Genomic DNA, 72,089 nt, shown 5'->3' on the forward strand with positions numbered 1-72,089 from the left:
AAATACGCATAATGTATCGACTAAACAGCGCAATGAGTGTGGAGAGCCGATGAAGGGCTCTGCGGTATGAGAGTGCTCGTATAAAGAGCCCCTCAGTCTTCAGTTGAATAATAGCATTCGCTTAATAAGCTTAAATTAAATTATTATATTATGTCCTAGATAATGATGATAAAACTGTTAATTAAAGGCTTAAACGTTAAGGTAACCTTAACCTGCATTACAGTCTTTATTTTTTCAATAATTAATACTTGGTGGTAGGGCTTTGTGCAAGCCCGTCTGGGTAGGTACCACCCACTCATCAGTTATTCTGCCGCCAAATAACAGTATTCAGTATTGTTGTGTTTCGGTTTGAAGGGTGAGTGAGCCAGTGTAACTATAGGTACAAGGGACATAACATCTTAGTTCCCAAGGTTTGTGGCACATTGACGATATAAGGAATAGTTAATATTTCTTACAGCGTCATTGTCTATGGGTGATGGTGACCACTTACCATCAGGTGGCTCATATGCTCGTCCGCCAACGTATACCATAAAAAAATAATAAAAAATAAAGATGATGATGATCTTCTATTTATAATACTAACCAAAACTTAAATCTAGAATTATTTGGTGGTAGGATTGGTACTCCATCTTAGTTGCGCATTGGTGATATAATGAATGGTTAATATTTTATACAGGACCTTTTTATTTTGGCAGTGATGACAATTATCAACAGGTTGCACATATGGCCCTCTATATAATTTTTTTAATGAACCGGTATTGTCCCAAGAAGCATTTATTGACTCTACGGAGTCAGAAGCTGGACATTATAAGCATATCCTTAATTCTTGTGCACATACAATGATTATTATCACAGATTTTATGAAAGTGACCTACAATTATATTATTGAATAAACTTCTTCTGACCATCATTGATGTTACCAATAGCGAATACTAGAATAAAGACTGAATAAGACTTTTTTATTCTTAATATTTATGAATATATAGATTATGCAGCCTTATTTGGTCATCTTTGTTGGTTCGTTATTTTCTTTATCTAAGGTTCCCTGATATAAAAGAACTCAATTTAATTACATCATTCTGTATAAGATCGAAGATAACCGTAATATTTATTTTCAATAAAAAAAAACTGACAGCTTATAAAAAGCCGGATGACATCAGGTAAACGAGTAAATACCAGATAAGTATCTTGTTAGAGACAAAGGAAGTTGCCAACAAAAGCGGGCCGTATCGTTGTTTTTCATACTGAAAAGAGCGCAATGGCTCAATGGATGGTCGATGTCAAAGAAGGTTTTATGTTATGAAATAATAATATTACTATTAACTCGGCCTGTAATATCATGTTAAAAAATAAGGCAGGTTATTATTATTTTATAAGATTTTTCTAAAGAGAATTACTAATATTCCTATTCACTCCTCTTTTTAAGCTTATCACATGAGTTAGGAGTGGGAACGACGATCAAGTGGTCAGGATCGATCCCGCGACTTTTTAAATCGCTCGGCCAGTAAACTATAGCGCTATTGACATTTAACTCAACGGTTTACTGGAAAAATTCTACTTTCAGAACCGGTGGTGATTTTACACTTCATTTCACAATAAAGTGACACAAAAGTGCTTTCATGAACCTACTCGAATGAAGAACATTTTGATTTTATTTTGATTACTATCTCGTGAAGATTAATTAATTGTACGACTAATATTCCTTGCCAAATATTACATGGGCTGAAAAGTCCCGGACCAAACACATATATGTATGTCGCTATTTTTTTGCTTGACATCTTTTTCAGGTAGTAATAACCTTAACAAGACAGCTGTTAAAATTTCATGACATTCTATTCAATTTATATCATATTACTTTGTGAGTTATTATCCTAAGAGAACGCTACTTTTGTTAATTTCAAAGCAATGGATTGAAAACAATTTCGTGTTTTAAGTTGATGCTGCTTCTTGATGGGAAAAAATATCGTTCAGGCAAATGAATGGCTAGTAAAGTGTTATGGAGACTCTGCTCCATCAGAAACAGTAATAAAGCGTTGGTTTGCTGACTCCAAACGTGTCAGCGACGACGACGTGTCCACTCCATACGTGTCAACGACGTCCAAATAAGGCGCTAACACAAAAATCGTCAGAAAAATCCATATGATCTAAAAAAATAAGTTAGCTTACATCGTAAAGATATCAAACGAACTCGTTGGCTTTACATTCCATAAGTATTTGTCTATGACAAAGGCTCTGTTAAAAATGAGTGCCGCGTTTGCTCACTGTTGATCAAAACCAAAAATGCGTTGATGATTCTGAGCAGTGCTAGGCCATGTTTAAACGTAAAAAACTGAAATGTATGCATCGATATATGACAATTGATAAAACATGGATCCACCACTTCACTCTGAAATCAAAACAATCGTCATATGACTGGATAGCAACGGGTGAACCTCGTCCAAAGCGCCCGAAAGCACAACAATCGACTGGGAAGGTTCCTCGGTATTTTGAGATATGTGCAGTATAATATTTATCGACTACCTTGAGTATCTCTGGAGCATCTGAGGGCCGAAATTGTAAAGAATCGTCCGTATATGGCGAAGAAAAAAATGTTGTTACATCAAGACAACACACCGTCTCACAAGTCAATGAAAAACAAGGGCAAAACTACATTAATTAAACTTTGAATTGCTTTCGAATCCACCACATTCACCCGATTTGGCTCCCACGGACTACTGGCTATTCGTAGACCTAAAAATGCTGACTGGTAAGAAAATTCGCTCCAAAGAAGAGGTTATCGTTAAAACTGAGGTCTATTTTGAGGCAAAAGATAAATCATTATGCAAAAGTGGTATCGAAATGTTAGAGCGGCTGGAATTAATGCGTTCTTTTTAATGGAAATTACGTTAGTAAATATAATTTATTTTAAACAAAAAAAAAAACATTTTTTTTTTTTATTTGTTAGGCCCAGGATTTTCAGTCCATGTGATATGTAATGCACCAGTTGTATTAAGTGTAGCAGTAAACGTTTTCCAAGATACTAATTTCAATATTACAACAACGTTCATAATGAAACATAAGCTACACCAAAACGCACTATAACATTTTAAATGTCGAATAACGAAATGTCGATTAAATACATGTTCAAAAGAGGTTTCACATTTAAAAAGGAGGTTTAATATCAAGCGGCCGCATAATTTTAGTATTGGTGTTTTATACAACTAAGCGTGAATATTAATCGATAAAAAGCAATTGTCTTATAAATCCACATAAATGTCATCCGGTAGTCTCTTGTGTTTTGTACCACCGTGGACCAAAGTCTTCACGGTGTGTACGAATCTCAAGTCCACAATAGGTGGCGCTGTCACCAGCAGTCGCTCTTTACAACTTTAAACAATAATACCTTCCAACTGCAGACTTAATTGAACCTCGGTATCTCGCTAAGTGAATTGATACTGTGACGTTCTTTGTTAAGATATTTCGTTAACTGTTTCAATATTTTTTTAAAGAAAAACTAAGAGCACATTTGGTTTTATTGTTATTTTTAAATAATATATATTATTGTTATAAGAAGAAATTTATCCACGCTTGTCTTGTCAATAGTCTAAATTTAAAGCGGACTAGAATGCGAGTCATAGTTTATTAAGGGACATAACATCTTAGTTCCCAAGATCGGTGGCACATTGACGATGCAAGGAATAGTTAATATTTCTTACAGCGTCATTGTCTATGGGCGATGATGACCATTTACCATCAGGTGGCCCATATGCTCGACCGCCAATCTATAACAAAAAAAATATATATTATAAAGCTAAAATAAAACGTAGTCCAAAGATAACAAATATTTTGTACTATAAATGTATTGAGGTGGATATCTGATGAGTAGACCTACCCAATTGAACTTGAACAGAGTATCTCACCAATCTTATTTGATCGATTTAATCATATTTTTGGATGTATATGTTTTATTTTGTATAACAATAAATATATTTCAGTGATAATAAATAATGTACTAGTAACTGGGACAGTATATCGTCCTATATCTTTATTAAAACTAAATAACTTTCAGCGCGTTCCAAAGTCCATTATAGTGACGCCTCTCTGAACTTACACAACAGATTTATAGATGAAAAAAACTGGTCGCCGAGTTAAAATAACTGGCAAAGATATATTTTTATACAGAAATAGAAGTTAAAAACGTAACAAGTTCCATGTTGGGCCATTCCAACTTGCCAGAGTTGTCAATCAGGCGGGGACACAAAAACAAGCGACGTGCAAACAATTGGAAAGCGAAAATAGGCATCGGATTTGTTTCGTCATCCCCCTGATTTGTTAAACAACTCCGCGGGGATCGAAGTTTCGCGAACATTCTCTGCCACAGACTACCAACATTCAGACGCTTAACATTTAAATATTCCAGCATATTCAATAGAATATTTGCATCCTTACATTCTGTGGCGGGTAATGAGTCGGCACAAATGTGTGCTGGCGAGACAGTCGTCGTCAAATGGGAAAGTTGGTGTAATTTCTATTTTGTGATTGGAACACTCGTGGCGCACCTGAGCCTGTTTTGTCAACCACTGACAAATATTTCTCTCCCCTCTTTTTGCGAACATTAAATATGTAACAAATTTGTTGTGGCTTTAAAAGCTTTACGGTTACGACAGTTTGTATTTTACAAGAGTTATATTTTACGTTTAGGTTTTAAATAATGGAACAAACTATAATACTTCGGATGGCAGAATGATGACTGAATTTAATAAGAAAAATTGCTCCAAGCGAGAAAGTGAAATTGTTTAAATTATTATTTGTAACGGCATTAATGTTATCTCTACATAACATCACAAAAAATATTTTTAATATTTGTGTTTTGCGGCTATGCCCTTTTTTCTCGCCGTGTTTGCTCGTCCCATTTTACCAAGTGAAGTGGGTTGTGGGATTCGTCGATGCAAGACCCTAGTATACCAGAATACCCACTAAAAAATCAGCAGTTCCTCTCCATCTTTCATCAAGGGGCGCCACAGGATTGCTTTAGAGCGGTTCTGCCCTCATTGAATATGTATTAATCATAGAATATTACTAAGAACTGATAATATTAACGAAAGCCAAACAATGCATTTATCTTCGCTGATAAATTCTAAAAAACTATTTTAGTAATTATAAGAGTGACTATATGATAAATAATATTTGCCAAAATTGCAAGGGAACTAACATGTAGTTACAGATAATTCTCAAAAGAATTAACTATAACACATAAATTATTACAATTCCATGCGTTTATTTATATACTAATTGGACTTTAAGTTACGGGTAATTACGGCTTGCTCTAATTAAGTGGGCTATGTAAACATCAAAGACAAAACTTTACGATCTATATCAGGCTTTAAAGATTATCAGCCAAAATGACACATTACAAAAAATGTTATAATTTTAGTAACTTGCAAATAGACATATTAATTTAAGTAGTTATAATAAAGTTCTAAACATACACTTGAGTTTTTGACGATGGCGACAAAGGCGTTATAAGAAATATTATACATTCCTTACATCTCCAATGCGCCACCAACCTTGGGAACTAAGATGGTATATCCCTTGTGCCTGTAGTTACACTGGCTCACTCACCCATTAAACCGGAACACAACAATACCAAGTACTGTTGTTTGGCGGTAGAATATGGTGATGAATGGGTGACTACCCAGACGGGCTTGCACAATTCCCCACCACATTGGATAAAATGACATATTAAAAAGACATTATAGTTTTAGTAAGTTGCAAATAGTGTGGCTATTATATATATAGCTTAAAAAAGGCTTACAGTAAAGTTCCAGAACGAGACTTGATTTCTATTTTTCTGTACAAATGTTTTCTAATTCAAATAATAAATACTAAGAAATTCAACTTGAAGCAACTCATTCGAGATTGTTATTTAAAAAAACATCTTTACACGTGAAGTAAAATTAAATAACTAATATATTTCTCTTTCAACATTTCATGCCTTCCACATTTTCAATGTAAGAACTTATCCATAAAGGTATATTTTCGCAAATTTTATTATGAATTGCTGCACTACCTTTTGCCTTTCATTCCACAGGTTGCACTTCACATTCACAATATGCACGCAACTTTACCTACAAGACAAGCAAAGGGTTATAGTCTTTATTCGGTTCGTCTTAAGACACAAATTCCGTTATATCTTGATAAGTTCGCCGTATCCTTTCATATTTATTCAACCGCACCCGTTATGGAGGAGTAGTTACTAATTAGACTGTGCCAGTCACATTTTGTTCTAATTCATTCGTGAGTTCATTAAAATACGGCTTTATGAATAGGTCCTCATGTTATTTAGACGTATAAAGGAAACATAATGATATATTTTTTTCATTATTACGCTTATAAAATGATAATTTAATTATATTAAATATGGATCGCTATTGTGTGGCATGTATGTTATGTACATACGTTGTTGCAATTAATGTTTTTTTTTCATATAATTGTTTTTTTATATTATAAATAGAATTTCAATTCTATATCCTTATTTCATTGGATTGGATTGTAATATTCTTAATCTTGCCCTCTTTTTTATTCAATTTTTTTTTTATAATTACTATTAGCCACGTCTGGCTTCATTTGTATCCATATACAAAGAATAAACCTTGTGCTTTTTTTTGGGTATTTTTTCGACCTTTAAAGGATAGATCAATAAAGGACACACATATATACATTTATTCATATTTATATACATTAATTGTCTACACAGGCATATAAACCAAATGATGATAATGTTTATGAGGCAAGCTAAAAAAATTATATCGACGAATTTGTGCAATAAACGACAGTTTGAAGTATGCTGTCAGTTTCACTGAATGAACAATCGTGTTACTATGATATCATTTTGATTGCTCAAAATGAGCTCTATACGAGATTTGTGAGTGAATCATATGCAAAATATAGACGGGAAAAAAGTTATTTACCTTCATTTGTTTCAATAAACAAAATTTTTTTTTATACGTTCTCCAGGAATCAAAAACGACGAGTACTATATACAGATAACGATATTATGACGAATCATTGTCGAGTACAAGATTGAAGGGATATGATTGTCGTAAAAGATACATTTAATTTTCTTCCTAGCGCGTCTGGATACTACCATACAACAACAACAACCTGTAAATTTCCCACTGCTGTGCTAAGGCCTCCTCTCCCTTTTAGGAGAAGGTTTGGAACATTTTACACTACGCTGTTCCAATGCGCGTTAGTCAAAGAATGCCATCATATTCCATCGTAATTATTACCGAATCCAAGTTCAATGAGCTGAAGTATTGACTGCGTATTAAATGTGAGGGATAGCAAATATTTCTTTGTTCGGTGGTTACTACTTTTCACGAAATAGTATTTGCTACTACTAGCATACCTACCCATTAAATAAATAAAAGACGTCAGGTTTTTATAAAACAGAACTAAAGATTGTATGGCCTTTTACGTAATAAGAAATGCGTCCATGATGAGTAGGTCATGTGGAAACACAAACGCTGCTCAGAACATTGAATATTACTGACATTATATGTTTGCCAGAATTAAAAGTCGAAAAGAAAAATACAGTTTATGCAAATGGGTTCTTAGTAACCTTTCGTATCGTCATCATCATTATCAACAGCCCATGTTCGTCCACTGCTGGACAAAGGCCTCTCCAATTGCACGCCACTGTGATCTTTCTTCGGCTACTCACATCCAGCTTCTGCTTGCTTTCAAATCGTCAGTATACGGGATTAAACTTAAAATCAAAATCAAAATAAACTTTATTCAAGTAGACTTTTACAAGCACTTTTCAATCGTCATTTAACAATTAAGTGAAGCTACCACTGGTTCGGAAAGTAGATTCTAACGAGAAGAACCGGCAAGAAACTCAGTAGTTACTCTTTTTCAACATTTAAAAAATACTAAGTCATGTGAGTTAATAGAACTCCTTTTTGAAAGGCCGGCAACGCACCTGCAAGTCCCCTGGTGTTGCAGGTGTCCATGGGCGGTGGTAGTCACTTTCCATCAGATGAGCCTCCTGCTCGTTTGCCACCTATGCCATAAATAAAAAAAAAAAAAAAAAAAATAGAACACGATCGAAACGTGAAATCTCAACAATATCCTCTCAAATTAATTAAATTTCAAACAATAATTTGCCCAAAAAGCTGATTAGCCCGAAAAAAATTCCAATGATCTCTGAAAGAGCACAACTCGCAACCGTTAAACCATTTCACCGAGTCTGTTATTTCAACAAGAGCGCATAATAAAAACGTTCTAAACTTCCGTCGCCGCCTCGAAAGCCAATAGCAGTTTGCTTCTAGAGATTTATCTTTATTTACATAGATATAGTACGTAGTTTATTCGCTCTAAAATGCACTTAACATTTATATCTGTACGATTACGTGTGTAAAAGTGTATGATTTTTTTTATGGTATAGGATGGCGGACGAGCATATGGGCTACCTGATGGTAAGTGGTTACCATCACCCATAGACAATGACGCTGTAAGAAATATTAAGTATTCCTTACATCGTCAATGTGCCCCCAACCTTGGGAACTAAGATGTTGTGTCCCTTGTGCCTGTAGTTACACTGGCTCACTCACCCTTCAAACCGGAACACAACAATACCAAGTACTGTTATTTGGCGGTAGAATATCTGTTGAATGGGTGGTACCTACCCAGACAGGCTTGCATAAAGCCCTACCACCAAGTAATAATGAAATAAAGAAATAATGTTTTAGATAATAACAGCTGATTGGTAATACGCAAAAAATCTAACAGATAAATATAATTAAGTAACTCAAACAACTTTATTCAATGTAAAAACATTACACTTACTTATTGATGGTCAAAATAAACACTACCACCGGTTCGGAAAAAGAAACACCCTAACCAGAGAAAAACCGGCGAAAGAAACGCAGCGGGTCGTTTTTTTTGCCAAATATTTGAATACGTATTGAATATGAATAGAGTTATAGAAACAGCCAGTAGACAATCGTTTCATTCACAAGGCATGCTATCAATCATAAACTCACTAATTGTGTAGTATCCTTTCACACACAAGGGTCCCTTAACTTTCTTTTTAATTTGGCAAATTAAGCATTTTGAACGCTTTAAGGGGTCCTGCTGTAGAACCGTGTACAGTCAATTAACAGGAGTATCAATATTGTCTTTGTTCCTTGTACCAATGTTATGAGAATCACATGTTCTCATAAAATCATTAATATTTTCCCATACATACAAAACATTACAGAATATACATTCAGAAGCAACCGTTAATATTTATTTTTATTTTGTTAATATAACTTCATTACTATGAGAGATTACTCTGGTAAACAATTTGACAGCGGTGGTCTTCCAAGAAACTAATAAATTCGCATACAACCTAATATAGAAATAAAATATAACATCAAACTAATTTATGTAATTCCAGATTTCCCTGAATTAGACTTTAGGACGAAATTAAATTTTCTCTATACAAATAAATAAAATATGTTAGTAATTAGCAACTTGGTTCGGAAGTTAGTCATTGTTCTTGTAATTTATCATATATTTTAAAAGCATTATTAAATTAAACAATAAAAGTTTCTAAATTTCACTTAAACGGTTTTCTTGATTGTTCTAAACAGCGCATGCGTCTTGTAACTCGAATGCCTTTATTATAATCACAAACCAAACCTCTACTAAACACAATGCGTTTTTTCTCTACGTGCTTATACTCATCCAAAATAAATATTATATTTCTACAAACACAGCGATCTGTGATGCATAATTTTAAATATGTTGATATTATTTTTTACTGTTATAAAAATAACATATTGGGTTTTTTCTGAATTCTCAGAAAGATTTTTAATTATTTTTAGTTATTTAACTAACAATAATTTCCAGGAACACAAGAAAGGAACCGCCGTAACTAAGTCTAAGAGGAAAAACCTCGTTGATGGTAAAAGAACCAGTATAACGAATCCAACTTCAAGTGAAGACCTTACCATCAGATGATCTATTTCATATTTGTTTACCAAAAAAAGCAACGATTGTATAGCTTGCATAATGTGCCATATTAACATATTTTTCATTTAAAATAATTATTCGGACACAAAATCGTTGAGGCTTTACTGTAATTGGTGTAGTTAGCGAAATTTGTGTTTTACGAGCGCACTATGAATACATAATGAATTTGTGGAAAGGAAAAAATTACTATACAGTAGAATAAATACTTTTTTAATACCCGCAGTTATTTTGTTTCCAAATGTTTTCCTTTGTCTCGCATACCCCGTGTTCTCCTTTATTTATTTTAGAAGATATAAAATCAACATAAATACATCAACATTTCGTCGTTTTTATCTTTATATATCAACTAGGTTTATGCGCAGCAAATATATTTACATAGCTGGATTCCTGTGTATTTTACAAAACTCTGCAAACCTGGTTCCTAGCAGCAGGTAATCCTCTCAATAATAAATGAGACTACCTTACCTCGCGCCGGCACCGACACTGGCTTTCGCACCTAAAAACTTTCGAACGATCCCATCTTGAGCTGCCTTGCGATAGAAAATCAACTTTATAGTCATATAACTAAAGTTCACTTTGTCATAAATTGATCTAAAAGGGTTAGTTACTAGATCGTTCCCGTGCCTCTGAATTGGGCATGTGTTAAAAGCTTAATGCACTAAATAGGGGATACCTAATTTGTTGACTACGCTCGCTGCGCGTTTGTTTATGTTTCAGGATATAAAAATACGAATGTACATGACTAGTTAATCTTTTTAAACTATTGCTTTTATCATAATTATGGTACTTAGAACAAGTTTCAACGCTTTGAAAATATATGATTGAAAGCAATAAAAATGGCGAAATTCGATGCATTTTAACAATATATGAGTTAGGAAGCAATCGCCTAATTTCCAAAGTCTAATAGTCTAGAACGACTTAATTCATACTCATACTCATCGTTTAAAGAACAAAGCTTTCATACCAGTGCTTCATGATACAAATTTACGTATAATTTTATTGAGTTTCGAAGTAGTACCTTGTTTAAAAACATTAGGTTAGATTGGTAGCCTTAATCTTGGCAATTGCAATCATCGTTGATATGGATACTATATAATTCACTCAAGTACTTTAAATTTTAGCTTTTGTTATCTTTATATTTGTACATTAGTTGTCTTAAACTACTGAAAATACTACATCATTTAAAATGATAATTTTTTAAGGAAATTAAAATTGTAGAAGTCTGTTTTCTTACTAAATTTCAATAAATATCAATATATAAAATTCAAAAAATACTTTTAAATGCAATCTAAATATCAGAGTGCTTCATCTAAACCCATACCAAACAAATCTTTAAAATTATAAAACGGATTTTGATGCGGTTTTTTTAAATAAATAGATCGATTCAACAGGAAGGTTTATATGTATAATACACGCACAACATTGTAGAGAAACACTGACAGTTTTACACGTGTGAAGCCGGGACGAGTCAATAATTTATATTATAATCGTGTTCGACAAATAAGAAAAACATCGTATTTTATAAAAACTTAATATTCACATAGGATCTTTTATAGTTAAAATGCCATCCAAATATCACATCAGTACCTAATTAAACTACGTTGACGTGACGCCCTCAAACAACCGTCCCCGTTACTGCACGTCCTTTTACAACGAACTTTTAATTTAAATTAGTATGTAAATTATTTTCATTATATACTAATATTATATTCATAGCATAATAGGTATATTTACTGTATTATAAATCAAGTTTACACTGCCTTTTACATCTTCTTAATTGTTATTCTTTGTGAAAGTTTGTAGTGTATGTTTTAATAATTGTTCAATACACTGTCTAAAAGGATTTACGGGACAAAAATGTTATTTATATTATATTTGCTCTAGTTTCCCTTGGAAATAGCAACTGTAGTAAAATCAGTCACTTGGATATCTTGCTTAAAAAATAGTATTTAATATTAAAACAGAAAATTTATGCTTAGTGACATTATATCAAAAAAAAATCGTTATCTTATTCGTTTCCAAGTAATTTAAATCATTGAAACTTGTACCTATAATTTATCGCCTGATTCCATCTCGAAATGAAATCTAGCAATTGCTTGAGTTGAAAGATTTCATCGTCATCGCTCATCTTGACTGGTGGAGTTTCATTAGTGGAACCATATTTTTCTTAAGGACCATCATCCACCGTGTTCAGAGCATTATAGCAACATCCTGTGTAATATATGTCGTGAAATAAGGAATAGCAATGCGGAAAATTGGAGTATTTAAGCTGGATGAATTTAATTCAATACTAATAAAGATTTGTATTTGTTGCGTGGCTGTCAAATCATATGTATTGGAAGGTCAGCTTAAAACTCAGGTGTTTTTACACTGCGTGATCGAATATTTCGTTGAGAAATGGTAATTTTGAACTAAATTCAATCTTAAATTGCCTGCTTGGATTGATTTAGAAAATTTATCATGACTTTTTCCCATCTTTGGAAAAAACTGTCTGTTTTCATCATACATATTAAATTAAAAAAAATGTCTCTAACTGAGTCAATTAGTGTGACTAAAACATACATATAAACATAGCCTTAAATAAATTCTACCGCCAAATAACAGTACTCAGTATTGTTGTGTTCCGGTTTGAAGGGTAAGTGAGCCAGTGTAACTGCAGGCACAAGGGGAATAACAACTTAGTTCCCAAGGTTGATGGCACATTGACGATGTTAGGAACAGTTAATATTTCTTACAGCGTCATTGTCTGGGTGATGGTGACCACTTACCATCAGGTGGCCCATCTGCTCGTCCACCAACCTATACCATAAAAAAAATAATAATAATCACCAGTTCAATAGTTCAAGTGTTTTGTTCTACTACACATGGAGTTCATTAATTGTCAAAGTAAAATAATTTTGTCTCGCTATATGAAATATGGGTATAGAAAATACGATAATTTCATTATAGATTATAGTCTCCATATAATCAAATGAATACGTTAGTTTTTGTTATTAGGGTCCAAAAGATTGATTTTTTTTCAAGTTTATTATTCATCTTTAGGATAAATATGACACCTTCGTCTACCACTTTATACTTATGGTATCACAGAAAATCCGTACACCATCCTGCTAGATGACGCGGAGGAGGAAACGGACAACAACTGATGTAGATTACGTCACCGTGTTAAATTTGCCAGATGCATAGGTAACATGATTCTTAGAACTAGCGCGCACTGGTAACTTTTGTCACGGTGACTGTTTCGTCACTCTTGTCAATTCCGTGAATATGTACAGATGCAGACACAAATGTCACGTCGTAATGTGCGCGCACCTCCATACATATTCGTGGACTCGACAAGAGTGACGATACAGTCACCGTGACAAAAGCTACCAGTGCGCGCTAGTTCTTAAAGTTGGACATCTTCGAGACAGAAATGTCAAACAGTCAGCACTCTTGTCATTATTGCGGCGAATTTGGCTGGAACTTTAGCTTTGGCATGTGTTCAATTCAGAATAAAAAAAATTTAACATATAATTACGAAAACCTGACATCGTTAATATTAAAACAGAGTTCTCAGTAACACCATATACTAGATAGATGATATTGTTTAATACATCGAGTGACAGAATTGATGATCAACTAATGAACAAAACAACTGAAAACCGTATTCAACGCCTAAAAGCATCAAGAAGTATAATTTTATCACCAATTCTTAAGCCCTGTTATGATATCTAGTGTTATGTGATTTATCAGATCTGAATACAGAGGCACGTCAAAATAAGAGTTCAATATTAAATGGTTGGTAGTCTTGAAGAATATAATTAAGAATAATTTGAATATATATTTAAAGGGTTCTTACTTAGATAGGCAATTAATTTTGTACTCGGTGCCATTTAGTTGAAAGGGTCATTGACATTGAAATAATCCCACACGGTCGCTACAAACTAGCAAAGCCACAAACTGATACCAATAATTTTAAATTTTCGCCAATGTTCACAGCCTGTTTAGGCAGGCAAATTGCCTTAAGCCCGTGACAAAGCTGGGGCTCTACAACATAATTACAACGATTTTGCTCTGACAGTAATAATGTTTTGCAAATGGTTACAGATGTTTCCGGTATTGGTTGGTTAATGTGCCTGGTTAATTTATGCGACACTCAATTTCATTGTACATTCAGTGAGAGTTTGAAAAATTGATGTGGTATAAATTTATGTCTGTCTATACAACAAATTAAAAATTGTTACGATGAGGATTTTTGACAATTTGATTTTTATAAGTCGACAGAAGGCGATTGGATCAATGAATTTAAGAATGTTGAAGTGATCTTACCGGAACTATTAATTCAATTCTGCTATTGTAGTTGAAGTGAATATAAACTTGATTTTTCATTCTATATAATCATTATATTGTATAAAACAAAGTCGCATATCACTGTCTGCGTCTGTGCGCTTTTTTTAATAGATAGAGTGATTTGAGTGGAAGGTTTTTGTAGAATATATAATAGCTTTTCTAGATACGAAAAGAAAAGGTGTTCTGTATATTATAAAAGAAGTAAGTGTTTTCAGTTATAATTAAAATTCTAACGTCGAACAGTAAAGTGTATTAGTGAAAAGTGTTGTGCAGTTTGATTGATTAAAGTAATAAGGCCGTAGTACTTGGTAGCTAATACTACACACTCACCATATTATATTCTACTGCAAAATAGCAATACTAAGGAAAGTTGTTCCACTTTGGAGGATGTATGAGCCAGTTAATATTTCGCATAGAACCAATATTGGCACTGTAAGATAATATTAACCATCCATACATCGACAATGCAATACCATCGTAAAAATTTACCTGTATTAATGCACTCACCATCCAAAGCAGAACTATTTTTACCATGAGCCGCCTTTGAACACTTTCATTTTCTTATATTATTCAGTTTGTTTTTTTTTGTAGAAACTTTTTTTTCATAAAATGATTCATAAACACAAGATACATAAGAACTAATGAAGTTAATTTATATATAACTTTGTATAAATTCAATATATCATTAATAAATAAGAATATAAATTTGCAATAATTTAATCCAAATTCATTAACAAGTTTTTTCATATCTACTGCATATAATTATAACAAAAATTAATTAATTACTGGAATGAAACGAAACTTCAAAAGGGCAGTTTTAAATTAATTATTTTAACAGTAATTTTCATGAAGTTTACAATAAATAACGCTTAGAACGACCGTTATCTTTTGAAGTGAACGCGGAGGTGTTGTTAGAAGCTTTGTAAATTTATTATTATTACTTTAATTCTTGTAAAATTTTCGAAATATAGAGAATATACCTACAAAGGGTATTAGGGTAACGGTGAAGATAAGATTGTTATGTCTAAGGATGGTTGTTCTGTACTTAAAAATATGAATCGCGCTGACATTGGCTATGTCTCATTTAATTGCGATTATGTTTTTATTGAAAAGCAACACGCAACCATAATCTTTATCGATTTACAATTTGACCTTTTACTGAGACCTTAAGCCACAATATATTCTCCTTAGTTATACGAAGAAGTCCTGAAATATCATTTACGAGAAGTTAATGACATTTCAGGACTAAAAGAAAAAGTAAAAGTTCAAAAATTAAAATACAAATGAATAATTATGAACTAATTTAGATTCAATATAATAGCTCTGGCATCTCCTGACTATGATTTGATTTATAGTATAGTTTGGAAACAATTGAACTTTACACACTTCCGGTCAAATATTTTATAAAAATATTATCTAAGTTTTAGATAAAATTTATTCAAGAATATTATTCAAGAAACGCTAAACAGAAAATCTCTATTAAAGAGTAGGGATAAAAATAGCAGCAAAATTAGCACTGCGTAGGCGCACGCTCCATCGTCGCCCGTCTGAGGCCATTTTTTGGGAGCTCGAATTACTTACTCTCCATAATTGTTAAATTGACATTTTCTCTTAGATTAATATTTGCCTGTTATGCTTTTAACGATTTTACGTTTTACTTAAAAAAATATATTAATTTAAAAATCTATGTTATAGGGTTAAGGATATCAACCTCTGATTCACAAAAATAAAAAGCGTTAATGTTTTATACCTAAAGATACTTACTTTTTTAAAATTAAATTAAACTTCGAATACCAAAATTGGAGAAACGAAATTATATACTGACAAAGACAATGAAAACTCATGCAAAAAAAAAACAAACAATTTTATTATTTATTGGGAATAAGTTGCACCCAAAAGCTTAAATTGGAATTGAGCATTTAGAATTATTATTTAACATTGAAATACACAATTCTTAATTTTTTAATCAGTAAATTATTTCTTAGCTCGAGTGACAAATCAAATTTACAAGTAAAATTTTGTTCATTGTTTAGTTCATATTTAAAAAGTTCTTACATCTGTTAGGTGGTTTCGTCGTCAATAATAACTAATGTTAATAATAAATACATTTGTTTTTCTATAAAAGATTATACTACATCAGTCTTGTAAAAGTTGTTGTAGATTTCCTTCCATAAATAATAAGATTCAGGGTTGGGCATCGGGCCCATTTTCAGCTCACTATCAATGTATAGGAAATTCAAATTATCTTTTGTACTTGGCGTCCATTTTACTGGCAGATCACTTGAATCTGGAGTAGGATTTCTGAAACAACAAAATATCAGCATCATTATATTAACCAGCTTGATAACAATGTAAAGGAGAACTACTAAGTTATTAAGAACTTTAATTTATCAAGTAGCTGATTGTTTAATATAGCATCAAATGATTGATTTTATAATCACTTTGGAACTATTTGACTTACCAAATAAGTACAGAAAGAAATGTGTCCATCTACGCCATAACATTTTTATTAATAAGATAGAACTAGAGTATACTTCAATTTACGATTGAAAACTCACCCATATTTGGCAAAGTCGGTCCACATGCTCGTCATATATTCTATAATTCTAGAATCATCATCATTGACCTTGAAAGGTATCAAGTATCCGTCGAATAAGTAAAATATATCATCTGCATGACAAGCTCCTACTTGATCTGAATAACCGCTCCTTTTTTTCATAAAACTTCTTGCCCCAGAATAATTAAAAATATAATTATACACCTTTGATTCGACTTTATTAACTAAAAACTCAGTTTCAAAAATAACTGGAATTTCAAAATACAATTGTGTGTATAGATCTGTTATGTTCAGGTGTTTCTTTAAGCTGATGTCATCTTTACCGAAGTAAAATTCTTTGACTTTCTCAGCGACCTTCATGGCTTCGAGTTCAGATGAAAAAGTAAGATCAGAGGCGAATAGATAACGCCCATTCCTTTCTCTAACAGATTCTTCTGTTTCCATAGCCACTAAAAAGTAACCTTCCTTACTTGTAGTTCCGTAAATTACTTCTATATCCTTAGGCTTTTTTTTTTTTTTTTTTTTTAATTTATTTATTTTAAGAGCTTAGTCACCATTTGTGACTATGTCGCTCTGTTAGTTATATTACAATTTTTTACTTTTTTATTTCCTTAAACTTAAACATTTGTTACATAATTTGTATAATAATTTTGCTTCTTTGCTCCCAGGAAATGCCAAAAAACTTATACAATCCACAATAGTTAGTCTGCTTTTAATATTCGAATAAATATCATGTCTAAGTGACTCACTCCGAACACATTCCAGTAAAATATGGTAGATATCTTCAATTACACCACATTCGGTGCAATTGGCGGTTGTTACTTTTTTCATTAAGTATGCAAATGAGTTTAATGGAAGGTGTCCGGAACGAAGTCTTAAAGCCGTAATAAGGTCTTGGCGACTAAGGTCACATTTATCTATCCAGGGTTTATTCCAAGGTTGCGGCTGCATTGTTCTATACCATATGCCTTTTTCTCTTGAGCGTTCATCAAAATATTCTCTCCATAAGTACATACATTTTTCTTTATGCATCCAAATAACATCAGAGAAATATGGGTCCACTGATATTGGTATACCATCCACATTGGCCTGTTTTGCAAGATGGTCCACTATCTCATTGCCAGTTATTCCAATATGTGATGGTATCCACTGAAGAAAAACAGATTTTGCAGTCTTATTTAACTTTTGAATTTGGTCTAGGATAGTATATGCTATTGAAGTACCTCGATAACTGGTAGTGCATTTATGTAAATGTTGAAGAGCACTTTTAGAGTCTGTTAAAATTACAAAATTTTGAGATTCAATAGAATCAATATATGACAATGCCTCCGAAATTGCTTGTAATTCAATGAACATTATACAATGGTATTTGCTGAGTTGAAATTTCGCATAGTTTTTAGTTTGTGCATCATACAACGCTCCACCGGAAGTACTTATCTCTTTTGATCCGTCTGTAAATATTTGATAATGGTTTTTGTATGTATTGTCAATAAATTGGGTAACTACACTTCTAATATCTGTTAAACTATATTTATTTTTTGGATTTTTTAAAGGCAAAAGGTTACATCTAACAACGTTATTTACTTCAATACTGCTAACCCAAGTTTTTAAAGAGAACATGTCTAGCTGTTTACTACGTTGAACAGGGATCGATTGTAATTCAGCATGGATTGTAATCAGTAAGGGTTTTCGTTTATTTACCCAATAGCTAAGAGTTTCATTTGAGTTAGTAATGTTACAAAGTAGCTCTATAACCTTATTGTTTTCTAAGGATCTTGATTTGAGCCAAAATTTTCCTGCTAAGTATCGCCTACGGATAAATAATGGTTGCAAACAAAGTTCACTCTCCATGACGTGGATAGGAGTAGTTTTAATAAAGCCCCCTATAATTCTCATTGCATGATTTTGTATCGTGTCTAATTTTTTAAGGTTTCTCTTAGCAGCATTGGCATATAAAAAGCAAGCGTAGTCAATTCTACTGCGTATTAACGAAATGTACAAACGTCTTAAGTGTTTAGGGTGAACGCCCCAACCCGAACCGGCTAATACTTTAAAAACATTAAGACATTTTGAAACTTTTTGTACAATTTCATTTATATGTTTACCCCACCGTAATGAGCGATCCAACCACATCCCAAGATATTTTATTGATTCGACATATTGTAATACAGAATTATCCACTTTTAATAATATTTCATTTTGTTTTCTACCTTTCGAAAATAAACAGACCCTAGTCTTTTTTGAAGAAATATGAAGACCTAATTTACTAATTTGTTCATTAAATATATCTAAAGCTTTTTGTAGTTGTATTTGTATATAACTAATGTTTTTGTTTGAAGCATATATCACATAATCATCAGCGAACTGGGAGATGTTAATAGAATCAGGATATGCTTCACAAAATACGTGAATCGTAGCTATATTAAATAATAGGGGTGATAAAGGATCACCTTGTGCCAGACCTAAACAAGTAGATCTTCCAGAATTATAGTCTTTACCACGAATATTAAGCCAACGGTTGCTAAGAAAGTTCCAGAGGTAGTTGCAAATTTTAAGACCTACACCAAATTTATGGAGAATTTTTAAAAGTACTGAAATGTTCACATTGTTGTATGCGTTATTTATATCGATAAAACACGCAACCGTAGAATCCTGTCTAGCAAAACCGGTCTGAATATGAGTAATTAGGGTACTTAAATTATCGTAGCAAGATTTTGTCTTTCGGAAACCTATCGTATCATTAGAGAATAAACGATTTTTTTCGAAATACCATTCTAATCGTTTGTTAAGGATGGAATGGAAAATTTTGCACAAACAAGATATCAAGGATATAGGGCGGATCGAAGAAGTAAGCTGCAAGTCTCTTCCTGGTTTTGGTATAAGGACGATATCTATGTTACGCCACTGATGAGGGACTATATTTAGTGAAAAGAATTGATTATATAAATAGCACAAAATGAGTTGTCCTTTTTCTGGTAAATTTTTTAACATTGAATATGATATACCATCACATCCAGGGGCTGTGTCGGTCGATTTAATAGCCAATGAAATCTCTTGCATAAGGATAGGAGTTTCCAGACTGCTATTGAGAATATTAAAATAGGGCTTGGGTGGCAGAACATAATCGGGGCTTAAAGATTTTAAAACATCGTGAGTAAGTTGTTCATTGATATAAGACTTAGTAGTTCTATACCCTCTAATCCAACGCATACGTTGCCATAACTCAGTTGAAGAAGAAGATTGATTTAACGACGAACAATATTTTTGCCAACATTTAGAATCAGCTTTTCGAATTATTTTTTGCAATTCAGATATTTTATTTTGTAATATACCGAGGTTATTTGGTGTAGGGTTTTTTCTAAAGTTAATAAGAGCCAGCCGACGTTCTGCAACTAATTTTGATAATTCACTATTCCAATATGGTTTCGGCGTGAAAGTAAATGTTGGATTTTGATTTATATAACTAACCGGAATATATATATCAGCTGCTTTATTTAGACATGATATAAAAAAGTCGTAAGCCTGTTGAGGGTTTTCTGGCAATCTTAAGTCGGAGAATATGCGTTCAAGGTATTCTCGATAAGATGTCCAATTAGCTTTTTTATAATTCCTTTTTTTAAGCGGCTTAAGTATAGAGTGAATTGAAGTTGTCAATTTAATAATAAGGTGATCACTTCCTAATGTCTCATTAGTAACTTTCCAATTAAATTTTACAGACACGTCCGATGACGCTATTGATATATCCGGAGAAGATTCTTGTAGAATACCGTTAACTAGTCTTACACGGGTTGGTGTTGAATCATTTAAAGTTACAAAATTACTATCTAATAAAGCGTTATAGATTTGAATACCTCTTGGATCTATCCTATTAGACCAATTTGTATGATGTCCATTAAAATCTCCCAAAATAAGTGTGTTTTTATCAACTAAAGAAAATAAATGATCCCAATCACTCTGACTAGTTCTCACCGATGAAGGGCAGTACACTACAATTACATTCTGAATATGTGAACAATTAAAAATTTTAACAAAAATTATTTCAATGCCTAAATTGGGCCTAGAATTTAAGTTTATCCTTTGAGTTTTAACAGACCGGTGAGCCAGAACTGCTACGCCTCCATAACTATCTTGTCTATCCTTTCGATAAATATTATATTCACCAATAGTAAGATTTGTTTCTGAGTCTAACCATGTTTCACATACGGCAGCAATATGAATTTTCTCTTGCACTAACAACTGACGGACTGCACCTATCTTTCCCTTTATACTCTGTGCGTTCCATTGCATAATATTAATTCTATTCAATATGCCTTCACTGTCCACTGTTAAAGAGATGTGCAAATGGAGAAATAAAATCGAATTTGCGTTGGATCACACTCATAAACCACTCCAATAAGATTACTATAATCTGTTCTATCTTCTTAATCGCTGTAAGTTTTTTCATAAAAATAATATTTGCAAGCTTTTCTAGTAAATCAAAAAATATCCCTTTTTTAACTTTATCTTCTTTGTTACTGTTCTCTTCTTTAATTTCTTCCGTGATAGATTCAGTCTGAGATAAAGCTTCCCAATTAAGCGTTTCATCATTTGTAATTTTTTTATTAGTAGTACTTTTGTGGCTTGATTTTTTAGTATGTTTTGGTGTGGTATTAGGTGTCTGGATATGTTTCGTAGATTTTACGGCCCCGGCATAGGTTAATTGATCAGGTGGAGCGTAAGGAATATCTTTCATTTGAATTTCTTCACATGTATAATTTTCATTCTTTGCTGGTAAGGATGGCGGGACGTACATTTCCAAAGCCTTTTTATACGTACAATTAAATTCAGCCATAATTTCTCGTAATTTTCTTTCCTTTTTAAATATAGGACAATCCCTGCTCAAAGATAAATGGGGTCCTGAACAATTAACACACTTAAAATTTAGTGAATCACAATTATCATGGTTAGATCTACACTTAGGGCATACCACTTTAGTACTAGGGCAAGTTTTTTTATTATGACCATAACGCCAACATTTCGAGCATTGTGTGACGGGAAATATATATGGTTCAATCTTAATCTTTATATCATATACATATATATATGGGGGTAAAGATGAACCTTTAAACCCTAATCGAACTGCTTCACTCGTTAACCAGTCCGATTCATTATTTCTGCGCATTAATCGTTTTACAGATAGTAAATCCCTGTCACAAGTGATATTTTGTTTGATATCTTCTTCGCTTAACTCAGTTTCCACATTCTTAATAACCCCGTACGATATCCCTACTTCATGTCTATTGTGCATTCTCCATCCTCTTTCTATGAAGGCATTGCATGACAATAGTTTTGTTGCACTGTGTTCTTCTTCAAATACAATTAAAACTTTATACGGGTTTAAATATTTTATTCGAGATATATTTAATATATTTTCTTTTTTGAGTATTTTCGCTAATTGAAATTGTTTAGGCATTTTGTCTTTCGAATACACACAAATTTCTGTTAAATGTTCTTCCAGACTTTCTTTGCTGTCCCACATATTCCTTCTTATCATCCTTTTTCCTTTTTTGGTAACAGTTGTCCATTTATTATTAGTGTCTAATTCTCTCATTCGCTTTGTTGGTCTGTTTGCATTTTCTAAACTATAATCTTCTAATTCCTCCTCCATATATATTTCATTCTCCTGTAATTGTATTTGTTCTCTCGATGCGTTTACGCTATTAGAATCGGTATAAATAATGTTATCGCTTTCCATAGTAACGCACCTTACGGCCGGCGGCCGTAATCTTAGATAAGACCGAGCGCGTCTTTCTTAGAATTACGATCGCAATTAGTAAACAACAACAAAAACCACGACTGCACTACTAAGACGTATCGAGCGAACTGGATCCTTAGGCTTACTTTTCAAAACGTTGTATGGTAGATCTGTTAAAACTGGTTCTGTTTCTGGGATATTAGATTCAATACATGGTAAGTGTAGCATTTGAGTATCAAAATATAAGCCGATTGGTTTTTTTACGGTAATCTCAGTAAGCTCTTTGTAGCTCAATTGAGATAGTATTTTGTATATTTCATTTGGATCTTCTGTGTTATATCCAAGAGATTTGACTAGAAGACTAGCAACCCACACGGGGTTTCTGTTTATAACCCAATTAGATAATGATGATCCACTTTGAACGATTGCTCTTTTAAATAACCCGGTAGAAGCCTCACTAGCTAATAGTAGTGACACTGAAGTACCTCCGGCACTTTCACCAAACACTGTTACGTTATCCGGATCGCCTCCAAATGCTGCAATATTTTTCTGAACCCATTTCAATGCCGCTATTTGATCCTTCAATCCAGCGTTTCCCGGCGCTTCTTTTATATTAAGGCAAATAAATCCAAGAGCACCAAGTCTATAGTTGAATGTGACTAAAATAACATCTTTCTTTGCAAGGAAACCTGGTCCGTGGAGAGTCTTGCTCCCACTTCCTAGGTAAAATGCACCTCCATGAATATAAACCATAACAGTCAGGGGCTTTGTTTTTGGCATCGCTGGTACGTAAACATTTATTTTCAAACAATCTTCACTGCCGATAATGCCTATAAAAGATTTTTGTGCGCAGACATGAATTTCGTCTACAGCCTTATATACTCCTTCCCACGATGGCGGTGGACCAGGAGGCTGAAACAAGAGATTAACAACATTTTTAACATATGTTTTAAATGACATGACTTTTAACAAAATTAGTACTGAGTCCAAATAACTATGTTATTGTTTGTTTTCATATATCCTCTTAAAACTGTAAACATGACGCGAAGTGACTTAATTTCTGGGAATAGATTAATACTTAAATAAGTAAAACTTGAATTAATTACTACTTTGTGGTAGGGCTTTGTACAAGCCCGCCTAGGTAGGTACCACCCACTTAGCAGATATTTTACCGCTAAATAACTGTACGCTGTATTGTTGTGTTCCGGTTTGAAGAGTGAGTGAGTCAGTGTAACTACAGGCACAAGGGACATAGCATCTTATTTCCCAAGGTTGGCGGCGCATTGACGATGTAAGGAAAAGTAAATATTTCTTACAGCGTCATTGTCTGGGTGATGGTGACCACGTACTATCAGGTGGCCCAAATGCTCGTCCGCCAACCCATTCCATAAAAAAAATAATGACTTCTCGGTTAATTTATTAATGATTATTATTTTTGAAATTATTATACGACTTTTTTATTTCTACACACTCTTATGGTACAAATCGTCATTTATATTCAAGCAAATGTGACCACAGAATACATGTTTAATTTATATTGTGTTTGTTTATACAATTATGATTGGACTGACCGTATATGTCAATATTAAACAATTTATCAATTTCTTGCCACTAGATAATTTTGCTACTTAAATAGTATACTAAAAGATATTTTTAGCGATGTTAAAAATTTCAATCTAGACAAGTAACGAAGCAAAATAATTACAAATAAGTTCAAACCAACAAATTAAAGAAGCAGATTTCAAAACAGCTGCTTATTGTATATATGTGTACACGAACTATACAGAGTTTTGACTTCTTAATACATACAACCTTTCAAAAACTAACGATATCTTTTACGATTTTAAATGTTTTCCAAGCAAACGATTGCCTGCCGCTTTACGCCTTTTGAAATTTAATAGCAACAAAACTTTTTTCTTACCCAGTAGAACAGATTCCACGAAAGGTTGCTTTTTATAAGATGCTAGTTAAGACTGATAGTTTATAAATTATAAAACTTAGACAATCAATAATAACATAAAAGGCACCTGGCCTTTTCGCCTACGGCTTCGTCAATTATCAGGTATAAAATATTATTCGTATTAAATTCAAGATTTCATACTGTTTCATAAAATTTGGTTTAGTGGTGTGGCCTTGAAAGTGAAACAGATACACAGACATAGATACATATTTTATTTTTATTTATGTTATTTCATTTTATTTTATTTATTCATTTATATCTTACTACAATGATTGTACACTTTTGGATCCCTGATGTCTAAAGTAGATTAAACTGTATTTTAGAAATCAGTGCTAACTCATCGGACATTTAACATAAGTAAAATATAAGAAAACAAAAGAAACAAACAAAGAATAAGGTCAAACATAACATGCTCATAGGGTTAAAGTAAAGTAATACAATATACAATTATTTTGTGTCTCTCTCTGTGTGTGTATGTGCGTATGCGTGTGTGTGTGCGCGCGCGCGAGTGTGTGTGTGTATGTGTGATTGTGTGTGTATTTGTGTTTGTCTCATTTAAATAAGCTTTCGAGTTTGACATATTCCAGGTTATTTAGCCACGCTAATATGGCTCACATATAAACATACTTATAGGATTACTATAAAAGAAAAAATTTACAATCGCTTATAACCGTATTAGTAAGAGCTATATTTGTTCAAAATATAATGGAATATTGTTTTTTTAAAAAAGGATTAATTGGACATTTTCAAGATTAGTCAACACTCTACAATATCTAAAAAGAGTTATTGTTCATTACATTCTACTGATATATTTTACAAAAAGGCAATGCGTTGCGTGTTGACTATAGTCTATAATTATATGTATATTGTAACTAGCAAGATTTAAGTACGTATATTTGCGCACAAAATGAGCACGTTACGAGTCAGTAGAGTATCGTCAATTAAAGTCCGCAGGTTATTTGGATCCCAGTACTTTAGAATGATAAATAATAGTCTATTTACAAAGAGTCCTATGTAGCAACAAAAAACTGTTAATGGGCTATATAATATATTGACAAACATTAGAATGTTTTTGTTTACAAACATTTCAAACAAAACTTAAACACATACCTGAAACCGCGTGCTACTGTTGGTCGACGCGTAAGGTATTCCGATGTACTCGAAAATAGTTCCATCTGCGCTGATCTTACCGCTCAAAGTCCCTTGCGCGATCTTCACTTCTGGCGCCGGCTGATCGATTACGTTCATAACCACTAACGTAAACAGAACTATATATTTCCTCCGGTACCCCATTGTATTTCATATTAAATTGGATTAGAAACAAATATTTAGTCGTGTTCTTTGGTCAATCGATATAAATAAGTGTGTTTACTGGATGACCTTGACCACAGAACCGACACAACCAATGCGTACACGCCGCGATGCCTGACTAACGAACGGCCGCCGGTCACTCACTCGTGACGTTTATTCGCGAAATATGTATATCGTGACGTCATAATGGTTACAGGTTTTTATTGATTTTTGACGCATTCTTAAATTTGTTTTGCTTTTTAATTAAATAATATAGTTACAATTATTGTTTAAATTGGAGTCGGTGTCAGCCAAGAAAACCCTACAATATATCTAGCAAAAAATTAGACGTGAATACTTTAAGAAATATGTTTTTTACAAATTACCTTTTATATGACAATATACTGTGTCAATCAAGGGACTCGTATCGCGTATTTCTTTTGATTGGTGAGGAGCGTGCCCGTGGCTGACACCGGCTCGAAATATAACAATAATTGCAACTACACTATATAATCTTAAATTGACTTTTAATTAGTCTAATTCATTTCATTTCACTCAGGAGAACTTTAAGAAATATTTTGAATACGTAATTATTTTTTTAATTTTTAGTGTATATTAATTTGTTTTGAAATAGTGTTTTGTTTGAACTCGGTTTTTCTTGGCAATTTTTTTTATTGGGAGAATTCCCATTTTAATTAAAATAATATCTTTAACGGTATACAGGGAAATGTCATCGTCAGTATTTCTCCAGAATTTAGATATATTTGAAAGATTACTTTGAAATGAAATTAACGATGTTATTGATCTTAAAACAGTATTCATTAACTCTCGTCCAAATAAAATAACAACTTATTGTATATAAAGAGACGAATCGCGAGACAATTATTAGAACGAACTTGTTTTCGCTATATATTCTGTATCAAATAACAGATGATATTACGACACGATGAAATTAATTAACGACGTGTGAGATTTAATTAAATAACATAATTATATTATTTGATTAATTGACAAGGAGTAAAATTGATATTAAAAATCCCTTGTTGATTAAAACAATAACAAACACAAGTTTAAGTAATGCTGGGAAAATAATGAAGAGGAGAAAAAAGAGATGAGGACATCCCTTCATTTCATAACGCTTTTTTTGCCTGTCAATTTCTGCTGCTTACTCTGCAACTTCGACCTAAAAGATTACTTGTAACTTGGACAGGGACAGATATTTCAAAATTCCAAAAACAAACGGTCGAATGCAAGTCGGACTTACGTTCTTTCTGTCACGATGTAAAACAAAACAAAGTACTTACTTAACACATTTTTTTATGGAATAGGTGGACGAGCATATGAGCCAACTGATGGTAAGTGGTCACCATCACCAATAGACAATAACGCTGTAAGAAATATTAACTATTCCTTACATCGTCAATGCGCCACGAACCTTGGGAACTAAGATGCTATGTCCCTTGTCCCTGTAGTTACATTGGCTCACTCACCCTTCGAACCGGAACACAACAATACTGCGTACTGTTGTTTAGCGGTAGAATATCTGATGACTGAGTGAGACTTACCCAGGCGGGCTTGCACAAAGACTTACCACCAAGTATACATACTTACAAAAAGAAAAAAATAATTAACCTATTTAGATTCTATTAACTTTTTGGTCTGAAATTTGTATAGAAAAACCTAGCACCGTGTTTCGTTTTGAATCAAAAATGTAAATATTTATCCTCAAATCCCCACCGAGACATGTTCAGAACTGAGGGAATATTTAATTCGTCTATTCAAAATGCAAGTTTATTTCGCATAGTTCGTAGATGAATACTTAATAGACTCAGCGCTGTGTTTTGCATAACTGTTTATTAAACGAATCCGACGATTAATTCCTGTTTCCGTGAAGAGGATTCAACTGTTTGTCTTTTTTATCTCATTACTGCGGGACTCTTGTTTTAACGCTTCTTTTATATTCAATTTTAATGCTTTGATATTTCTTAATTACTAATCAATGATATTCATTAGGGATTTGTGAAAAAATAGCGTTTTTACGAAAGTAAAATGGATCAGTGTTGTATTATAAATAAACATATATTGATGAAGAATTGTCAACATTGCACAATATAGCTGAGGTAATCGCGTCGTACACGCAAATCTAAGGATTTTTATCTTTATTTCTTCTTCGATTGGAATAGACTCTATGACAATTTGTTTTTAAATAGCAACATTACGCATATTCTCAGAATGAGAAAATGAGAATGAGAATGAGAAATTAGATACCCCAAGTATTAAATTTAACTTTTGTTTGATTGTTCATAAGTAGATTTAATTCACGGCTAGCATTAAGTAAAGAAAAGATCGCTCGAGTCTCCATCACGCTTCTACAATGAATATTTTTGTTTGAAGATTTCTCTCGTGAAGGTGAGTTTATGTAAGTGCTTTTTGTACTTTCATATTCTTAGGCTATTCCAGCTGTTATTCGGTAAGATCATCTATGATCGCGTTAGTCATATTATGGGCCACTATTTTAGATGTTACCTTAATTAACTATATCTTTCTCGCCGTCATACTCGTAATATAAATAAGAGGTTTTTTTTCCTTTCTATTTATAAAACCGGTTATCATACAGTAGATCATCTAATGGTAAGTAGACAGGTAAATAATAAGACTACCAACCTTTGTAAATAAGATTTTGTAAGCCTTGTTCATGTAGTCCATTAAGTCACCCTTCAAACAAAAAATCTAGGACGGTAATGATGAGTTTTGAGTCATGGTATTGCTGATTGACAGTAGAATATGTAAGGTGAGTGAGTGGTATCTACATAGACAATCTTGCATAAAGTGCTACCATCAATCTATCACCAACTTTCCTTAAGATATAAAAATTAATTAACGTTATAGCTCAAACTGTCAGTAGTATCTAAAATGTTCTATAAATTATATACGAAATTACGTTCAAGTTTATGCATGATTCTAAATTTAGTGTGATCCTGTAAATGTGCGAACAACTTAGGTGGACTCGTTTGTAATATTCATAACGTTGCTATTGTAGGAAATTTGTGAATGTGTGTAAACTGCAAACTAGCAATTTGTTCCAGCTTTGCATTTATATAGAAATACCTAAATTTAATCTTACTACGTGACTCGAGATGGTAAAACGAATACAAAGAAACAAGATAATTAGAAAAAAATGCATAAAATACAGTTTTAAAATATTGCATGTAAATCAGAATTTGAATTGTAAAATAATTTAATAAAAAATAAAACTACCCACCACATTAAATAAGTCCTCGCTGACTGAATGACTTGACTGACTTACGTATCCGTATTTATTTTGTTATTACATATATTTTGGAAGAAGTCGATTAATCTATTAAGACTTAATTCATATCATGCCAAATCTTCGGGGCCCAAAAGACGTCACTTGTCAAATTAACGTAGAAACTTATCAAATATAACCCTCGATATAATTACCTGTCAATCAGTGGAATCTTTGATGCGAGATAAATGTTTATGTTTATGAATCTTCTGTCCTTTTATTCTAATTGCTTGTATTTTTTTCTTATATCCATATTTGCTTGGCAAAATTCCTTTAATTAAATTTCATCGGAATCTTTGATCGAAAATTAATTTAAAACTAAATGTTATTTGTCATGTTCTTGGATTGGAAAATTAAAAGATTTGACTCAGCATAATATAGTATGTTTATTCCAAATAAAAATTTTGAGTCATCAGTACCTGTACTGTGTAAGTGGCCTTTACACTCAAGTGTATTTTTTCAAACATCTCGTATGCAGTCTTATTTGGTTATAAGAGTAATAGAATCGAGATTGTACTTAAATTTGCGCAACCACGTAGGAATAAGTATAATTGCTAGTATTCTTTGTAAAGGAGTCCTTGATACAGGTCATAAATATAGAAATAGAGTCTGCGAATGGTCTGTCGCATGATTTGTTTGAAAAAATAAATATAATGAATTGAGAACCCATAGGGATAGTTTTTATTACATTAAAAGCCTGAAAATTTCCCACTGCTGGGCTAAGATCTCTTGTCCCTTTGAGGAGAAAGTTTGGAGCACATTTCACCATGTTGCTCCAATTGTGGAAAATGTGGCCAGTTTTTATTGGGTGAAGCTAACAATAATTTAATTAACTTAGTATTGAGTATTTTAAATAATAATTTAACAATAAAAATAAATCTTTATTTTCATTTATTGGTCCAATATGAACAAAATTTAAAGGTGTGAGATTTTTATCTTTTCTACAATGCGGGTTAGTGGATTATGTGGACAGTATATATTGGGTGAAAAAAAGCTGTTACGTGGACTTTATGAAACATTAAAAATAATTTATATTATAATAAATACATAATTTATTTGTTCCATAAAATGTTATCCTATATCAGTCTTGTGATATTTGTTATAGATATCTTTCCATAACCGATAAGATTCAGGGTTAGGCATCGGGCCCATTTTTAGCTCACTATCAATGTATAGGAAATTCAAATTATCTTTTGTACTCGGTGTCCATTTGACTGGCAGATCACTCGAATCTGGAGTAGGATTACTGAAACAGAAAATATCATCATGAGGAAATAAATAATATTAATTTAATTTTTTATTGGTGTCTTTCTTTGTTAGAATCAATAATTCAAGCATAACAATTTAACAAGTATCTGAATTTTTAACATCAACCGTGATCTATTTCTAAACCATTTTCGAAATCATAATCAACTATGACTTAGGAATCAGGTTCGGGTTTCGAAAATAATTATATTCATTAATGTCTAAGCTAAGATAATATAAACTAAAAATAAAATTATTTCGTTCAAATGTTAATTCTTACCCGTATTTTGCAAAATTGGTCCACATACTCGTCATATATTCGATTATTCTAGAATCATTATCATTTACTCTGAAAGGTATCAGGTATGCGTCGAATAAGTAAAACAAATCATCTGCGTGACAGGCTCCTTCTTCGGCTGAGTAACCACTCCTTGTTTTCATAAAATTTCTTGCTCCAGAATAATTAAAAATGTAGTTATACACACTTGATTTTATTCTGTTTACTAAAAATTCAGTTTCGAAGATAACTGGAATTTCAAAGTACAACTGTGTGTATACATCTGTTACATTCAGGTGTTTCTGTAAACTGATGTCATCTTTACCGAAGTAAAATTCTTTTATTTTCTCAGCGACCTTCATCGCTTCTTGTTCAGATGAAAAAGTAAGATCAGATGCGAATAGATAACGCCCGTTCCTTTCTCTAACAGATTCTTCTGTTTCCATAGCCACTAAAAAGTAACCTTCCTTGCTTGTCGTTCCGTATAGCACTTCTACGTCCTTAGGATTATTTTTGAAAACGTTGTATGGTGAATCTGTTAAAAATGGTTCGGTTCCTGGGATATTAGTTTCTATACACGGTAGATGTAGAATTTGAGTATCAAAATATAAGCCGATTGGTTTTTTTGCGGAAATCGCAGTGAGCTCTTTGTAGCTCAATTGAGATAGTATTTTATATATCTCATTTGGATCTTCTGTATTGTATCCAAGTGATTTGACTAGGAGACTAGCAACCCACACGGGGTTACTATTTATCGCCCAATTAGATAATGAAGATCCACTTTGAACGATTGCTCTTTTAAATAATCCAGTAGAAGCCTCACTAGCTAAAAGCAGTGAAACTGACGTACCTCCAGCACTTTCACCAAACACTGTTACATTATCAGGATCACCTCCGAATGCCGCAATATTTTTCTGAACCCATTTCAATGCTGCTATTTGATCTTTCAAACCAGCGTTTCCTGGTGCTTCTTTGATATTAAGACAAATAAATCCAAGAGCACCAAGCCTATAATTGAATGTGACTAAAATAACATCTTTCTTTGTGAGGAAACCCGGTCCGTAGACAGTCTTACTCCCACTTCCTAGATAAAATGCACCTCCATGAATATAAACCATGACAGCCAGAGGCTTTGTTTTTGGCATCGCTGGTACGTAAACATTTATTTTCAAACAATCTTCAGAACCGATGATGCCTATAAAAGATTTTTGTGCGCAGACATGAATTTCATCTACAGCTTTATACACCCCATCCCACGATGGTGGTGGACCAGGCGCCTGAAATAGGAGAAAAGGTATTAAATAATAATAAGAATGAGTCGAGATGGCCCAATGAACAGAACGCGAGAGAATCTTAACCGATGATTGCGGTTTCAAACCCAGGCAAGCGCCGCTGATTCATGTGCTTAATTTGTCTTTATAATTCATCTCGTGCTTAGCGGTAAAGGAAAACATCGTGAGGAAACCTGCATGTGACAAATTTCATAGAAATTCTGCCACATGTGTATTCCACCAACCCGCATTGGAACAGCGTGGTGTCATATGTTCCAAACCCTCTGCTCAAGGGCAGAGGGACCTTTAGCCCAGCAGTGGGAATTTACTGGCTGTTGTTATTTTAGTTATAAGAATTATAATGCAAATAAAAATAAAGTACAATTAGTACATTGCAAAATACTTGTTTACTTAATGATGACATTCCGTTACTAAACGACCCAGCTGATCCAATAAGCAACCAATATTTATATAGACTTATCTCGAACACTATCTATATAGACAATCGAATTATAATATTAATATTATCTTCGTACTTATCTACTTGTGTCATTATTTATATTTATTTAATATTGAACTTTTGTTTGGTATTCCAAGAAAACAAAAGTAATGAATTAACGTAATATCAACTGTAATTAAATTGAGATTATTTATAAAAACAAAACTTATTACACAAAAGAATGTTTTTGTTTGTGAACATTTCAAACAATATTCAAATAAATACCTGAAACCGCGTGCTACTGTTGGTCGACGCGTATGGTATTCCGATGTACTCGAAAATAGTTCCATCTGCGCTTATCTTACCGCTCAAAGTCCCTTGCTCGATTTTCACTTCTGGCGCCGGCTGATCGATTACGTTCATAACCATCAACGTAAACAAAACTATATGTTTTCTTCGGTATCCCATTGCTATGCATGTTACTTTACATTTGAAAAAAATGTTGAGTTTAGTTATAACACTATTTTTCTTATTTATTATTTAATTGTTTATTTAACATCAATGACCTTGACCAAATAACCGACACAACCGGTGCGTAAACGCCGCTGTACCTGACTAATAAATGGCTGCCAGTGACGTATATACATCCATTGATATCGTGACGTCATAATTATCGCATGTTTGCCTTGAATTTTGTCGTATCATCCACTGTCTTGTGATATGGCATTTTGTTTATAAATGACAATATGCATATATATTTTAAAATTCGACCTTTTTGGTACATTGTGTCTAGTGTCTTATTCTGAAAGACATTTACTTAAAATAATACACTTAATTAGCTATTGGTATTTATGTCATTTCAAGGTTGTAAATATTGTCACAGTATATTTTCACAGTGGTTCTAGAACGCGTGCATCTTAATCGATGATTGCGGGTTCAAACCCAGACAACCACTGAATATTAATGTGCTTAATTTACGTTTATGGGTGAATTTCCCAGGAACAAAAATTACGTGGCATCAATGAAATCGGTACTATAAAACATGGTTATAATGTTCTAACATTTTTTTCTGGTTAGGTGATATAGTAATCTATGTGTAGCACTAAATATGAAGTTAAATAGGATTAATAGAAGCTCAAAAAAAAAAGTTACACCTCGAAATCTTTCATTGCCGTGTTTGTCCACACATTACCTCGATGTGTATTATACGTCATTGATAAAAATCTATTGGTTATTTATATTAAAACCAAGTTTTAATTGATACGTGAACAGTTAAAGTATTGTTACGGAATACATTTATTCATATATTTAAACAATACAAAGAATGGTTAATAAAAATACATTTGTCCTAGAACTACCTTTCATCGCCGTGTCCTAAATATATTTAAGAATATTGTTTTATCTAAGGACTTGCGTCCCCCACCCCTGTGCGCTAAACGTTGCATGATAGTTTCGCTCGGTGCTCCACGTGGAAGCAAGTGCATACGTGCCTACGTTTTCGCGCCATAAAGGTAAGTATTCGATTTTTATGTTACTGGACATTTTTTCTATCATCGCCGTGGGTAGACCTAACTTATATTTGAATAAGTTTGTCCTCTTGATTAGGCATTCGATAGAATGCCATTTGTCTTATGTTTATTTGTGACGTGTTAATTACTCTGAATAATTAATAGATTTTTGGCTACTTGATGTTTTTGCCTTGATTTTCATCGCCGTGCTCTCATTGCTATGGTTTAAGTGGCCAAAATTTGCTATGGCAATGAAAAAAAGACACGGTGATGAAACGAAATTTCATTGCCATGCCTTTTAAAACAATTTAGTTTCATTGCCATGAGCAGTTGTTTCATTTCCGTGACTTATGTTTTCATCGCCACGGTATGGTTAAGGAAAGAAACAATCTGTAGTGTACATTCAACTACAAAAATATATCTCCACGTTAACCTTACGAAATTATATACATTTGGACACAATAGACACTCAAACATACGCACACACAATCGCGCACACACTCACGCACGCACAAAGACTCACACACACACGCACAAACTTACAGTCACACACACATATATTAGAGTCTAATTATAAACATAATAATGGGTTGCTTATTTTTAGAAAACCAAGATGCCTAAACCGAAACTATCGGAAGAGGAGAGAAAGGAAAGAAGAAGATTGGCCGAACAAAAGCGACGTGAAAAATTAAGAAGCGACCCTGTTTTACGAGAGGAGTATTTAAAAAAAGAAGATGAATAGGCTATTTTGATTTGTGATGTGCAAAAATATATCTTTGTGATCTAAGTTAATATTGAAGTATAGATAATAATAATGAGACGAGTGAATTTGAAAGGCTGATATTCCTGTTAACAGTGCTATACTGTTAGTGTTAATTAGATGTATGTGTTAATTAGAAAGGCTGATTGTATTCTATAATAAGATTTCTTTATTGGAAAACGATGAACATACCAAGTTCACACCCTTTTGTATGGTTTATCTTTCTTGCTACACTACACATATCTATCATATCTAAAAACGAACCGTAGACAAAGGGTGTAATCTTGTTGAATCCAATACTGTAAGTCTGTATTAAATATAAGATTTAATAGAGAAAAGGTAAAAAATATTATGTTGATAATAAGGCTGTGATTAGGTAGGCCCTACGATTTGTCCAGACTTGATTTAATCATAATAAATAATAGTTTATTCGCGAATTGTAAAATTATGTTGTGTTAAGTATATATTGTTAGCAATACCTATTGCATACTTTAGAAAAGTTTATTTTTATTTGTTAATTTCTGTTCTGTTAATTTTTGTGTGAAAGAACTTAAAATAAATGATTGTGTTGCTTTGATTCTATTAAAATTTTGTTTAATTTTACTCCTATGCAAGAAGATTATTGAGAAGAGGGTAAAAAAGGTGCATGTGTATGTGTATGCCTTTCCCTCTCAGAGACATGGATGTGTCCATCCCAGGTAAGTATTAAATACATATAAAAATATCATGTGTTATTGGATTTTTTCATTACCGTGGATTGATTCTATCATTCCCGTGGCACAGTTCTTTCATTGCCGTGGACACATGTTTCATTGCCGTGCATCCATGTTTCATCGCCGCGGCACGAAATTTTTAATCTTGTATATCTAGTTAGTTTTTTAAGCTACCTGCTAGATATTAAGCAAGAATACATATATTATCAAAAACTTGAATAAACACTATTTTTTCTTATTCTAAAGTTGCAGAATGAAAAATCCACGGAAATGAAGATTTTCTTGGACCTGTTGAAATTCACCCTTATAATTCCTCTCGAGCTCTTCGGTGAAGGAAAACATCTTGAGGAAACCCGAATGTGTCTAATTTCATAGAAATTTTGCCAGATGTGTATTCCACCAACCTGTATTGGAACAGCGTGGTGGAATACATATGTTTGAAACCTTCTCTTCAAAATGAGAGGAGCCTTAGCCCAGCTGTGGGAAATTTGTTGTTGTGTTCCAATTACATAAGATGATAAATGTAGATAAGGGGATAAGACAACAATTAAAAATCAATACAGAAAAGATCCCTGATATGTTTAATAAAACACTTCAACAATTTTATGTAAAAAGAAAGTCATTATTAATATTCTGAATATAATTTATTAATAAAATAGTAACACTTATCTAAATAAATATATAACAAAATAATTATAAGAAGTTTTACAATTTAATAATTAACTGAATATTATGCTACGTCGAATAGTTTTATTTTACCTTAAACATGAAAAACAAGATTCAACAAATGAATCCAACTTTTTTTGGAAGATGTAGTTAAAATTGTTACCCAATATTTTACCAAAAAATCGTTAAATAATATAGTTTTATGTCTATTTATGGTTTTGGTAACTACAGAATAAAAAATAATAAATAAAACACATGCAATTATGTAAACATATTCATGTTTTTTTTAATATTTTTCTGATAGAGGGAGGCGCTAATGAATCACTTGGTGGTAAGTGGTTACCAAAGTTCATGTCTAATCCTTACATAGCCAATGCTACCAACCTTGAAAACTAAGATGTGTTAAAATGGCTCACTCACCATTCAAATCGTAACACAACGATACTCGTTTCAACTTTTGGCGGTAGAATATCAGACGTATGGGTGGTACGATACAGGGCATTTATTATTTTTTAACATCTTATATATAAAATGTAATTATAATTATGAAGGCGAGGCAAGAAATATAATCGTTTCAGGAAAGTGGATTGTTTATTTTATCATAAAATTCATCTACTTCCTGGAAAGACTTGTTTTTTTTTTAACTTAACGATATTTTATTTCAGTTAAAACGACTATAGCATTTCATTATAATTATTATATGTTGTAAAAAAATTTAACAAAAAGAAAAACCGACTTCAAACAAAACACTATTTTAAAACAAATGAATATGCACTAAAAAGTAATAAAAATAATTGCGTATACAACATATTTTTTGAGTCCTCTAAGTAAAATGAAATGTATATATATATATATATATTAGACTACTTAAAAGTCGATTTACGATTATATAACGTAGTTACATATAGTTGGTGTTATATTTGGAGCCGGTGTCGTAGTAGTAAGTGTAGGAGTTCCATTACCACACAGCATAAAACAAAGTCGCTTTCTCTGTCCCTATATCCTCATATCTTTAAATCTACGCAACGGATTTTGATGCAGTTTTTTTAATTGATAGTGTGATTCAAGAGGAAGGTTTATGTATATAATACATAAACAATATAGTAAAGAAACACTGATAATTTTAGAAGTTTGCAATGTGATGTCGTAAATAAACAAATTCTGTAGTATATTTAGTATCTGTATTGCATCCGTGCGTAGCCGGGGCGGGTCGCTAGTTGATTATAACATTGGACTATGACAATTACATAAACATAACCACGTTACGGAAGGTGACTCAAATATCCAAATAGCCTATAAATGAAAGATTCGGCCGAGTATCGCTAACGTGCTCTTCAGAATTGTTCAGTTCCCTTCCGTTCCGTTACTTTGTCATGGATCCTATGATCGGAACCTTACCAAAGTTTCACCAAACTACCCTTGAATTATATTCTGTTTATTAAAAATAGAATCATCAAAATTAGTTAACGTGATTTTGAGTTATTCACCTATTTATCGGGCACATACATAATGCAGATTTAAGACTTATGTCGTTTTCATATGGATACCATAATCAGAACTAGATTAAATTAAAATATGACCACACGGAAAGCACTAACTTTCAAACAAAAGAAAATTATCAAAATCGGTCCACCCAGTGAAAAGTTTTGAGGTAAAAAAAAATACTGACGAATTGATAGCCTCCTTTTTGAAGTCGGTTGAAACTGAAATATTATATGTTGTACATTTTCACTTAAAAATAATTAAAGTATTTTTCTTATATTTAAAAATATAATTTTATGATTTTTATCTTGAAACTAGCGATCCGCTCCGGCGTCACATGGATGCGTTGCTGATATGACATGCTACGGAATGACTGACATTCACAGTTTTTAGTCATTAGACAAACCGCTGTGCCCCTGCGTTTTAAAGTCGTAATATCTTCGAAAATATTCATTTAAATGACATGCTGTAAAGGACCATATTGGTCTATGCTAAATGAACAATGTACTTAATTTTAAAGGATTAATGCTTAAAATCCCTTGTAAAATAAGTCATTATTCTCGTACAAAGAACGGCTATTGTGTGTTATCCGTAAGAGATAGATACACCATCGCTTTTTTGAAGACCTTTGTAGGTGAACAATACTCATATATTATTTTATACTTACTCATAAATTATTTTGATCTATCTCGTAGGGATCAGCAGCGTGTGCAATTTAAGCCTAAAACAGATGTTTTATATATATAAACCTTGTTCTTGAATCAATCTATATATTAAAAAATAACATCAAAATCAGTTGCGTAATTTTAAAGATCTACGCATAGTCAGCGACAAACTTCGGTAACAAACAAACAACAACAACAGCCTGTAAATTTCTATGAGATAAGACACATGCAGGTTTCCTCACGGTGTTTTCCTACACCGCCGAGCACGAGATGAATTATAAACACAAGTTAAGCACATTAATATTCAGTGGTGCCTGGGTTTGAACCCGCAAACATCGGTTAAGATGCACGCTTTCTAACCACTTGGCCATCTCGGCTCTTCGATATCGCTGATCGACTTTGTTATATACTATGTAATGATATTGATATAATGACTAGTAAAGAAAATATTTATGTGTTTTTTTTATCATTCGTTTATTCTTAATGTGAGTTTTAGTTTGATATAGAATCAAACACAAAGGTGATCGTAAAATTTTAAAATAAGTATAATCGTTAAGCCTTTTGTGTATTAACTAATTAAGAAATTGACTCAGTAATAAAGTAATTATTCTAATTGTTATTCAATACTATTTTTTAAACATATCCTTATTAAAAACAATAATAGTCTTACCTCAACTTAGTATATATTTGGAGAATATAATATTAAATTGATTTAATAGTAGTTGTCGACTACACACGCGTCGCGCATTCGTTTTAGATATAATAATAGCCTATATCCCATTGAAGCTTGCATCGCAAATTTAATCAAATTCGGTTTAGTAGTTTTTTAGTGAAAACCTAACAGATAGATAAAAAGACAAAGTTACTTTCGTATTTATAGCTTTAAGTATAGATTTTAAAAAGGCAGTAATGCAATTAATGGTTTACTTAATCCAGTCACCTTAGCTCATAGACATTGGTACCCCAAGAAACATAAGCAACCCCTTAATGCGTCACCAACCACGGAATTTAAGATCTCATCGCCATCAATACACAGCATACACACACACATACACACACACAATAACAAAGAGTATTGATGTTGGACGCTAATTAATGAGTATGTCGTGTGGACCTTAATGATTAAAATATTTTACGTATAAAATTATTTTTGAAAAAAGTTAAAATATTAGTAACAATTTTAATGAGTTACAATGTCAGATCAAATACGCTCTCTCAAACACACTGTTTAAATGAAACGGTTTTTTATAATATTATAATTTTTGAGTTCAATCAATAATTTTGCACCCAAAATAAATAACACATATCCATATACACTTATATTAGTATCCCATGAGTATCATATGCATCTAACAAAAATACACTGGCTATAAAAATAGGGTCTGAGACTTCTGAAGGCTTCTGTCATATTACCATAGTAATTTAATTGAATGCTTTAGTGCGCAGCTGTTTGGAATATTCCTGTGTCATTTGGAATCTTTATAATGTCCGATTACATGTATGAGTTTACAAACGCGTTTTCTATAAAACTTGCTTCTTCACTCAGTGGTTTTTCACACAGTATCATAATAGCTGAATATATATATGCATCGTTAATGCTTAAATAATTAAAGAAAGCCCTTAGGGTTGTTTAATTTACTCACTATTAAATCTTATTTGTATATTTGCGAATACGAGTGAATATTGGTAGAAGACTTGAGTATCAACAAATAAATTCACTCCGTATTAATTAATAAAATATCATGGTTTAAAATACCTCGTAGAAGTTACATCATATCAGGGCAAATGGTAGATAAAGTGTTTTTACTTAAAAAAATAAATTATTTACACACTTATTATACGCATAACATTTATATATAACATGACATTTCTAAGTCTTTACTAGAAAGTGACTCGGGAATTGTAAATAAATTAAGTCAACACGTCACTTAGCTTAATCATTACCTAGTTACATAATATTTGTCTATTAATTTAATTATAAATATTTATTTATCTACTAACTTAATGTATATCAGATAAAGTATCTGCACCACACTATAATTTATTTTCAACAAAGTTGCGCCTAAGTAATGAGAAAACTTAAAGGTATCTCTCGAGATTCAGGTTGTTTTGTTTTATCTTTGTTCTAAGTTGAAATATGTTATAGGTAATATCACTTTACTCAAAATAAGGCATGTCACAGAATATCACTATAACTTAACTTAGTTTTTAAATTTCATGATTACGATATTTATCATATATTTCTTTCCATAATCGATAAGCCTCAGGACTGGGCATCGAATCCATTTTTAATTTACTATTAATGTATAAGAAATTTAAATTATCTTCCGTAATTGGATGCCATTTGATTGGCGAGTTGCTTTTATCGGGCGTGGGATTTCTGAAAAAAAAAACCAATAAATCATACATCCAAATATTCGAGTAAATAAATCATTAATATTGATTCATATATCATTATAGTTATACTTACCCGTATTTGGCAAAGTTAGTCCAAAAACTCGTCATATACTCAATAATTACTCTATCCTGACTGTTCAATATATACGGACACAGGTTACCGTTGAATATGTAAAATAAATCATCCCCATGACTCGCCCCCTTTTCGTTCCAATACGTACTATGAAATTTCAAAACGTTTCTGCTACCAGAATAATCGAAAACGTAGGTATAGACATTAGAATTACTATTTTTAACAAATTGTTGCGCTTCGAAAATTGTAGGCATCTCAAAATATAAGTGTGAATACAAATTTGTTATATTCACAAATTTGTCGAACGATATTTCGTCTTTACCGAAGTAAAATTCGTGTACTTTATTTGCTATTTCTCTAGCTTCATTATCACTTGGAAAATTAAGATCAGAACCCATCAAGTAACGCACATTCCTTTCCCGTATTGAATTCTCGTTTTCTTCAGCTATTACTATTAAGCCTTCGTTACTTGTAATACCGTATACTACATCAACATTCATAGGCTTTCGAGAAATAACGTTGTAAGGTAAATCGGTTAAGACAGGTTCTATTCCTGGAATTTCTTTTTCAACACATGGTAAAAGAAGAATTTGTGTTTTAAAAAATAAATCTAGTGGTTTTTTCGCATTAATCGATGTTATTTCTTTGTAATCCATTTTAGAAAATATTTCGTATAATTCTTTCGGATCTTTAGTGTCGTAACCAAAAGATTTAACTATATGACTAGCAATCAATTCCGGTTTTCTGTTTAACGCCCAATTAGATAACGACGACCCGCTCTGAACTATCGCTCTTTTAAATAATCCAGTGGAAGCTTCGCTAGCTAAGAGCAGTGAAACTGACGTAGCTCCGGCACTTTCACCAAACACCGTCACGTTATCAGGATCGCCTCCGAATGCCGCAATATTATCCTTAATCCATTTCAATGCCGCTATTTGATCTTTCAATCCAGCATTACCTGGTGCTTCTTTTATTCTTAGACAGAGGAAACCAAGAGGTCCGAGTCTATAATTAAATGTTACTACGATGACATCTTTTCTCACCAGATAACCTGGACCATAGATAAGCTTACCTCCATTTCCTAAAATAAATGAACCTCCATGAATATAGGCCATAACGGCATGTGGTTTTGATTTTGGTATCGCGGGTACGTACACGTTTATTTTCAAACAATCTTCCGAGCCTATTACTCCGTAGAATGTGTTTTGCGGACATGCGTATATTTCATCGACGGCTCTGTAAACGCCTTCCCATGACGGCGGTGGTCCAGGTGCCTAAAAGTTTTACGATTATGCTTTATCAATGAACATTGCGGTATCTTTATCTATCGGTTATCATCCTTATTGACCTCTTATATCTAAACAAGCAATATATTGGTTTATAGTAGTAATTATACTTACTCTAAGTAGCAACAAGTAATTAGAACTAATTTTACTATTCACTGTAATACTGTAGTTAGGTCTGTATATATAACATTTTTAAAGTAGATATAACATTGTTTAGTTTGAAAATTAAGTTCCTTTATATATATATATATATTTATATTATATATATTAAAGAACTTAATTTTATATTTTATTTTTATAATTTTTTTTTATTCTATGTATCAAGAACTATGTTAACCTAAAATATGTAAGAGATAATATATGTACAATAAATGTGTACATTTCTTATTTCAGAATTTTTGAAGTAAGTAATTAGCCATTTACTTGATTTAAATTTAATTTTATAAATTTAAAAAATAATAAGTCCAATAATTTGAATTTGAAAATAATAAAATCTATTGAATTTTTGTCTGACTCTGCTAAAACACGTACGACAAATATATAAGATATGTAGACAAATAACTATCATTAATTATCATTTTTTGGGCCTTTGCTTTATTTTGTATTACATAATAATTATTAACATGAAGTTCTTAAATATATACAAACATTAAAAATAGTTTCTATATAAATCTTGACCGTATAAAATTGTATAGAATAATATGAATTATAGTTGAAAAAAAATTAGGATTTTTAAAAACCCCACAATATTATGCAGAACTATCCCTGAATGACTTTGCGTGTAAAAGTTTATACTTACTTGAAACCTCGTGCTGCTATTTGACGTCGCGTAAGGAATACCGACGTATTCGAAAGTAGTCCCATCTGCACTTATTTTACCACTCAGAATGCCTTGCACTATTTTCACTTCTGGTGCCGGCTGGTCAACAAAGTTCATTATCACTAACGTAAACAGTACTATCTTCTTGCCATATTTATTTATTTTCCACATTTTGTTTATGCTTTACCGATATGCAAGCACTGTGGTGGCCAACTAAACGTCTGACCAGCGTAACATAATAATATTACATTGTACTTATCGCTTAGCGGTGTATCTTTTTATTAACTTACAATTGAAAATTAATCAGCTCGTGTATAAAAACATTCCTTTACGAAAAAAAACAATTTGTTCAGAAATTAATTAAAACAAATATAATATTTATTAATTCATCTATAAATCAGAAGATCTACGCGTGTATTGAATTAATTTATCAAAGAATTACATGGACATATTTCTGTCTGATCTTATCTGTTAAATAGATTTTATTGCTATTTCATATGTAGATTATGATTAGCTTGGAAAACAGATGATATTGAAAGAAATCATTTAAACAATGAGAGGTGCGCCATAAATTCTATTTTTACGGAGACGAAATGGCAGACCTCAGCTAGTTTTATCTAATCTATAATATATCTAAATATGTGTTTATCGATATAACTATCAATATAGGTAATAGTAATAATATATATCTATAAAGCAGTAATTAAAATATGTATATATGCATGTAAGTTTGCCAGGTTTAGCTAGTTTAATATATTTAGCAAGTTGTACGTAACATTTATTTTAGAAGCGTTTTGACTAAATAATCATACAAGGATCACAGATAAATATATTTCCTTTTATTAATCCGACTAATCAAAGTCAGTAACAATTTTACAGAATTTTAACTCTTCAAATACAGCAGAATTCAATCCCATTGGCGCTACAATACGATTTATTTGCCAGCTACTATATCAATTAAATGATACTAAGAATAATAACATATTAATAATGAATTCTGTCCTTGTGAGATGACGTCTGACAGAAAAGTATGGAAGGAGAAGACATGCTGCGCCGACCCCAAAAAAAATTGGGATAAGGGCAGGAGGATGATAACGATAACGAGCTCCGTTAAGTTAAGAGATAGTTGTTGTTTAAATTTCGTTTTTGTTAAGGTATAAGATACATAGGTAGGGAACTCTCATATTCTAAAAGGTCAGCAATCCGACTAGGAAAGATCAGGTGTAGGTTCACGTTAAGTGTCTTCCTAAACACGGATGTGTAAGGTACATTGCCTATTTCCTAACGCCGGGCAGCTGATAAAACTTTTAATATTTATTGACCCAACTTACAAATGAGCTCCTGACAGCAGGGGAAACCCTAAGAGTATGTTTTTACATCGTATGGAGCTGAAATGGTCTAGTGGTTAGAACGCGCGCATCTTAACCGAACCATCTGGGTTCAAACCCAGCCAAGCACCACTATATATATGTGCTTAATTTCTGTTTATAATTTATCTCGAGCTCGACGGTGAAGGAAAACATCGTGAGGAATCCTGCATTTGTTATTATTCCTGCATTTACATCGAAATTCTGCCACATGTGCATTCCACCAACCCGCATTGGAACGGCGTGGTGGAATTTGTTGCAAACCCTCTCCCTAATGGAAGAGGATCCCAGCAGTGGGAAATTTACAGACTGTTACTTTATGAACAGCATACTAGCTCAACAGATTTCACTGCCATAACGAGCTTAATAATATACCTAAAATAAGTCACTAATTGCGCAAGAAGTCTTCATTATTAATTTATTGTTTAACGGAATTGTCGGGCGATCTTACATCATCATAATGGAAAAAGAAACATTGAATTTTTTGTTTAATTAACAATGAATTTAAGAGAGATATCAAATGTAATTGTAAATTCGTGTTCTATTTAACCATTAGGCTAATATAAAATTCTACCCCCGCCTCGGCAGAGAACTAAACAAGCCATTTTATCATCGCGTCGCATGTCCGAAATTTACTTGAATAAATTACACGAAAGGCGAAAACTGTTGAATTTTAACCCGATGCCGCGCGTGACCGCCCCAAACCCGACCCACGCTGAATTTTAAATATTTTATTCATTATATATACATTTCCCTGCTTACAAACTCCTTTCTAAGAAATTATGAAATAAATATCTTTGTTGCTAATAGGCGGTTCTTATTTCGTGTCAGTAAAGTAAGTAATTAAGATCCTTTAATTTACCCTCTATAGGAGTAAGACCTGGACTTCTCCTCATCGTGAATTTACTTTTATGTATCATCAAATTAAACAGAATTAAATACCTATGTTTCTTTGATCTTCGTACTTCTTCGAAACGAGAATCGAGCAAGTATGTTTCTTAACCAGTCTTAGTATTAGCTATGCCATTAATATTTATGTTTATTTCTTCCATATTTAAATTAGAAATTAATTAATATTATAAAAAGAAATAGTATCAATTGGAACCATACCATTATTCTTTAAAAAAAATTAACTCTTTATTTGAATGATACGAAATAATTACAGATCTCATCCTAGTTGATTATAATATAAATTATCATCTCATTAGTAATCACAACCCGTAAGGAAGCCCGTGGGGTCAGTCAAGCGATGAGATGAGGACCCTTCATTGATTCGCTGGTCATTTGCATAGCAGACGGAGATGCAAAGTCAGCTATCACTGGCGACTCAAAAACTAATCTTCAAAGTACTAAGTATAAGAGCGTCAAAGATGAATATGAAAAGCGTTTGAGTGGTATTGTTTGTGAGGAACAGTAAATATCAATCATTTTATTCCAACGAGTCCGATTATTTCACATCCAAAGTTGTTCCAAGTTTAAATATATGTTTGTACGAAAAATAAATATATGTATAGTAAAGATATTAATGTGAAACTCGATTAAAATGGAAACGATCAAATACAAGACCGAAGTGTAGACTTTTTTGTGTTAAAAATAGTGATGGCGATGATGATGATTGTAAATGTATACTAATAAAATTTTGAAAATTAATACTTATGGTACATTAACACAGCATTACTCAAAAAATGGCTAATTATTATTAATAAATAATTCTAACTTTGTACGAAACGGACGATTTATAGATTATATTTGACGCTTACGGTCCTAATTACAAAGATTTACTTACCATCGTATCAATGAATTATAAATACAATTAACCATTTAAAACCTTATACGTGTCAAGCTGAATTTGAATTTTCGTTACCAAGGAGCCGCTTAATCCATTGGGATAATATCTCTGTCCATAGAATTAATTAACGTTTTCTAAAACATTTGTCTTTTATCATTTACCTCGTATTAAATAATTATGCTCAACTATTCTACGGATTTTCTTGTCCATTTTAACGTGCTCAGTACAGTGAGCAACGCTGCTCACTATACGTCAATCATAATTTTAACATTCAATATTAAATTTTATACCAGGGTGATAAAACTCAAATTTGCGTAGACGGTTTTACTGAATCTTACAATTAATTACTTTCCTTAGTGTAATATTAATGTAAGATCTTCAACAATTTATATGATTTTGCAAGACCGTCTTTTCCGCAAAGAATCTTAGTTTATGTTGGAAATTTATTTTCTCTCCATCTCGAAATGCTAATACACCATTAAGCGATGCAGAATTTTCACAGAAAATTATAAATTGCATTTTTAATTACATCATTAATTAAACAAATTTCCTTACGGAATTGATAGTTTTATAGTTACATACTATAATTTTGTTTTTTTTTTACTTAAAATCATTTGCATCAAAAACCTTGTAAAAAATTTAGGTATTTTTAATACTTCAGAGCAAATTGATTATTCATTGAATTAAACGTGGTTGCTTATAATATTTTAGTCGGTTAAGGAGCTATTGGCTTGGAGTTCATTTCATCATGCTGCTGCCCAATATTTTGACTGTATGTATTCGTTGTTTTAGTAAATCCATTGCTTTTGCATTAATTTTTATTGCAGTACTGATAAGAGCGAAACATCTTTTTTTGAGCTCTCTTTCCTGTCAATGTGTGTCATCACAACATCTATAAGAAATAAATCTCATATTTAACTCTGGTTGCAATTTTTGAGGCGATGTGATATGCTTATAACTATTGTAATCAATCAGTGTCACTTTAATGTTGAAATTAAAGATCAGAGAGTTACTGGTTGTTCTTTCCTATAAGTCCTATTGAAAAGCAAAATATTAATTTACTTAATAATATGTGTGAACTGTTCTATTTAACTTTTCAATTATTCCATGCACTTATGAAATATTTCTCTGTTGTTACTGAAATCGTTCTGAGGTAAGTTCACTTCTGTTACGTGTAATGAATTGCTCTTTTTTATCGAGGAAGACTATGCATGCGACTAGGTCACTTGGTAAGTGGTCCCTAATGGCTGCAGACATCAGCCTGTCCAATGAGCTCGTTGCATATATAAATTATGTCTTTCGCCCCATCTAAGCTTACAATATTACTTTCACCAGACTTCCATTTGTATCAGCCATATTGGTTCACATTAATTCATTTTAATCGATTCTCAAATGTCATGATTTGGATATTCCAGTAATAATAATCGATTCGACAAACTGTCATCATCGTATCAGCCTATCAATCAATTGATTTTCATTTACGAAGAGTAATGAAAGCCCCGGTCTGTCTAATGTATATCAAAATTAAATAGGTTTTTCGGTCATTGAACTTCACGAGAGTATTCACAATGTTGGCTCCGAAGCCAGGCTGCATATGGCAAAACTCATAGTTGGGTTATTCCGACAAAATACAATAGAGTGAAGGACACCACCCGTCCACTTCAGCACGTATGCACTTTGGTCGTTTTTAAAAAACACCCAAAACTCGTTTCATTTCGACATTTCGACTTCAGCCGAGTGTTAATATTGGCGCAATTTGTACGTTTAATGAGAAACAGTTTCGAGCTTAATATAAGTCGCACGAATGAGTTTCTGGGTGATTATTGGTTTTGGTTATTTAGAAGAAAACATTAATTACACAATGAGACTATTATCGAACATAAGTAGAAATAACTTGAACATCATTCATCATTATAACATAACTGGCGTATTTACGCGTTGCGAAGGGTGGGTATTCCATCTTGGTAAAATAGTAAATATCTGCACTAGATTACAATTTGGTCTTTATAATAATTATAATCAAATTACTTATTTGACCTAAAACCTTGGTCAGAATTTATCCGCTTCATGCAAATTCATTGAGACATTTTTTCCTCCGACCATGAGATCTTAATACCGGGTGGAGATAGGATAAACCAGTGACATGAGAGGTATGATACAAGGAACAACCATATACGAGTATGTGTATGTATAATGATGTCAGAAATATCAACGTATGTCCAACAAATTATATATAATAAGAAATTATTAGGTATAGTACCTAATAATGTCTTATTGATCTAAATAATCCTATAATAGAATAACATTAAGGACAATAACACACTTTCATTAACTATCACACACACATAGGACTCTTGAAATCTTGAATTGAACTTTTGGAACCTGTATCACCACACTGGTCCAATGTGAGTTAATAGATACACGAGTAACATAATCGCATCCAAGTGTTTCCCAAGATGTTGTCCATCAGCCACTACTAGAAAATGATTTGTAAACATAAGAAAAGTCAATGATGTGTGAGCTCAATCCCGCAATCATTCTTCTTTATCTTTGTTCCAAAATTATTATACAATAAGCATCACTATTTAGTGTAAACGGTTCATATATATTCTTCCTCACTAGAACTGCTTAGTGTGCAACTTTTATGGGAATATACAATAACAACAAAAACAGCACGTCAACTTCCCACTGCCGGGCTTTTCGAGAAGAAAGTTTGAAACATATTCCACCACACGATTCCAATGCAGTTTGGTGGAATACACGTGTAACAGAATTTCTGAAATCATACAGGTTTCCTAACGATGTTTTCCTTTACCGTCGAAAACGAGATGAATTATGAACACAAATTCAGCATATGAACATTCAGTGGTGGTGGGTTTCAACCCACAATCATCGGTTGAGATGCAGGCGTTCTAACCAATGGTATACAACTAAAGGAATATATCTTTAATAAATCAACGTGTAAAAACTCATCTTATCTTACCGTTAATCTAATGTTAGCGACACGTCATTTTATCTCAGACGTTGATTGATAATTCTCTAAGTCTTTTCATTCATTTGTAACTTTGAGCTGTTTCGTGACCCCGTTTTGAGGCTCAATATGACAGCCCGGTGAAATTCATTTCAGGCCTTTATATCAAAGTAAATTATTATTTTAATTTGGACTTTATTACGTTATGGAAATAAAACGGATTATAACAATGGAACTTGAATAGATTTTTTTTTCAGCAGAACTAAGAGGGATTCGAAGTGCAGACAAAAATACTGTAGTTATAAGACAAATATAATAAAGTATCAATAACTTCCTTTCATTGTTTTTTTTTATAACACCATCAGTGACACTGGCCGATTAAAACGCCGTAAAAAGATACAAAGTACGTTGTAGTTATATTTGCAAATATTAGATTGCTGAAATTAACTTGAAATCAAAGTTCTGTAACATTTTGAAGGTGTAGCCTTTCAAGCCAAAAGTATATATATTTTTTGTGATATCTGTGTTTGAGGATTTGGTTTACTTTAGTACTCAATGATCACGCAAGTGTCCTACTATCTTTGTAAGGTGTACAAGTCCGTATCAACGTAGAAACCATAAATCCTCCTTAAATTCTACCGCCAAGGAGCAATGCTTAATAATATCGTTGTGTTTTCTTTGGAATTATGAGTAACACAGAAAAACTACAGCTACAAGTCTTGGTTCCCAAGATTGATGACGATAGAAGGGCGGTGCAAGCATTGGCGGTGGGAAAACTGGCTAAAATTACGAACATCGTCAGTGTCTATGGACGGTGGTGACCACTAATCATCAAGTGGCCTATTTGCATGCCTGCCTACAGATTATAATAAACTAGCGATCCGCCCTGGCCTCGCACGGTTCCAATGCTAATACTAACTATACTGCAGAATGTCTTATAATGTTCACAGTTTGTCAGTCACTCTCTTCTATGTCAACTTTCAATATATCAATCTATCTAATAAAAAATCTGTTGTATAACTTTATGATGATAAAATCTTATGTATGGAAGTTAGATATTCATTTAATTTAAAATTAGTGATTACATAGTAATTTATTTTAAGACTCAATGAATAAACAAATTCAAAAACATATTTTTTCTTACATTATTTTAAGGCCAAACAATATAAATAAACTACTCTTTCCCTCTCGAGCAAAACTCTCATCCACATTTATTTTATCTAATGTTTATACTTTAGGTGAAAGAATATAAATGATGCTGCTACTAAAAGTGATCGCCGACTAAGATGAGTGCTAAATAATCGAGTTAAGTGTGCGGTTAAACCGGGGAACATAAATCTAACAAGATATTACAAAACGGGGTTTTTTTGATGATATGACTTTGAGGAATAATAGTTGATGATATTAATATTCATATGGTTCTATAACGATCGAACTTTTTTACATATGATTTTATTACAAACATTAATATGTTTATGCATTAAAATGGGCTTAAGGAATTTGCAAGAAACATTACCGGCACTGCAAGTCAGAAATAAATAAATAAAATATACATGTATTTTTATTGTGATTTTTATAAGCACTTTATGTGTATTTTGAAATGCAGACTAACCTAGTTGAATCAAAATTTTTGTGAATTATAATGTGATTTTAAAAAGCTTCGCCTAGGTAATAATAGTCTTTGCGTCAGTTTGAAGAGTAATTGAACCCGTGAAAATGTAAACACAAGGTATAAAAAGTCTTAGACGGCGTATTAAATTTCACTAATAATCAGGGCCATCGTAACCCTATTGAGGGCCCTGGCCATATTAGAATAATAGGGCCCCTGTGATTTTGACAGAACACTATTTAGTTAGAATGGATAAAGAAAGTAGATAAGGTTATAGATTTTTTTTTTAACAATCACATATTTACATTATATTTATTTATTTGATACGAGGCCGAGGCCTCTATCGAACGCGGGTACCTGGGCACTTACCTAAAGTGTCCAATCGGAAAGAGGGGTCTGCTAATAATCTGGTGCTTTGGATCGATATAAACCCAAGGATAAACTCCAAAAGAATAACCATTATTGATTATATATGAAATAGTCAAAATAAATTGCCAAAATCTTAGTCACAGAAACTAATCACATGTTATAATAAGGTCAATTGTTAAATAAATATATTCAAGTTACTTCTTAATAGTACATCATTTGAATGGTCATGTCACGAGATAAATTCAATGTAAAACTACTACCGGTTCACAGTGCAGATAAGAATGACAGTTACGAAACGATAGTCCTACATTTTATCATATTTAAAAGTCAATATACATTTTTGTGTTCAACTGTACAGGGTGACATTAAAAGAGTAATACGATAAGAATTTAGTACATTGCTCGATACTCGACTTAACTATTGACCTTTGATAATATTACAATTAAGTTTCGTTAATAAGCTGAAGTAAACATTAATTAAACTCTCGATATATTTTTTTATTACTAAGACGTATTTAAAATACGCGGGGTCAATTATTTTTTAATGCAATTAGAAATCACGTTTTCTAAAAATAGCTTTTACTGTCATGATGATAAGAGTCACTTTTGTCACTTTGAATGTGTATCTGTTGGTTTGCATAGCACACAATAACACTGGAAGAACATAATATACTTCTTACTGCGTTTACGCGCCGCCGACAAAGTTCCGCATTACTTCTTACAATTTTAAACTGTGATTTCAATATTTTCTATTTTCAATTACACTTACCTTTCAACTCAAATAACAGGGCTATTTAAAATAATTAATTGTTAAGCTATACACTAACAGTTAATTTTTACATTATACCATACATTATACCTGAGGATTAACATTTAAAATTTGCCAGTGGTTGCCACAAACAGGTGGCCTTATCGCCAAAACAGCGATCTCTTCCAGGCAATCTTTGGGCAAAGGATTAGCTGTAAAATAAATTTAGGAAGTGGTACAATAATTTTGGCAGCATCTAGCTGCATATAAAATGTAATAATACACATATAACTATAAATATAAATAAATACATCCATAAATATAATAGAATACAAAATATATTAAACCAAAATAAATAAAGAGACAAAGAAACAACGACAACAATAATTGCTTAAAGAGGCAAATAAAAATCTTTAATCATATTTTTAAAAATAGCTAATTATCGAGCGCGTCTCATATGTAATGATGAATTATTATTATTATTATGTTATAGAGGACAAACGAGCAGGAGGCTAGCCTGATGGAAAGTGATTACCACCACCCATGAACATCTGCAACACCGGGGCCTTGCAGGTGCGATGCCAGCCTTTAAGGAAAGTGTATGCTGTTTTCTTGAAGGTTTCCCAGTCGAATTTGTGGCCTATACAAACATCTACGACCAGAAGATGGACATTGTTCAACCATTAAGAGACAGGCTAAATAAATGACTCACTGTTGGGAAAATATTTTCTCTGCATTACATTTACCAAAGGCAAAATTCGGAAACAGTTTTCCTCACAGTATTTTTCTGCTAAGCATGAGCTAAAAGTATGAGCACACGTTAAGATAATGTTTGAAAATTCCAGTCTGAATTCGAAATCATCCATTAAATCTCAGTCATATGATTGACAGTATACCTTTATAAAACTACAAACGATTTAATGAGTGACGTTATTATGATTAAATATTTAATTAAATATATTACCTAGGTATGTATGCGTATCTTATTATTAATTAATTTTGAAGTTATGTTATGTTACTAGTCATCGCCTGCAACTTCACTCTCATTTCATTGGATAATCGTCATTTGTGAGGGATATAAAAGTAGCTTTAAGTAGCTTAAGTTCTTCCTTGGAGTACAAAATTGCTTCGTACCAAATTTTATCGCTTCTGTGGTTGACCGCGAAAGAGCAACAGATAGATAGCCATTGGTACTCTCGCTTTATATAATATGAATATATATATATGTTGGTTTCCCTTTTCTGTTTTTTTCCTGTAACTTAAGGTAACCTGGAAGAGAGCACTGCTTTAACGATAAAGTATCCTATTCATCTTTATTGTATCTAATATCTATCTTTATGTATTGGTGTACAATAAAAAGTCGTTCCATTTGATTTATTTTGACTTGATTAATTATAGTAAAGTAGTAAAGTAAAGTAACAGCTTGTAAATTTCCCACTGCTGAAATAAGGCCTCCTCTTCCATTAAGGAGAGGGTTTGGAACATAATTCACCACGCTGTTCCAATGCGGGTTGGTGGAATGCACATGTGGCAGAATGTCGATGAAATTAGACACATGCAGGTTTCCTCACGATGTTTTCCTTCACCGCCAAGCACGAGATGACTTATAAACACAAATTAAGCACATATATATAGTGGTGCTTGCCTGGGTTTGAACCTCCAATCATCGGATAAGATTCACGCGTTCTAACCACTGGGCCATCTCGGCTCGATTAATTAAACAGATACCAATTAAAAAGACTACAATGTGCAATACTGTTTTACCTCAAGAAAATACGAAGAACATTTCAATATTTAACGTTTACATTATCATATTCCATTAAGTGATCTCAACAAAAGGAAAATTGGTAACTCTTGAGTTGACAACACCGTTAATGACAAAAGTTTGCTTAATTACCGCAAGTTGTCAACAAGAAATATTGCTATATTGTGTAGTTTTTGGTGGTTTTCGCAAACAATTGCAAATACAGAAATGGTTCTTCATTCAAGCGAGACAAATTCAATAGTAAAATGAATTGTTAACTCGACTAAGATAACACCGTCAGCTTTATAAAACATTAATCAAAAATCACACTTGGAATTGTGTAATACCTATTCAAAATAATATATTTGATATTGTTCTAAACTATAGCCAGCATAAAGTACTGATATCCTATGACATACATATACCCCAGAACTTTGAATTTTATATTGAACAATTTGGGATGATTCATAAATAACACCAAAATATATTATGAAGGAAACTACGTATGTAGTTTCCTAAATATACCAAGATAAACAATTTTAAAGTTCCATTACACCAGGTACTGGTCAGAGTTTATCGAGCTTAAGTTAAAATGTATCTAAAAATGTATCAGACTAAAATATCGTGTAACCAGAAGTTATTGTGTACCTTCGTTAGAAATATTGAAAAAAAGACAGATCTGCTTCGCATACTTTTCATCTCTTTCTAGAGAATGGTAATTTTGTAAGACTAACACTTTATGGTCTAGAATTAGATATGTGGTCAGTGCAAAACAAATTGTTGAGACATATTAACATAATGTATTCAAAGAATGTAGGTAACTTAATTTTGATCAACTTTTGGGAACTGGAGGTCAACATGCTCTACATTAAGAATTTAGGTGTTCAGGTTTTATAGGTATTTTGGAAGTTATTTGGGTACCTTAAAATTAAAGACAGACTGAACCTTTTTCCTTAATCTTGTGAAATAATGATATCATGATCAATTTTTAATATACGCAGCAAACGTACGAGAAAGGAGGTAGTCCGATATGGGCACTTCTAATATTATCAACATCAACCCGCAAACTTCAGTCTCGTGAACAAGACATTCGTAGATAATGTCGAAATATCGAGCTACACCGAACAAAAATAAAAAACATGGTAAATATCCCGAAATTAATACCGTTAGTAATTTTTAATACAGTCCATGACTTAGATATTTCATGTGATAATGTTAGCAGTTTTCAAATGACATCGTCTACTTTGCGCAAGGTTTCGTATTTCGTATAAATTATGATAAATACATTGCTCATACACTTTAACCTTACTTTTTATGCAGTTTACGTTTTGAGCTTTAAATTTACATAAATTAATATTAAAACGGTTTGCATTTACGCGATAGTTTGGTTTCATTTTACAAATAAATTTGGCAAATTAACATTCTTATTATAAATATTAATAACGGTTCTCTAGTTACCAAAACAATCATCATATTTAATATCCTCTGTATATGATTATTCTGATGAGTAGAAGAATGATGACCTCCGTGGTCGAGTAGTGTGTACACTGGTTTTCATACCACTTCGATTCCCGGCCGAGTCGATATAGAAGATTCATTCTCATTCATTCATTCAGTTCTGGGTTGTCTTGTGTCTGGGTGTTTGTGGTACCGTCGTTACTTCTGATTTTCCATAACAATAGTGCTTTAGCTACTTACATTGGGATCAGAGTAACATGTGATTTTCCATATTGTATTCATTTATAAAACATATTTGTCTGCCGATATTATTTCAAATACATTTGAAAATTTTATTTATTTTTTTCTTATTTCATTTCGTGCCTTTTATCCGACACAAGTGCGTCAATCCCCTTGTCCCTTCTTCATGATATTTAAACATTATTTATTATTTATAGCTATTACATAGAATTCCTGGAACATCTTAGCAGATTTTGAAAAAGGGTCTGACAGAGTACTCCGAACTTATCCGACATCTAATAAACGTTCTAAATTAGTCAAAAGTAACTTTCTCTGATTCTTGTTACATTTTATCACCAAGTGAATATCTTTGAAACTTCCGTACATATCACAATTAGGAGAATCATTTATTTCGAAAAAAATCTAACACCTTTTGATAGGATATGACTGGACCTGAGACGATGAATGATCAAATATTATCGTTATTTTATTTCTTTTTTTATATTTCTTTTTGAATCGCACTAGCGTGGGCGTTAATCAAGCGCGTCCGAAAAGTAACGAGTGTCGAACGATTTGTTCCACAAAAATGCTTGTATTTTCAGATAGTTGAAAAAAAAAGAAGTAAGCGGTAGCGTAATGCCATACTTCTCGGGTGTGGCTTACAACCCGCCATACCGACGCGAATACATTAATTTTAATAAAACAATTCAACCATTTGTACCAGGCTCATTTTTGCATAGTTAATCATCGTCGAGTAGCCATTCACGAAAAGGTGATTTTGAGGTGCCATAATAATCAAAATATACTAGACGAGCGGTATCGTCAATGAATTGTTAAATAAAAACTATTTTTCCGCATATTGGGAGATTAGTGTTAAAAAAACATTAAGATGTTGATATCGTTTCAAAATCCATGATTCAACCTTATTTAACTCTCACACAGGCGGTGTCAACGTTGACAAAGGCTAAACGGGTTCCCGTTAGACCGCCATTGTTCCTACACAATGGGCGTCTTGCAAGTTCTGTTAGTAAATTTTCGAGGATACGCAAACATATTCATATCTATCATTTCCATTAGTGTTGCGAATTTACCCAGCGTTTACATATGTTAAGCAGGTATATATGAAACAAACAGCCACTTCAGACTTGAATATGAAAATGCCAGTATTATAATGGTCTGGAAACCCTTTTATTTCGAGGTACAGAGTCCATTGGGCTTATTTTGCATAGATAACAATCATCATTACTATAGTTTGTATTGAATTTTGCTTTGCTTAATTGAGTTGGTCAGTTTATTTTTAATAATTAATAAATAGCATTTGATACAAACAAATGCCAATTCTTTTTCCATTATGTTGGTGATTTTATTGCTATTTCCAATGGCGTATGCAAGCCTCACTGGGTAGGTACTGATCGTAGATCTATATTTTATCGGCATATGTCAATAATTAATATTGTTGTGTTCCGGTTTGAACGGTAAGTGAGCCAGTGTAACAATAGATGCAAATAATATAACATCTTAGTGTCCGTGGTTGGTGGAGAATTGGCGGTGTAAGGAATTAATAAAACCTTAGGAGCTAATACTATCGGCAGAGGTGGCAACTCCACATTAGGTGGCCTATTTATCATCCGCCTACGTAATGTTATAAGAATAAAAATACTGTCTACTTATTTATACGAAGCGTTTATTTAAAAAAGTTATAAGTACATTTTATATTTATAACAGACCAACTATCATTTTCAATATTAAAGTTACGCTCACGTCAGTCTCAGGAGACTTCTAACTTATATTTAATAATCCTAAGATATATTTAGACTCCTGAGATAAATAATGACAAGTCCGAAGTTATCTTGTTTGGGAATTCGTTCTAATGTATTAAATGCTTCTGTTGTATTAAACGTGGAAGTCACACGAGCAATTAGACCAATAGATGTGCCCATCGCTTTAAAACACTCTGGTCTCCAATTAAAATGACATTATTATATAATGGTGTTTATACATATGCTAAATGCATGGAACCTAAGAATGATACATAATTTCTGGGCTTTATATGAAATGCAGTTATTTTCAGAACTTGCTAAATTGGGAGACTGAAGTGGTAGTGTCACATATGTCATAGGACCAATATCCTAGGAGCAAACGAGTCCTAAAGTGAAGGACGTGGATCTTAAAACGAAGGGTAGTACACCCTCCAGTCAGATGGACCATCTAAAGATGTTGAAGGTCGAACAAGCCTAGGGCTAGCCGTTATTAAACACAAAAATTTCGTCTAATTTTTGTTTTTCTAAAGTATTGTATGCAATTCTTGGATGATACTATAAAATATACAAAATCTAAATAAAATTTACTCTGTTATGAAAAATTAAATCTGACGCTGTAATAATATGGTCTTGTTGGTTTTACCCCTTAAGTGCTTTTTATGAAACCGGAGGCATGTAGGTGATGAACACTGTATAGTATCAGTTCCAAATAATTATCATGCTAAAGTATTATCGGAGGCCATTTCGACGAATGCAAATTTTAATTGTTATCTGAATGTTAATTAAGAGACATATGAAAAAGAGGGTAAATTATTAATTATATATTTTCGATCTTTTTTAGGAGCTGTACACATTTCCAACGAATACAATAACGGATTACTTCTCCATTAACAAAATACATATCAAATAGCCATAGGTTGCATTGCGAACTTGGTTGCATCGTTTGGTAATAAAGTTGAACTGTGGTTATATTTTTAAATTCAACGCAGACATCGTACATGCCCGATATTTTAGAAAGAATCGACCTTCGCATCTCAATTTGAAGCAGGAATCCTGAATTATTCTCGGCTGCACCTACGAGGTATCTATCGGAATAAATTTGGAGTTTCCAAGCACTTAGTCGTGATACTTGGATAGTCTATTCGGTTTTTAAATTTTAATGCTTTTTTTTAGCGATGATGATGACAAATACGTTTTTCGTACGCCTCCTGGAAAATTCAGTCATAATTAAATTTAGTCAATTTTATATGTGTAGGTATTTATAATTATTTCTGAGCCCTAAGACATTTTTCTTCTCTACAGAAAGTGCTAAATGGGATATGGGAAATAAAGGAAGGCAAAACTACGTATCATGATTAGACTATATTAATATTTGCCTGTTATTAAGCCCAAAAACAAAACTAAATGGAAACCTTTGGACTCCTCCGAAGAATCCCGTTTGAAGGAATTCCAAGCTTTTATCCTGAGGGGGTCCAATAGTTTAATTTACAATTTTTTTTTGGTTACAATTTATGTTTGTGGAATAATAATAATAATTATTATTAAGCCCAGATTTATTATCGTTTGATTATAGAATTTCTGCCATTTGTATTTGTACTCAATTGTTTGACTGTTTAACTTTTACATAACAGTCGAATACAATTGAAAGTACATAGAAAAAATAATTTATATACAACGATACTTCCAACTATCTGACTTAGACAATAATATGTTATCTTTTTTGTATTTCAAAAGCTTATTTTCTAATACAAATAAAAACTAACAACGCTAAAATTACCTAACACTTGAAAAATAAACTGACATAAATGCAGACTTAAAATTTCCACGGGGACCTCTCAAGGAAACCTCCCTTATTCAAGATATATTTGGTGCAAATTACAAGCGACCTCAACTGAATCGAATGAATTATGAATAAAAAGATAAATTCTATCAATAATTTTATAAAACTTATTTAAATGATTGTTTTTGTAACTTAACTTTTATATGTGTCAATTTTAAGTAATCTTCAAAGGCTTCACTAATCTAGTCGGCAAGGCCAGCAACGCACCTGCAAGCCTGCCGGTGTTGCCGATGTCCATGAGCGGCGGTAATCACATTCCATCAGATGAGCCTCCTGCTCGTTTGCCCCCGATAACATAAAAAAAAATGTTTACGCTAAAGTATTATTGGGGCATCAAGTGGTGAATGGGACTTGGGAATGATGAATGTGTTAAACTCTAATGTACTCTACTGTCATTTTATTTTATTGCTTAACATTTGTTAATCTTTACAATCCCTTTATACAATCAATAGCGAGCAATCAACAGCGCGATTCAGAAAAGTTATATTGTCAATCATCGCCATCTATCGGTAGCGGTTTGTAACATACCCAATTTCACAATATCAGTCTTTGACTACAATTTATGATGATGGAACTAGAAGCTAAATATCTAAATGGAAATTAAATTATTTCATTTTGTTTGATTGGCCAGAAGTTAGACAGCGAAACTCCCCATTATTGACATATCGTGATGAAGATTTCTAACCCAATTTAAGGCTTTGCTTTTATTTAAACTTGTTTTATTTAAACTTTGCTTAATTAAAAACACTAAATCTTTTTGGCGTATTCTTTGTACCATACCCTTAACACGAGTGCTCTGTACTTACGGCTCCCCATCGAGTCACGGCAAAAACATTCGCGACTAGAGCCCTTAAGGTGTGGTAATTAAAAGATATTTTCGCGTGGCGTGTCATAAGGCATTAAAGTTTCCTATGCACCGTTGCGTTGAGACGTTCGTGCGCCGAACGTTCTCCTACCTTTGAAAGTTTTTCGCTAAATTAAACTGGAAAGAGGAATTAATAAAAATTTACATTTTATTTCGAACCGGTACTCGAACTATGCTTTCGAATACAACTAGTTCAAGTGCCATCATAAATGGTATTTACTTAAAAGTAAAGACAAAGACTACAAAACTATAAAATCTTACTGCGGGAAATAAAACCATCAATAACAGACTTTACGATACAGAGAATTAAAGCCAATATTGTCTGCCATCGTCTATTTCTTCTGACATTATTCGTTTCAATATGAATTATAATTAATAACCTCATAAATGACAAGATAACATTATTATATGCATAAATACGAATAAATCCACCAAAGCTTAATAAATATCAGACTTGCTGTTGTAAGTTGCTGGTGTAAATAAATGTATTTTGTTGTGAATCCAGAAAAAAAAATTCTGATGATCCAAATTTGAAACAAAATTTTGGCTATTCTATTTAAAATTCATGTTCTTATTTTGAAATAGAAACCTCACTGTTACAAAATATTAATCATGAAATGTATTTCAAAGCAACAAGGTTAAAATTCGATTGATCATAGTTGTGTGTTGGAGTTCTAGCAATCGGTATTTAAGCTGATCGATATAATGAGGATGTTCTATTGTCTTGTCATAGGACTGAATTTCTACGACGTATTCATCCCCATAGATATTATATGGAACTAGACGATTTAATAGGATCTGTGTACTATTTGGTCCAGGTATGGCTCGGCACTTGAATGTGAAATAGTTTCACAGGCTTCCGGCAGGCAAAATTAAGCCATTTCAACCAGATGGGATTATAAAATGAATCTATTAATATTATCAATATTAATCGTCTCGGAATTCTTACTTGCTTTATATATTTTTATAATTCACCTTGGCCTCGCTGTTGGAGTAAACACCTACTTTAATTTTTTAACTGTCTAAATAATCAATGTAGTGACAGGAAGTTAGCCCATAAAAGCTAGACAAAGCAATACCAAAAAAAGAAGTTATACAGAAATAATTATTATTTATTTCAGATATGTATAAGTACATTAGTATTTTTACAGTAGGTATCAAGAAAGTATATATGCTAAAAATTCAAAGAAAAGAACGATTTATTTAGAACATTCTATTCGATATAAAAAAGAATAAAAAAATAACGGTCAAAAATGTATATGATAATATTACTGATAATGTAAGAATCAATTAAAATAAAATGCACTCATAAAGAGACACATCTCAAGCAATATTTAGATATTAAAACATTATTGAGTGTAGTGCATTTTAAATGAAGCGACACACAGACACACCACCAAGTTTTTACGTTTTTAAGGCCACAGATCCTTGATCAAATCTTGGGTCGGGTCGATATATAGTGAATGAGTTTTTCTATTGAGATATTCCCAATAGCATATTTGAGTCTGAAAGTGCCTACCATACCTGAACTCTTTTATAAATAAATAAATAAATAAAAAATATAATAAATAGATAAAATGTTTTATTTCGGACAACTTTGATCCATAAAATTGTTAGTAAATATGAAATCATTTAAAAACTTATATCTATGTTTGTAGCTTTACAAGAATTAATAATTTTAAACTAAAAAGGACGTAGTCCTCTGTGCCATTTGGCTGATCAGCGGACAGTCCCCGCTATTGGCAATTTCGCTCAGAATTTTCGCTGTGTTTTATGTTGTGTCATATTTAAGGTCCAACCGGACTATGGAACTTAAAGAATAGAGATTACGCGCTTATATTCGAGCACACACGTGAGCAACATATGACATGCGACGGTTATAGTTAAAGTCAGTCAGGTCGTTCCCCACAAGCTCTTTCATTTGCACACAAGTCACAAGCTTAACTTTAAATACAACAATTTAAAACCTAAGCTAATACTGACAAGAAATATCCAATACCTTAAAAACTAGTGCGATAAAACATATAGATAAATGTTAAGTTTAAAAAATCACCGCCCGTCACGTCTTAAAAGAGTCCCCGGTAACGTTAAGATGTAAGTCTTGTGATTTCCCTGTGGAAATTCGAACGATAGGGTAACTCCGGCATTGAACGGATAGCTGACATATTGAGTACCGTGTCGAGTGGAAATCATTAGTTATGTTTCAGCTTGTAATACTTTAATGCGACGATATTGGCACCACAATAATAATTGACTACGTGGAAAATAATTGTGAATATATCAGTCGGTTTACACTGAACAATATTGTTAGCGAAAAAATATTTGAGGACTATTTTAGCCGTAGCATCATTCTCTCGAAGCTTTTCAAGGCTGTATGTCTGTCAAAACCTAGTATCTTCTTGTCGGAGGCCAGAAAGCTGACTGCTTTTTATTTAAAGGGATGTACTAAAACTAGTTATTACATTTTTTTATTAATACATACTATTTATGCAAGCCCTTTATGATTTATTGCCCGTCAAAGATCTCTAGTTTTGTAAGAATTCCAATTGATTACCAAACCGCAAAAAAGGAGGTCTATAAGTATTTTTCTTCTTTACAAATACATATTTTGAATATTTTAAAAATAGAAACAGGTTTACGTTTTTAATACACGCATAACAAATAATTATGATAATTCTGAATCAAAAGCACGTAATGAAATAAATAAAAACTTAAATATCTAATACAAAGAAAGAACAATTATATAAATTTATAGATACTGTAATGTCTGTATCTGAAACGATTATTAAATCTCGTAAAAAACACAAAAAATAAATTGAGAATTATGATCCTGTAATTTTTAAATTTCATATTAATGGGATTAAGTAACAAAATCCGGGAGATGTTGCTCTGCCTATGTTATGTATTATTATATTATATGTATTGAATTCTATTGACGACTTACATTTATTGATAGTAATAATACCATATCCATGAAAAATGCAAATTTGTACAAACATTAATTTTGAAACGTCAGACTATCAAATAGATACCATATCATGTTTATTGAATTCAACAAACACTTTAAAAAAAGTGAGCTTATAAATATTCATGTGCCCTGAATCCATAAGCTGGCATCTAAGTACCATATAATCTCCATGTAAAAAAACTACCATTCAAGGTTGTTATTTATTTTATTACCACCTTATCTATCCCGTGCGGTTATTGTACGTATCGTCAGAGAATTGTATGGTGTTAAGGTCGTTAAATATTTTTTAATGCTTCCGTCTGAAGGTAATGCTAGTATAAAAATGTTACGATCCAACAGAATTTGTTTGCTTATGGTCTACTGTTACGTGATTTTATTTACTTATGTTCGAAATACACGAGAGACATTAAGTAAAATTCTTTAAAAATTTTGGCACATTTAAATTTCCAAGTAAATGTTTTGTACTCATAAATGCCACTCTATAGCAATAGCTATTTGGGTGCGCTGTTCCTAAACAATTTGGCATATTAATTGTGGTAAGGTTAAAAGTGTCAAATTTCCTGGTGGTGTTTTTAAGCTTTTTAATTAAACTTAATTATAAATCATTGCTTAGCCGTCGTTCGTTGCAATTTCAATTAAGATTTACATGCTCAACAATCTCAACTTTCCAATACACTAATATGATACGTAGTGTAACCATTTTTGTAATTTCGTCCTTTGTTAAATAATAGGCCATAAATTTAATGCTTTTTTATTTATTAATATATGTTTAAGAATTTCTAATTGTTTTACATATTGACTTGTAAAATAACCTTCAGACTTGTAGTCTGTGTTTTGTTCCAACTACATTATTGGTTTAAATAGTTTTAAAATAAAGTAATAAACTTACACAATTTCAATCTTAGCTAATTTATTGTATCTTAGAACTATATGATTAATTTAATACCAGTACTGAGAAGTTACAAGCAGACAGATAATTCGAACTGGCCCCTTTCTGTTCACCTTTCCACTCGCTGCCGTGAAAATGAGCTGAATGTAAGGTATATAGATTTAATACCGAGAGAAACCCACAAGGATTCCGAAGTAACATGCAGCAACCGAAACAGAGTTATGACAGGATATCTCCCAGTGAACAGCAATAAAGTGAATTATGCAGACAACTGCAACGATACTTTGCTCCCGGCCTCAGGAACTATACGCTGAGGTTACATTGTTTAAGAAAATGAGATTTTTTTAAAATATTAAAAAAAATTACCGTTACAGGATTCTTGGCAAAGGTGAAACGACAATATTGACGATAGAAAAAGGAAAAATAGAACCATATAAAATAAAACATGGAACATTATCACAATAGATTTTCTTATCATTGTAAAAATATATATATACAAGAAGTTTATATGTACTATATAGTGATCACGTCTCTTACTCACAAAGGAGTAAACAGCAGCGGTGGAGAGGGGTAGGACACCATGCAAGAACTGCATACGGTTTGCCATCATAAAAGAATTATTCATACATGCAAGGCCAAAGATGTTTCACATCAAGTAAATAATTACATATAGAAGAGAGATTTAGTATGTTTATTTAGTTGAAAATTATACATTTTACAATTATATTTTCTTTTTGTCAATATAATTTGTAGAACCTTACTAATAATCAAGTTTAAGTCTTGAGTAGTTGAGAAGAACAAACCTATTATAAGATGGTAAGGACATTTTAAGAATATGCCATCTGCACCATGTAGAGCACAAGAAGAATCTCCCATGTTAGGAGATAAAGGCTTACTTATATCGGTTTTTTCTTGTCGCAAATAAAATACTTTTGACCACACTCATATTGAAATAAAGAACTGCGTCAAATTCTAACAGTTTAATTTTATATTAATATGGAATATTTTTACGTTCATGGTACAGGAAGTGAAAAAAATATTTGAAAGCAACATACAGTTTGCATCTTTTTTTGTAACCGCTAATCGCTCATTCGTATAACCCCGACTTAATCCCTGTTCCCGCGGGACTCCTAATGCAGACTTACACCGAGGCGCAGTGTACGTTCAATTTAAACTTTAATATGCAACCCACTGTACCGCCAAATTGGAAATAATGATCTAGCCTCTCGATCCGCCACTTTTTTCTTGCTTCCTTTGTGCAGCGCGAACTTGATGATAACTCGCCTTAATATTCATGGAAAAATATGTCTTAGCATACTGTAATATTTTCTTTATTTATTTTAACATCTTGATATAAAGATATATTATTCATGAATAGTATAATTTTCTAATAGATAGGCAAGATCAATGACGCTTCAACACAGAATTACTGGTTTTCGCCCGCGACTTTGCTGTCTTGGTTTTAGTCAGGTATTAGGTAACTTTTATCCTTTTATGTACCAATAGCATTTATGCAAATATACATTATGATATTGAATAATTAAGATGCGAAAGCGATCCAAATTCCTAGTAGAAGAATAGGATTACCAGTAGAAGTTCGCCGTAAGATAACACGTTTGTGATTATGATCTAGCCTCTCGATGACACTTATGCCGTTTTTAATGTAATAATACCCTTTTCAGCTTTGCGGTACTTTTTATACTCTTATCTTCTCCTCGACCTAACATTTAAAGTGACGTGAATATAAATTTACTTGTGATGAAACTGATAGTCAATTTATCAAAGTGTACTAAAAAAAATGAATCATTGGCGGACGAGTAAATGGGCGTCTTCAAAACTGATCACCACCGCATAAACAATGATGCTGTAAGAAATATTAACCATTCTTACATCACCAAAACCAAATCTGGAACCTAGGATTTTATGTCCCTTGTGCACAGGCAGAGTGTAACTACAGAGTTACACTAGTTCAGTTACCCTCAAAACAGAACAAAACAAAACTGAGTGTTACTTTTTGGCGGTGAATATCTGAGTGGGTGGTATCTACCCAGCAGGGCTTGCACAAAGCCCTACCAATAACAATGTTGACTTTTTCTATAAATTTAATAATTTACTAAATTTACTAATAATCAAGTTTAAGCTTAAATTAACGGTCTAAACACTTTTAAGATCAAAAGAGTTAACTATAGTCAATAATTACTCGTTTAATACAAAATATTTAAGGCTAACATTATTTAAATATGCCAAATTGATCGTAATAATAATTACAATCATGATAGATAACAGTTACTATAGAAACAATATTTTTAATTATAATTATTATATTATTATTGATGACTATTTATTTATTACATACGTTTGTTACCCATTTCATCCCTATTTACTTTATCATGACGGGTTAGTAAACAAAACAACCAAGAATTGCATAACTTCGGAAAATATACTCGTATAATGTAGTCAGAATAAACACCAACATTTCGTAAAATCACACAAGAATATAAAACAGAAAATGAAATTCTATTTGATGTTTTTTTTTCTTTTCCTCTTTGTCTGGCTTAGGCTCATTTTTAGACGTACCCAATACCAGATTACGAGATGAAATCTCATAAACGGTACGTGCTGTAACATAATCGCATCACAAAGGACGCAGGCCTTTGTGAGGGAGTGACTAATTAGTTAATTTCATAGGCTTCCGCTCAGGTGCACTTATGAGAATTTTAAAGAGAGGTCACGAATTACACTACACTAGCTACAGGCTACGGTTTCACTTTTAAATATCATTCTGGGTGTTTATCTCAACTGAGATTACATAATCGCGTTAGTAGTATATATGTATAAATTATGGGTGTTAACTTAACTTAGATTACATAATAAGTAATACATACATATTACCTGTATACACCTCTGTAAGTGTGTGCGCAAACGCATGTTATCAATTATCTCATATATATATTTTTTCTGTTTTTCTATCGGTAGACTGACGAAAAGGCCACTTGATGGTAAGTGGTCACTACCGCTCAAAGAATTTTTTTCTGCACGGTCAGATGCCCTCAAATAAAATTTTCAAGATTTCGGCTATTACTGAGAAATTCTTGATAGGAAAAGCTAATGTGTTTTTAGTGACTAAGTTTTGGATTTAAGTCAAGGAGCTCTGGACTTGCATGAATATAAGTAATCCACTAAAAATAACCAGCTTATTAACAGAACAAGTATAGTTTTTCCTAAATCTGTTAGATTGAAAATTTTATATATATAGATTACTATGTTTATAAATGAGGAAAGTAGAGATAGCCAAGGTCCAAGAAATGAAGATTTCACATTGCACGTATAACCCCTATATATATAACGTCCATGTATTATATCTAAATATTATGAATCTGATTAATTAGAGTTCAGTTCAAGGAGAAAAAAAAAACATTTTTTCAAGATCCAAAGAGAGACAAACTTCAATAAGTTTCAATGTAAACTCATATAAATGTTATACAAACAACACTTTTATAAGATTGTCTATACGTGTAACGTGGGCCGATTGTAAATGGCTTTCAAATAGCTCACAGCGAATTCTGTGCTTGGCTACATTGTGCGTGGTTATGGCCAGTATTTGAAAAATACTGGAACATATTTTGTAACAAATCGCCGCTTTCTTTTAAATAATACTAATAAATATTGGTCAACATCACATACTCTGCTACTAATTTAAGTGGAAAATTAGAAGTAACGATGGTACCACAAAAACCCAGACCCAAGACAACATAAAAAACTAATGAACTTTTTCTCCATCGACTCGACCGGGAGCCCAACAAAATTGGTGTGCACACTACTCGACTAGGGAGTTCATGAAATAATAAACAATAAATAAATATTAGTACTAATGTATAAGTTGAAGTACTTTTTGAAAATAAATATATTGCTATGATCCAATATAAAATGGGAGTGACCGAGTGTAATTACAAGAAACTAACACGAAAATTTACTACTTGAATCTTATGGCTGGCTCCAAGTTTGTTTTTTAGTCCTGTAAAACGTATTATTATTAAAAAAATAACTTTCATGGATGTTTTAAAAAAATAGAAAATTAGCCTTGTGTGTAGTTAGATCTCAAACGTTCGCGCTATAGGTTAGTATGTTTTCATCAAATGGATAGTTAGTTGCAATTCGCGCCACGGTTTGCTCGTAAAATGTCGGCGCGAGCGACGGCGCAGATGGCGCTTCTGCTCGGATACGCTCACAACATTATGCACTGATGCCCCGCAATAAAATACGCTATAACCTATAATTTTTAAAAATTCACAGCAAATACAATGTCGTTATACAATGCTAATGTTAGGTGGAGTTTCATACATTTGTTGTACAATATTTTTATTTAACACTTGAAACTTACTAGTGCATTAGTTTTGTGTCTTGTTATTTAGGAATTTCTTTATTTAGTTTTTAAACGCATTGATTTTAATCGTTAATTAACCATTGGTCTTTAAAAGATGTTTAAGCTGTCAGTCTTGTAAATATTGGTCAGGCAAAGGTTTTGTTAGTGGTATTACGCCAATGTACCTTTTTTCCCTAGAAAACGTATTACGCGTTTCCCCCTCGTGAATTGGGGGGTATGTGGGACTCGGACCGGTGCCCAGGACGCTGAGTACGCCCCGACACACAGGAATACCCACTAAAACACAGGATTACTTTCGCATGCGACTGTGACGAAGTCAACGTACATGCACAAGGGACAGAACATTTTAATTTCCATTTTTGGTGGTCTATTGACGATGCAAAGGATTGTTAATATTTCTAACAGTGCTGAAGTCTACAGGTTGCCCTGACGATCAAACGGTAGGTGGCTTATCTTCCAGTAGGTGTTCCTCTTTTAAATACGTAATATATTGTAACAAGAATCATTACCTAACAATATTTTGGAACTTTGTGCTCAATCATCCTTCGTAATAGGTGAAATAAATACGCACATTTTGATCACAACTAATTTACCCTATTGTATATATGTATTCTGCTTTGTATTCAAAGTTTAAATATTATGTAAACGGTGCAGTCGTAAACTTTATGTTATTCACAAGACCACCGCGTTAATTTCATTATTTGCTGCTTAAGACTTCGAGTCCAATATTAATTACTATTTAAAGATTTGTTGATTCACAATATATTTTATTCTGTAAGCCAAATGACTTGTATAATCTGCATTCGCTTAATATCTCACAGTAAAATTGCCAAAACGCTGACAAGCCATGTGATTAATTTTAATTAAATCACACGCACAATTATTACTAACGATTGTTCGTTACAATAATCTAAAGATTCTCATGAGGTTCGTTTAAAATAATTCGCAGAATAAGTACTCGGAATGGTTTTTTGCTTCGCGTATCGTGCGTGCTGAACGCTAAAGAAGGTAATTTGGCATTGTGGGTAACAAAGGAGGTCGTAACAAATGCTTTGTCAACTGTAACTGGCCTTTTTACATATTTTTATTTTTTCAATTTGTGTATTCGCTTGTTTCAAATATTTAGGAATACATTAATTTGTATTATATAAAATCAATATTAAAATCCATGATTCCAAAACTGCTACTGGCATTGGTTTTATGAGTTTTCTCATTATTATGTGTTCTTTACAAATATCCAAACAAGTACATACAACTTACAACTTTTGGTACTCAAAACTACTCTTGTCTTAAACAAAATTACTACTAAACTGGAATATGTCTTTTTTTTGTTTTATATCTAAAATTGTAGGACTAACAAATGGTGGTCACGATTTTTTACATACATTAATAAGGCGGGACGTTGAGAAGTTTTTTGAATTTTTCCGTCGTAAAATTCTCAGTAAGAGCCAGAATTCTGGGATTTGGAAATGTTATATATGATGACTTCCGTGACTTGGAAAGCACGTTAGTTCAGCTCTTTCTAGTCTTGGATTTGCCGTTTTAAGATTCCTCCCAATATCTTAGCACCCTTCACCGGATTCACAGTCCGTATCATTAGTACAATATCGTTATTATTGTATAGTATATAATGCGTTGAGGTAGGTATGAAAAAAATGGAAATTTCAGACGTACGTAGCTTATGATATTAATATAAGAATAATATAAGAATAATATAATATTTATAATGTCATTGTCTTTGGATGGTAATGTCGTCATACTTACAATCATTGCCAGTCTGATACAAATAATAGTACAACTACGACACCACTGTCAGATCGCTAGTTTATCACGGAGATAATAAGAAAAAAAGTTCACCCGTTTAAAGAGTGAAAAATCGTTTGTCATTTCAACTGATTCTAGTTAAAAATGGACTGTCAAACTCCGCTTACCAATTAAGCTACCATCTCCAAGTCTAACTGAATAAAATGCGGCATCTTTTCATCATTTTCGCGTGGGAAACTTTTAGTTACTTTTTGTGGGCTCTGATTTACGACCGACCCGGGCTCCTGCACTGCGTAATAAAGATCTTGAGAAAAAAAATTGTCAAATTATTTTCTCCGATGATATTCTAGTGCTGATGGCAAAATTAATGGCTTCTTTAAAGGTGAAATTTTCATTTTAGTAATGTTTTTCATCTAAAATATTATATTTTTTCTATTAATTGAATAACATGAAATTTATGATTCAATATATTTTTTTATTTAAGTAATTAACTCTATGGATATAATCTTCAATACATATAAAATAACATGCCCTGACTGGCTGATTCATTATCACCAAACGTAAACTACGATAGTTAGGACCATTAAATTGGAAGAGTAGATTTTTTTTTATTAAGTAGACAACTAGTTTAGGAATTTTGGAAATTCTACCCCTAAGGGAGTGAAAAAAAGTTGAAAGTTTGTATGAAATATCGTCATTGTTTAAATTACAAATATGAACTTTATTTTTGGGATATTGAATAAAATGAATAGATACGTATTTAAGCGTTCCTAAATAATCTACCCTAAGGGGTAAAATACACACCAATGTGGTGGCCACGTATAACAAGAGGTCTTCAATTATCTATGTATAGGATACATATAAAGGTTTTAGAGTATATTTATTAAAATTCAGTCGAGATAAAGCCAAATCTAAACAGAGATTGGCGAATCAAAAGTCAGCAAACGTCACTGAGTTATCCCGACGCAAAACAAAGACTGCCATATTCATATATACCGCACTGCACAAAATGGTGCAACATGGTAGACATAGCGTAGAACATTTGCCAGGTGTGGGTTATTAACTGTCTCTTACTATAGTTTGTACTTAAATAAAATATAGTTAATATGGTATACTACAGCAAAGCCATTCTCTAAGAAATATATTTGACAATGTGAGAACCACAATATTATTAAGCGTGATACATGTTTTTATGAATTAGAGTAATTCTAAACTCAAAATTCATCGTAAAACACGAGTGAAGTGTTATTTAATGCAGTAACCATTTTTAATTCTTCTTTGTATATATTTAAAAACTACAATAAATAAATTCTATAGGCTGTACGCATCGAAAAGGCATTTATATTTCACAAGTGAGATGCAATTTGATTTCTTACAGAATTAGTATATAGATATATTTTGAATTTAATATTATTTTCGTAAATGTAGCATACGACCTTTTGAGATTTCACGGCCGATTGCTACGATGTTTCGAGTTTACATTTACAGAATAATCCTGGTTGTACTAACGTTCCATCGGTCTCAATGATTTCAATATTTAATAGCGTGGCATTTATTCCTCCCTGTAGCTATATAAACGGGTAGTTTTTATATGTTTCTGACCAGCGGAATAGCTTCCACTTTCCACTTTAACGGCTTTGAGAATGAGTAATGCCGTGTTTTACGACTAGAAGTTTCTAGAACTAAAATGTATGAATCTTTTTAGTTTGTTTACCTCTGTGGTTGTATCAAAAGTAACCTCGTGCACATACCGAGTTCTATCAAAATCTGTCTTTACATTTTTGTCAGACAATCATCACCAACATCCTCAATCAGTCATTATCCACTGCTGGATATTTCCCAAAGTTGTCAAAATATGCCAAGTTCTCGAATTTGTAACTTTAATTTTAATTCCATCCATATTATATGTAAAAAAAAATTGTCATCAAATCAAATTTTATGAAATGTTATCATTTTCAATTATAGAAGGCAAGGTGAAGGTGGCGGAAAATATTACGGTATTAAATGTAAATTAACGGAAACTTTCGGTGAAAATTAAAATCAGTACTAATATTGACTGACACAAATTTTAAATATTGGTGCTATTTATAAGCAAGGTCAGATGAAATGTATAAATGTCGACTATAAGAACGAAAAAAAATCAGTCTTTTTATTTTTTTATTACAATATTTGGTGACTCCGACAACAAAAAAAAACAGAAAACTAAATAATCCAGAACAATTTTAAAATCTTTTAGAAAATAACAAGAAGATGAAACAATAATTCCATTACACTATTTGAAAAACAGACAATACCGGACACCGGCACTGTAAATACACAAAACTAAAATATTACACAACAGATTTTGTGTTCTTATTATATACAGTTAAATGTAAAAGAGAGGTCGTAAAATTTTAAGAATGAATATAAAATTAAATTTACTAGGTCACAGACGAATTATATATAGTAAACTACTATTTAAAAGAATACACGATAATTTTCCAAATTATATTAAATGAGATGAAAATATTTATATGATGTAAGAAAATGAAAAAAAAAATGTTTTGGGTTTGTCTTGTC

General features: G+C 32.3%; 3 protein-coding genes across 3 annotated transcripts; all 3 read right to left on the reverse strand.

Moving 5' to 3' along the window:
- Positions 1–16,186: 16,186 nt before the first annotated feature.
- Positions 16,187–26,026, reverse strand: LOC124530503 (bile salt-activated lipase-like). The gene is made up of 4 exons (XM_047104688.1): positions 25,699–26,026; positions 22,764–23,540; positions 16,896–17,392; positions 16,187–16,638 (listed from the first exon to the last, which is right to left on the reverse strand). The coding sequence occupies exons 1-4, from the start codon at positions 25,879–25,881 to the stop codon at positions 16,464–16,466; spliced, it is 1,632 nt and encodes a 543-aa protein (XP_046960644.1). The 5' UTR covers positions 25,882–26,026; the 3' UTR covers positions 16,187–16,463.
- Positions 26,027–29,552: 3,526 nt separating this feature from the next.
- On the reverse strand, positions 29,553–33,041 carry LOC124530334 (esterase FE4-like). Its single transcript, XM_047104467.1, has 3 exons — positions 32,703–33,041; positions 30,711–31,984; positions 29,553–30,431 (listed from the first exon to the last, which is right to left on the reverse strand). Exons 1-3 carry the CDS (start codon positions 32,883–32,885, stop codon positions 30,257–30,259), a joined length of 1,632 nt encoding a protein of 543 aa, XP_046960423.1. The 5' UTR covers positions 32,886–33,041; the 3' UTR covers positions 29,553–30,256.
- Positions 33,042–40,398: 7,357 nt separating this feature from the next.
- On the reverse strand, positions 40,399–43,012 carry LOC124530565 (esterase FE4-like). Its single transcript, XM_047104770.1, has 3 exons — positions 42,767–43,012; positions 40,682–41,955; positions 40,399–40,591 (listed from the first exon to the last, which is right to left on the reverse strand). Exons 1-3 carry the CDS (start codon positions 42,956–42,958, stop codon positions 40,420–40,422), a joined length of 1,638 nt encoding a protein of 545 aa, XP_046960726.1. The 5' UTR covers positions 42,959–43,012; the 3' UTR covers positions 40,399–40,419.
- Positions 43,013–72,089: the final 29,077 nt, after the last annotated feature.

The sequence above is a fragment of the Vanessa cardui genome, chromosome 6 (genome assembly GCF_905220365.1).
Source record: "Vanessa cardui chromosome 6, ilVanCard2.1, whole genome shotgun sequence".
Classification (NCBI taxonomy): Eukaryota; Metazoa; Arthropoda; class Insecta; order Lepidoptera; family Nymphalidae; genus Vanessa; species Vanessa cardui.

Excerpts from the sequence above, each read along its gene's own strand:
- LOC124530503 (XM_047104688.1), bottom strand. The coding sequence starts at position 25,881 with ATGGGGTACCGGAGGAAATATATAGTTCTGTTTACGTTAGTGGTTATG. Across the intron at positions 23,541-25,698 it reads ACAGTAGCACGCGGTTTCAG|CCTCCTGGTCCACCGCCATC; the intron begins GTATGTGTTTAA and ends CTCTTGTTTCAG. Across the intron at positions 16,639-16,895 it reads ACCGACTTTGCCAAATATGG|AAATCCTACTCCAGATTCAA; the intron begins GTGAGTTTTCAA and ends TTGTTGTTTCAG.
- LOC124530334 (XM_047104467.1), bottom strand. The coding sequence starts at position 32,885 with ATGGGATACCGAAGAAAACATATAGTTTTGTTTACGTTGATGGTTATG. Across the intron at positions 31,985-32,702 it reads ACAGTAGCACGCGGTTTCAG|GCGCCTGGTCCACCACCATC; the intron begins GTATTTATTTGA and ends CTCCTATTTCAG. Across the intron at positions 30,432-30,710 it reads ACCAATTTTGCAAAATACGG|TAATCCTACTCCAGATTCGA; the intron begins GTAAGAATTAAC and ends TTTCTGTTTCAG.
- LOC124530565 (XM_047104770.1), bottom strand. The coding sequence starts at position 42,958 with ATGTGGAAAATAAATAAATATGGCAAGAAGATAGTACTGTTTACGTTA. Across the intron at positions 41,956-42,766 it reads ATAGCAGCACGAGGTTTCAA|GCACCTGGACCACCGCCGTC; the intron begins GTAAGTATAAAC and ends TAAAACTTTTAG. Across the intron at positions 40,592-40,681 it reads ACTAACTTTGCCAAATACGG|AAATCCCACGCCCGATAAAA; the intron begins GTAAGTATAACT and ends TTTTTTTTTCAG.